General features: G+C 44.8%; 1 protein-coding gene and 1 long non-coding RNA gene across 2 annotated transcripts; both read right to left on the bottom strand.

Moving 5' to 3' along the window:
* Positions 1 to 26,473: 26,473 nt before the first annotated feature.
* Positions 26,474 to 53,696, bottom strand: ZC3H6 (zinc finger CCCH-type containing 6). Its single transcript, XM_075283100.1, has 12 exons — positions 53,413 to 53,696; positions 42,415 to 42,604; positions 42,208 to 42,318; positions 39,154 to 39,370; positions 37,879 to 38,009; positions 35,745 to 35,861; positions 33,740 to 33,851; positions 33,428 to 33,537; positions 31,690 to 31,757; positions 30,691 to 31,037; positions 30,501 to 30,596; positions 26,474 to 28,337 (listed from the first exon to the last, which is right to left on the bottom strand). Exons 1-12 carry the CDS (start codon positions 53,496 to 53,498, stop codon positions 26,878 to 26,880), a joined length of 3,045 nt encoding a protein of 1,014 aa, XP_075139201.1. The 5' UTR covers positions 53,499 to 53,696; the 3' UTR covers positions 26,474 to 26,877.
* Positions 49,282 to 50,264, bottom strand: LOC142212949 (uncharacterized). Its single transcript, XR_012717219.1, has 4 exons — positions 50,239 to 50,264; positions 50,161 to 50,203; positions 49,860 to 50,125; positions 49,282 to 49,667 (listed from the first exon to the last, which is right to left on the bottom strand). It is a non-coding gene; the product is annotated as an uncharacterized LOC142212949 (long non-coding RNA).
* Positions 53,697 to 72,089: the final 18,393 nt, after the last annotated feature.

Here is a 72,089-nt window from a genome sequence, read left to right as displayed (position 1 = left end):
ATATGTAGTATATACGTATATAGTAGTATATATGTAGTAGAGCAATAGCACTAGACATATGCAACAGAGTGGTGAAAATACATGAGTGGGGCAGGGTACAAGGTATGCACGATACATACATTGAACCGAGTGCATAACAATCCCTGACTGCAATTAGTAACCACACTGTCGTACTATCCCTATGAGACATTTGCACAGAGGTCATTGAGGATTATTTATGGGGATTGTTGAGGGACATTTTTTTTTTAAACTCGTTTTATTGAGAAAGTACTGTATATAACAAATTACAGTACAAGAAAAAACAAGACATAAGATATGGCAAAGGGTGCACAATCCAAAGCAACCGTGGACTAAAAAATCTTGTCAAACAGAACAAGAACCAAAAACCATGCTGCAAAATCCATATTAGTAATTGAAGGCTTGCAAAAATCATCCAGTAGAAAGTCCAAATCCAGAAAGTCGAGAGAGGAATCAATCTCCATCCAACCTGCAGAGGACGAGAGTAGAAAACAAGAGAGACAACAGAAAAACATGCACAGGAACATACCCATTACTCCAAATGTAGTTTAAGCATGGCCCAGAGTCACCCCTTGAACGTCTAAGGAACAAGTGCATTCAAGGCAGAGCAAAAAGAATGGTCAATATACAGGGTCAAGGGAGAGTCACACCATGGGCCCCAAACCTAACAAAATTTTTGAGGGCAGCCCCTGCCTTTATATACCACTTTATTATACAGGACAATGGAGTTCACCAGCTTCCGCCACATGGGGAGGGAGGGGGGTCTGGGAGCCATCCATCGCAGGGCAATTGCCTTCCTGGCTAAGAAAAGCGATTTCCGTAAAAAGATTTGTGAATGGTGCAGCCATACCTCTTCATCTAAAACTCCAAACAGACACACTTCAGGTAAGAGTGGAATCGGAGTGCCCAGTATATCAGATAACAGACCTACGACCTCGGACCAGAAACCTTTAACCCTTGTCTCTGGAAATTTTGCACCTCCAGTAGCCAGAGCAATTTTCACACTTTTGACATGTCTGAATAAAACGCATATTTCTAAATTAAATGTTTGTCAAAGACCCCCATACCAATATATTTTCTGAAAGCAGGGAGCCAGGGGAATATAGCTTGAGCAGTTCTATCTTGGAATGCTACATTATACTTGTATACAGTTGAGTTAAAGTTTTTTTTTCTAAAAAAAAAAATCCAAAATTCTAAATTTCTGACCTAAACTCTACCACATGCAGGGATATACTGACATCATTTCTTTAGTATACTAAAGTCTAAGGTGCCTTTAATTCATCAATACCACATATATGTGACTAAACTCGCTTTAAGACCCTAAAAAAGTGCACCTCAAAATCTTGATTTTGGCCTTAAATGTGAAAAAAATAGTAGCATGAATAAAACATGCCATAGACATTAGAATCAATGACTAAACCCCATAAACCTATATATTTCCAAACAGCAGACACCCTGATGATCATAAAAATACCATCTAGCTTATTATACTCACAGCCACCTTCATGCAACTTTTTATCAAACATTGATTTTTTGCAAAAATTACACAAAAGTTCAGCTTTGAGACTAAATCTCTGAGACAGTTTGAACTATATATACAGAAAACTGTCAAAGCTGAGTTCTTTGTGCACTAAGCAATACTAACTTTTAACAGTATATAATTGCTTAAATTTAAAGAAGAATCCCTTAACGTAAAGACATTATAGGAAATAGGGGGTTTGGATAACACTGATACGCAAGGTTTTGTAGTTTTGTAATGAATAGGTGTATCGGAATGGATTTTTTGCCCAGATTCCGAAAATGACCTTCAAAATTCCGTATCACGTCAGGTTTTTTCACAAATGATGGAAATGTGAAAATTAAAAAAACATAATTTTTTAATCACATTGATATATGACAACGTTTGTATCTTGTGAAAATCTTATCTGGAGGGACGGAATGATTGTGTAAGGGATAGATAAACATAAATACATACGCAAACAAGATATTAAGCACTATATACCAAAAAATTATTTTTGGTATATAGTGTATATAAAACTTAATGGAAGTCAATTACACGTCATCTGACAGACTTTATTCAGAATATTGTAAATAAAAAAATTTTTATATAAAAAAAAAAATAATGTAAAATATTCTGAATAAGGTCTGTCAGAAGACACTTTTTGTGTGAATGGGACTCCAGAGCAAGGACGGAACATTGGGTTCGGAAGCAGTGGCCTGTCAGAAGTACATTCACACCTGGCGAAAAAAACATTGTTTCACTTCCACTGGTTGATCCCTCAAAAATACTGTTGCCACCTTTGCACATCAAACTTGGATTAATGAAGCAATTCGTGACAGCTTTAAACAGGGACAGTAAATGCTTTCAATATCTTGTTGGTAAGTTTCCATCAATCACGTCTGAAAAAATGAAAGCTGGCATTTTTATAGGCCCACAAATACGAAAATTAATGGCAGACAACATATTCGAGAAAACCATGAGTAAGTGCGAATTGCGAGCATCGACTGCATTCAAAAATGTGGTAAAAAACTTTTTGGGGAATATGAAAGCTGCAAATTACACCATTTTAGTCGAGGACATGTTGGAATCCTATAAACTGCTTGGTTGCAACATGAGCGTCAAAGTTCACTTTCTTCATGCTCATCTAAATTACTTTCCATTTCCTCCTCATCCTCCCTTTCTACCCATCCGCGCTGCAACAATGGGACGATTCGAAGTTGCCCGGAAGCCTCCTGTATCACCATGACATCATCGGACAGCTCTTCTTGCTCCTCCTCCTCCATTAAACGCAGTGAAGCGGACAGATGTGTGGACCTACTCTCCAGCTGTGACGGATCGGATGCTATCCCTGACTCCTCTGTGTGATCTGAGTTATCCCTGATGTCAATCAGGGATTCTCTCAGAACACACAAGAGCGGGATTGTAAGGCTCACCATCGCATCTTCAGAGCTCACCCTCCTTGTGGACTCCTCAAACACCCGTAGGATGTCACAAAGGTCTCTCATCCATGGCCACTCATGGCTGAGAAACTGAGGCAGCTGACTTTGTGGCACCCTAGGGTTTTGTAGCTGGTATTCCATCAAAGGTCTCTGCTGCTCAACCACTCTACTCAACATCTGAAACGTTGAGTTCCAGTGTGTGGACGTCGCACAAAAGCCGGTGTTGGGGCACATGCAGGCATTGCTGGAGTGATTTTAAGCTAGCAGCGGCTACTGTCGACTTGTGAAAGTGGGCGCACATGCGCCGCACTTTCACCAGTAGCTCTGGAACATTGGGGTAGCTCTTTAAGAAACGTTGCACCACTAGGTTGAAGACGTGGGCCAGGCATGGAACATGTTGGAGTCCGGCAAGCTCCAGAGCTGCTACCAGGTTCCGGACGTTATCACAAACGACCATGCCTGGGCCCAGGTGCAGCGGCTCAAACCATATTGCCGTCTCATCGAGGAGGGCATCCCTCACCTCGGAGGCAGTGTGCTGTCTGTCCCCAAGTTGATCAGCTTCAGCACGGCCTGCTGACGTCTACCAACGCCAGTGCTGCAACGTTTCCAACTCGTAGCTGGAGTCAATCTAACAGCGGAGGAGGAGGCGGTGGCGGAGGAGGAGGAGGGTGTTCTTCCCGTGTCCCTGCCAGGAATTTTAGGCGGGGAGACGAGGTACATCGGGCCAGTTTGGGAAGCAGTCCTAGCCTCAACTACATTCACCCAGTGTGCCGTCAGTGAAATGTAGCGTCCCTGTCCGCATGCACTTGTCCACGCGTCGGTGGTCAAGTGGACCTTTGTGCAAAGCGCGGAACTAAGGGCCCGCCTGATGTTGAGTGACACGCGCTGGTGCAAGGCGGGGACGGCACAACGGGGGAAGTAGTGATGGCTAGGGACGGCATAGCGAGGTGCCGCAGTTGCCATCAGGTCCAGGAAGGCGGGAGTTTCAACAAGCCGGAACGCCAGCAGTTTAGCGATGTTGGCGTTCAAGGCTTGCGCGTGTGGGTAGTTAGCGGTGTATTTCTGCCAGTGCTCCAATGTCTGAGAGATGGTGGGTTGTTGTAAAGAAGCGCCTGATGGTGCCTTTGATGGTGCAGGAGAAGGAGATAAGACAGGAACAGGGGAGGATGAGGGAGAAGTCAACAAAGTGGCGGAGCAGATGAAGTGGTGTCCTGGCTCGTCCTCTGGAGTGCATCACCAGCACTGTGAGCAGTGGCAGAGGCAGTGGCGTGAATGGCGGGCGACGTTTGTCCTGCCGTTGCTGGCTGCCACTGATTCCAGTGCTTGGATTCCAAATGACAGCGCATTGAAGTGGTGGACAGGTTGCTCTTCTCAGAGCCCCTACTCAATTTCGAGAGGCAAATTGTGCAGATAACACAATATCTGTCCTCGGCGCATTCCTTGAAAAAACTGCACACCTTCGAGAAACGTGCCCTCGAGGTGGGAGTTTTTCGGGGCTGGGTACAAACTGGAACATCTTAGGAGATTCCGGGTGTGGCCTGGCTTCGCCTAAGCTGCTGACCTCTGCCTCTAGCTACCCTTTTTGGTGCTGCACCTGCCTCAATATCCACAATACTTTCCCTGCTTGACATCCGCTCTGTCCAGGTGGGGTCAGTGTCCTCGTCGTCCACCACCTCCTCTTCCAACTCCTGTCTCACCTCCTCCTCCTGCACAATGCACATGTCAACTGGCTGCCCTGACGGCAAATGCGTCTCATCATCGTCGATGAGGGTGGGTTGCTGGTCATCCGCCACCAAATCGACCGGAGATGGAGGAGGCTCCAGTGTTTGAGCATCTGGACACAGATACTCGTCTGTTAGCTCCGTGGAATCGCGAAATGGAGGGGCAGGTTGCGGTAGAGTAAAGGGAAGGGAGAACAGCTCTGGGGAGCTGGGACAGTTGGGGTTATTGTTCTGGGAAGATTGGGAATTTTGGGAGGAAGGAGGACAAAACTGTTGGGTAGGAGGAGGAGAAGAGGTAGAGGCTGACTGGCTAGTGGACAATGTGCTGTAAGCGTTATCCGACAGCCATTGCAAGACCTGTTCCAGGTTCTCGGGCCTACTAAGGTTTGTACCATGCAGCCTAGTTAATGTGGCAAGCAACCCTGGCACTGTGGAGCGGCGCAATGCTTGCTGCCCCACAGGAGTAGGCACGGGATGCCCTGTGGCATCACTGCTAACTTGCTCCCCAGAAGCATTCCCCCGACCTCGACCACGTCCCTTTCCGGGAGCCTTGCGCATTTTAATATGCTTTCTTTGCTTAAACACACTCAGAACCTGGGTGTATATGCCAATACCAATAAATTGAGGGTGTATGTAGGCCCCAATTTATTTGGTGGGATTAACACTCAGAACCTAGGTGTTTATGCGAATATCAAAAAATTAAGGGGGGGGGATGCAGCCCCCAATATATTAGGGGAATTCACACTCCAAAACTGGCACTATATGCCTATAGCAATAATTGAGGGTTGTATGAAGGCCCCAATATAACTATTATAACAACCATATAACCATCTAACTAGTACATCCAACATTGTTCAGAAATTGTGATAATAAGTAGAGTTGAGCGAACGCTGTTCAATCGAATAGGTATTCGATCAAATATCATGGCGTTCGATGTATTCGTTCACAATCGAATACCACGCGGCATACGCAATAAAAATTTGTATCCCCCTCCCACCTTCCCTGGTGTGTTTTTTGCACCAATAACTGTGCAGGGTAGATGGGACAGGAACTACGACAACAGAGGCAGTGAAAAAAATTGAAAACACTTGGCTGGCAAAAACATGTGACCTCCCATTTAAAAGAACGGCTGCCGCCCTAGTCACCATTTTTGCGGTCAGAGATAGGGAGAGAAACATATATGCTGAGGGCTAGATAGCGATTAGTTTCAGATAGGCAGGCAAGAACTAAAGAAGAAAGCCAACAGGTCTTCTCAGAGCTATACACTGTAGGGACATCAGTCCAGCAATCTACTGCATTTACAAGTTCATATAGCTGAAAAAAACCTTGAATTTTGGGGGGCTGCAAAATAGCAGCAATCCACTGCATTTACAAGGTCATACAGCTGAAAAAAACCTTGAATTTTTTTTTGGGGGGGGCCCGAAAAATAGCAGCAATCCACTTCAGTTACTTCTTGCTATATACGTGCAAAGCAGCTTTTCAGGGTGTATAATCCCAAAACAAGGATACAGCACAATTAGGTCAGGCTATGTCCACTCAATCCAGATATCCAGGGTGTGTACCACCAAAACCTAGGTGGGAGAGACAGAATTTCAGTCAGGATATGTCCGCTCTTTTCAGTTTTTCACGTTGTGTAACCCTAAAACCTAGGTGGGAGAGACAGAAATTCAGTCAGGTTATGACCGCTCAATCAGGCTATGTCCGCTCTTTTTGGTTTTTCATGGTGTGTAAGCCGAAAACTTAGGTGGGAGACCCAGAAATTCAGTCAGGCTATATCAGCTCAATCCAATTTTTAAGGGTCTACCCCCTAAAGCTAAGTGTGATACACAGCAATTCAGTCACGCTATATCAGCTCAATCCAATTTTTTGTTCAATCCAGTATTGTTTGCTCTCCATGATGTGAACTATGCCTTTGTCTCTTGAAAAGCAAGCCAACATGAAGTCAGCCATGTGTGCCAGTGTGTTACTTGGCATGACTTTGCTGTCCCCAACTGTAAGGGTCACTCTCCATTTCCTCCATTTTACACTCCCCTTCACACCATACGTGCTGAAGCAATGGGATGCACTGAACTGCACCCTCAAGCCTCGTGTGGGACAGTGACATGAAATGCCACTTCATCCCCCTCGTCTTCCTTCGCCAGCCAACGGTGCAAAGATGACAGGAGTGTACGCTGAATGTTTTATGCCTAGCAGAGGCTACTGCTCACTTACTAAAATGGCTGCACCTTTGAGAACCTTTGCACCAACAAGTTGAAAACGTGGACCATGTGTGGACCGTGTTTGAATCTGGCAAGCTCCAGATCTGCTACCAGGTTACGGCCATTATCACATATGCAAAAATACCTAGCCCCAGGTGCAGCAGGGAAAAACACATTGCCATCTCAGCCAGGATGGCATCCCTGACCTCGGAGGCAGTGTGCTGTCTGTCCCCCAAGCTGATGAGCTTCAGCACGTCCTGCTGACATCTCCCCACGCCAGTGTTACAGAATTTCCAGCTTGTAGCTGGGGTGGACGTTGCAGCGCAGTAGGCTTTCAGATACACAGGATATGTGTATTGCAGAAAAAAAGATGAGAAAATAAGTGTAGGCTGTAGAGCATAGAGGGATCGGAGAGGACAGAGCTGGGGTCGGCCAGGTATTCCCACAACATGCGCCTATACTTGTCCCTCCTGGTGACACTAGGCCCCTCAGTGGCGGTAATTTGGCCAGGGGGGGCCATTAACGTGTCCCAGACCTAGGAATAAGTCTTGCAACAGGGTAGAGTTTTGCATGCCTTTGCCTCAGCCCCCTTTTTTGCTGCTTAGCTTGCCTCCACATCTACACTGCTTTCACCCCTAGACATCACCTCAGTCTATGCCTCTGCTTCTAGCCACCTATTTTGTTGCTTAGCTTGCCTCCACATCTACACTGCTTTTGCCCCTAGACATCACATCTGTCCATGTCGGGTCGGTGGCCTCGTCGTCCACCAACTCCTCTTCCAATTGCTCACTGTCCCCTTACTGCAAACCGCACATAACCACAGCTCGGGCCTTGTCTGCATTGTACCCTGCTTAACGCAGCTGCCATATCCGGAATTGTGATGAGCGCATGCTAATGTTTCGTGTCCAGTGGAAAGAATGGGATAGGATTTCACATAAGTCTGCAACCCATGGAAAGTCATGGTGCAGAAACTGAGGGAGTTGACTTTGATGAACCCTTGGATTTTGGAGATGGAACTCCATCAAAGGTCTCTGCAGCTCACAAACCCTGCTCAACATATGGTATCTAGGGTTTCAGCGTGTGGGGACGTCGCACAACAGCCGGTGTTCGGGCAGATGAAGGCATTGCTGGAGTGTTTTGAGGCTAGCAGTGGCTCCTGTACACTTGCGAAAGTGGGCGCACAAGTGCCGCACTTTCACCAGTAGCTCGTGTACATTTGGGTATGTTTTCAAAAAACGTTGCACCACTAAGTTAGACGTGGGCCAGGCATGGAACGTGTTGGAGGCTGGCAAGCTCCAGAGCTACTACCAGGTTCCTGCCATTATCACACATGACAAACATGCCTGGCCCCAGGTGCAGCAGGGGAAAACATATTGCCATCTCAGCCAGGATGGCATCCCTGACCTCGGAGGCAGTGTGCTGTCTGTCCCCCAAGCTGATGAGCTTCAGCGCGGCCTGCTGACGTCTCCCCATGCCAGTAGCTGGGGTCAATTCAACGGCGGTGGAGGAGGAGGATGGTGTTTCAGCACTCCTGCCAGGAATATTGGGCAGGTAGACAAAGCAGGCCACCACAGTTTGCGACCCAGTCCCAGCCTCAACTATATTCAGCCAGTGTGCCGTAATTGAGATGTAGCGTCCCTGGCGCAATGCACTTGTCCATCGGTGGTCAAGTGGAACTTTGTGCAACTTAGCGCAGAACTTAGGGCCTGCCTGATGTTACGGGACACGTGCTGGTGCAAGGCTCAACTAACCCCAAGGGCCAAAAACACTGCTGGTGCATGACTCAACTCACCCAAAGGGCCAAAAACTAAATCTCTGCTGGTTAAAGGCTCAACTCACCCAAATGGTCTAACATTCTGCTGGAGCAATGTTCAACTCAATTAAAGGTGGAACATTTAGATGGCTTCTTTACAAACTGAGGGTCATTCCTTTCACTAAGATGTGATGGCTGTTTCCAGTTTTGGGACTGTAAGGGTAATATCCAGGTTCAGTTTGGGACTGCCCTTGTTAGGGCGGGAGCTATTGGGGTGTAAGGGACAGGTACCCAGGGACATCTAGGGCCTGTTGTGTTACTGATACCAATGGTAGCGACACCTCATCTCCTGATACTGTGGTAAGATCGAACCATTTTTTCTTACTGGTATAATACCGTGCATTGTATTCTGTGATTGATTTACAAAAGACGCAGTAATATTGCTATATACTCAAAACATGGTGTCCAACTGAACCAGTGGGATCTTGTGTAGGTGATTACCTACTAGCAGTTTTTGTCAATAGTGTATGTATTTATGTATGCTGACAGCATTTTTAAAAGGGGTAATTAAATGTTAAGTTTTAATAATTTTTGCATTAGTGCTTATTGGTATGTTTAATTCTCTGATGTTTTTGAAATAGCATCCATTTGACTGGGTTTTGCTTTTCTATACATTGCCTGTGCTTTTTTGTGATGGCTGTTTCCAGCCCTGATTATCCTGGTTGATCGTGTTCAGTAATGAGGCCAGCTCAGCATGAGGATCTTGTACGTTAGGTTGTCCATGCCAACTAATATGCATGAAGACTCGATCACAGTAAATGTCCTTATTTTTCTCCAATTCAATCTCTGAATGAACTGCTCTGAAAGATGGCCTAGGAACTGCTGTAATGGCAATCACTGGGTTTTCCTGTTCTGGTTCCAAAGAATCTTGTGTATTGCTTGAAGAAGAGACAATCTTAGTCTGACTGCTGGTTGCTTGTGCTGCAGCATGTGGAGTTGGGTCTGTCAGACTTGTGATGAACTCCTCATTCTGGATCCCATTACTTTCAACAGTCTCTAAAGTCTTTTGACACTTTGAATTGTGTTCTGTTCCAAAGGACTCTGTGTTTAGATTTGGCTCAGTTGCAGCTCCAGGTCATGCCTTGGAAGGCAAGGTTTCCTTTAGTGGCTCCATCTCAGCAGGATGATGATGGTGAAGCTTGGTTAAATCTCGTGTCGGAAGGGAAAGTGGTTTCTGATCTACATCTAAAGTACTGGAGCATGTTGTTTGGACAATTAACACCTGATCAGAACCCTTTAGAGGTAATGTAGAGTCCCATATTAGAGGACCATTACCGCTAGTAGTGGTTGCAGCCAATTCTCCACCTTTGCGGCCCTCTAAATAAAAGTTACCCCCAGGACTTGATGCCAAAATATTATCAATTTCACAATCAAAATCAAGGTCAATGTCCATGTCCTCAGTCCAATCCACTGCATCAATCCAACACAATGAGAGGGATGGTTCTGGAACCACTGTTTTAGGGTCTAAGAATTTTAAAGGGGCCAACACTCTGCTGGTGCAAGGCTTTACTCACCCAAAGGGCCTAAAACTCTGCAGGTAGAGGCTGAAGTCACCTGAAGGGCCTCAATCTCTGCTGGTATCTCAGCTTAAGGGCCTCTAACTTAATTTGGAAGGGCTCATGTTAAGGGCCTTAAAAGTGAATTTTGGAAGGTCTTACCACATCTCTCACACACACTCACACACACAATGACAGTTAAGGGTGGGGACTGATGGATTTTCCATTGCCTATTCCATCTGTGGTTGTCATGGGCAACGTGATTTAAAGGGGTGCTTGTTGATGCTTGTTTAGCTTAAATTGGGGTTTGTGTCCATCCATTTGGGGAATAAAGAAGGTTTCCAGGTATTTTCACACTTTGATAGAGGTTTTTTTGGAGTGTGAAAAGTGTGTAGTTGATAGGTTGTGATGTTGGGGTAAAACAGTGACTTGGGCTTGTTAGATGCCCCCAGACATGCTGCCCCTACTGTCCCAGTTGCTTTCCAGGGTGTTGGCATCATTTCCTGGGGTGTGATAGTGGACTTGGTGACCCTCCTGAGTCGAATTGGTGGGATCCCCTGAAACGAAGCATTTTCTCCCATAGACTATAATGGGGTTCGATATTCGTTCGAATAGTCAAATATTGAGCGGCTACTCGAAACGAATAACGAACATCGAATATTTTACTGTTCGCTCATCTCTAATAATAAGACAATGAAACCCAAGTGCCGCCCCATACCTTTCACCCTCCATTTATAGGTTTTAAGATTTTTTTTTCCTTGTTGAAGCATCTAAGTACATCATATCAGCCCAAAGAAATTGTACCAGTCTGTAAATTATATAATTTCTGTCTGTTGCCAAAGGCATTCTTTTGATAAAATTGTCTTAGATTACAAAAAAAATAAATTGTGTTAATTTATTTACCGTATTTTTCGGACTATAAGACGCACCTAGGTTGTAGAGGAGGAAAATAGGGAAAAAAAATTTTGAAGCAAAAAATGGTAAAATATTTAATATATGGGAGTTGTAGTTTTGCAACAGCTGCAAGGCCACATTGACAGGTGACCCTGCAGCTGTACGGGGATGTATAGAGTGTTTTTTTTTTGCGGGACCAGATGTACTTTTTAGTTATACCATTTTGGGGAATGTCTATTGCTTAGATCACCTTGTATTGAAAAAAACCCCGGCGGTTTAGCACTTGTGATATTGACGTTCACCGTACAGGAAAACTATTAGTAGACCGTGCATTTTCGGACACAGGGATACCTAATGTGTACGTGTTTGACATATGATTTTCTACTTTTATATGTATTCTAGGGAAAGGAGGTGATTTAAAACTTTAGAACTTTTATTTATTTCATTTTTTTATTTATATATTTTTAAAGCTTTTTTTTTTTTTTTTTTTTACTATTTTATTCCCCCCTGGGGGCTTGAATCTGCAGTCACTTGATTGCAAGTCGCATAGACGGCAATAAACTGTATTGACGTCTATGGGACATTCTGTACATTCTGTCATAGACCCAGCCGCAATACTAATATATAGCAGTGACAGGCCTGGGAGCCTTCATTAGGCTCCCGGCTGTCACCCGAACAGGTCAGCTCCTGCGATATCGCCGCGCAGGAGCCGGCTTGCAACTTTACAGGTATGGGACCGGCCCCGGGGGAGAAGGGGCCACCGATACTGACCTGGCATCCGCTATACTAGAGAGGTGGATGCCGGTGAGGGATAGACGCCGGCACAGGTGCCGGGGCCTGAGACATCGCTGTGCTCCTCTGCCCTGCATGAAGCCAGCGGCGGGGGACGGAGGAGCGGAATAGCATCGCCCCTGCTGCTGCTGGCTTCATGCAGGGCAGAGGAGCTCAGCGATGTTTCAGGCCCCGGCACCTGTGCCGGCGTCTATCCCTCGCCGGGATCCGCCTCTCTCTCCGCAGCCACATTCGGACTATAAGACGCACCCTTCTTTTCCCCCCAAATTTTGGGGAAAAAAAGTGCGCCTTATAGTCCGAAAAATACGGTAATTTCACATGAATCCAATCCATTTAGAACAGGGGTGCTCACACTTTTTCAGCATGTGAGCTACTTTATAAACTGACCAAGTCAAAGATCTACTACCCACTTCTTGTGGTCGGGCCCTGTGGGCGCAGCCCGGAGCGGGGCTGTGGGCGGGGCAGAGCGTGTGTAATGTAAAATTAAAAAGAAGCATAGGGAAGCCATTTTGTCTACTACCAGAGGTCAGCTCAGGCAATCTTCTACTATATTGAGATATATTTAATCCTGCTTAGTGGACATACCCCACCTGTTGCGACTCTAATATTTAGTATATCTAGTAATGGGCACCTTGGAAGCTCCCCCTAATGGAGTCGGCCCCTACTGCAGAAGGACTTCCAAGAAAGGTACGGATAGCATGCAGCTGGCCTTTGGCGAGCAGCATGTAATCCAGGAATAACCCGCCCACAGGATATATAAGTCGGTAATGAGCATTGGGACTTCAGTGCACTCACAATTGGAAGAAATCCATGGGGACGCCCGTGGAATTAACTCTTACCAATCTGACCTGTTGTTGAAGCTTTGATGTACATGCCGATCGGATCAATGATGTCGCAATAGGAGGGTAAGAAACGCCTAGCTAATTTGTTAACCTGCTAGTATGTGTCTGCCCTGCATTTTTCTTTATTCTATCACGGAATCCAAAAGAACCCTATCAATTTAGCAAAACAGCGTGAGAGCAGGAGACAGCGCTTCAGTGTCTGCTTGTTCACAGCGCAGGCTTAGAGTCATCTCTGGACACTGGCAGGCCGGGCTTTGCACTTGTTCACAGTCAGGGCTGCGGCGGCCCCGCCTGCAAGTGTTCGGAGATGACTCTCAGCCTGTGCTGTGAACAAGCAGCACCCCGTCTCCCTCTATCGCTAAGAGTGGGGAGCGCGTCATCCCTGCTGCCCGGCCTGCAAGTGTCCAGAGTGCTTGTTCACAGCGCAGGCTGAGAGTCCTCTCCAGATGACTCTCAGCCTGCGCTGTGAACAAGAAGACACCAGGGATCCCTGGCTGCATCCCGCGATCGACCCAAACGTCCTTTGCAATCGACCGGTAGATCGCAATCGCCGTATTGGGCACCCCTGATTTAGAAGATCCAATTTAACTTACCTGGGAGTAAATGGATTGAAGATGCCCCGTGTGAGATCTAGTTATGTCGGAGAGTGTTTTTTTTGACACCCGTGAACAGTATAAGTATAAAAAGAATTATAAAATATAGGAACAGATTGAAAATAGAATTAATTCTTACCAGTGACCATCCACAACAGCATCACCTGGAAGTTGACCCTGTGTCCTATAGGGATAGGAAACAAAGAGGTTAAAAAAGCAGACCCCTCCCCATAGATATTCAGTGGTTATAAAATACCAAGGGACACAGCGAAAGAATAAAATCACCAAAAAACATATGTTTATAATAGGGAAGGAAATCAATCCCTTCTCACCGGTGAAATTTTTTGATTTTGACTCTCCACCTCCCAAACCCCATAACTTTTTTTAAATTTTTCAATTCACAGAGCCATATGAGGGCTTAATGTTTGCGGGACAAGTAGTTCTACATAATGGTACCATTTATTATTCTGTACAATGTACTGGGAAGCTGGAAAAAAAAAATCAGAATGTGATGGAATTGGAGAAAATTAGCATTTGTGCAATTTTCTCATGGACTTCATTTTTACGGTGTTCACTGCTACACAAATGAATGGAAAGTAATCCTGGGAACCTTTAATAGATTCCAAGCTGACAATGGAACGGGATCCCACCCTGGATTTTGCTCCAGGAGTTGCCAATCCCTGGCAAAATGGCCTCAATGCCTACGATCAGTCAATAAGTAGCTATCAGGACTAAAGTCATCTGATCTCTCATCACCTTTTGAAGGATACCTCGGAAGTAGGCGAATTGGTGGAAGTGTAAGAGAGTACTACTATCTATTGGCCGAACAGACAATCTTGTAAGAAGCCTCAGGCTAATGGCTGCGGCACATGCGCAGTCGGCGCTTTCAGTTGAAGATACAAAGAGGCAGTCGCAAGAAGAAGATGGAGGGTGTCGCTGGAGAGTTTGCAGACAGCACAGGGGTCGCGTCTCCCCCCCTCCCCCCATGCTGTTTGAGTGGAGGGAGACTGGAGACTCATATGCATACAGTGTAAACAGGGAATATCACTGGAAGGGTGGTGCTGAGAAGGCATCTAAAAGTAGGGTAAAAATAACCTTTCTTAAGGCTATTCCGACGTGGTAGGTCTGAAAAAAAGGATTCTAATGAAAGACTCAAGGAGCGGAGGTTATGACATTTATTTTTAAAATTAAGTTAAAAAGTTGGAGCGAGGGCATGGGGAACTAAAGCCGAAATTATATATCTATCCTGGACAACCCATATAAGGGTTGGCAACATTTACTTACTGAAAATGATTTGCGTTTACTAGATTAACTTAACATATAAGAAGGGACATTTGGTGCTTGTATCTCAACAATCGAAAAAGGGAAATTTTCTGAAACCAGAGAATTTAGCTCTGAGACTGAATTTAGCTCAGCCCATCCAAGTAAGACACTATTGTTAAATTCTCTCGCAAACGTCGTCAACTCTGGGTCTACGTCTTCACAAACATCTTTCACTAGTTCCCTCTTCAACATGTCAGAACTCCACAATAGAGACACAAATTGGCACATCACTAGTAGGAGAGACCTATTCTGGCGCCCTCACAGGACAAAATATGAGATTGTGGGGATAACGTCTATCCTTAGGGAGAGACCACCTTCTCAGGTGTGTGGAGACTTATACAGCCATAGTTGCTCCACTGCAAAGGAACATGGGAAGAATATGCAAATCTGTCTCCCAAGATGTAAACAGGGAGACAGTGCCTCTGTTATGCTGCCCTCTATAGCAAGCACCCTGAACAACATGCCCGACTTCCCAGAAGCCTTTGCTGCATGATGCGAGCTTATAACCAAATCAATTTCTCAGCTACGGACGGCACTGTTTCTGTCTCTTTGGACGTCATCAGCACAGCACAGAGAGAACTGATTTGGTTTAAGTGAGAGGCTGAAAGACCAGATTGTGGGGATAACGTCTATCCTTAAGGAGAGACCACCTTCTCAGGTGTGTGGAGACTTATACGGCCATAGTTGCTCCACTGCAAAGGAACATGGGAAGAATATGCAAATCTGTCTCCCAAGATGCAAACAGGGAGACAGTCTCCCTGTTTACATCTTGGTAGACAGATTTGCATATTCTTCCCAAGGACAAAATATGGTCAATACACCTTTACCCATCAACAGCTCTTTTTAGGGTAAGGCATCCAGCTTCGAAGCAGAGACAAAGGGGATGTGAACAGGCAGTGATAGAGTCTTTGACCAATAGCGAAAATTAATTCCAAACGATCAATCTTTCAAATATTTAATTCACATTTTCTAAAAATAAATAAATAAATAAAAAGCATTTTTCAAAGGTTTTTCCTTTACGCCGACACATTCTTTCAATTCCTTAACTTGGATAAAAGATTGTAATTTATTTACATACAAACTAGTTACAGAAATTTGAAGTCTGTCAAAAAAAAAAAAAAAAAAGAGATCCAAGGACTTGAATCCCTATAAGAGTTGTTGGATGAAAGTGATACTGGAAGGGGAACTTTGCGGCCTTATTCTCTAATTTGAAACCACGTTGGAAAGTAACCCCCTACATTCTCACAATATGGAAGTTTTTGTATACAGTGTCTCTAATGAGATAAAAGCAATACTTTAATTCACAGCTATGGGTGCCGCCATGATGCGGCCGCCCTCTGACCCGGCAGTGACATGATTCGCCGGGCTCAGTGTCTTACAAGAGCTGCTGGGTCTTACAGGACCCTGATCAGCTCTGTATACAGTGTATACAGCGTACAGGAGGTTGGATTCCTCCTGCAACTGAGGCTAAATGTAGCAGCTCCATTTATAGGAGAAATCAGCCTCCCTAACAAAGAAAAAAGTAATCAGATGTCCCCAAAGGACTCTTATCACCTTATGGGGACACATTCTGAAAAAAAAAAATATATATATATATAATAAAAAAAGTTTAAAATAAATGAAAATAAAATAATTAAAAAAAATAAATAAAATAACGCTAATAAAACACCGTTATTAAAAGTTATATCCCCCACCCCCGACAACACCATACAAAATAAAAATTACAGCAACGGAGAGGAAAAACTATATTATAAAGTTCTTTAGTAGCACTTTGTGTTATTAAATAAAAAATAATAATAAAGTGAAAACCAGACACAATTTTCCTCCTATTATGTTTATATTTTACCGGATATAAAAAAAAATAAATTAAAACACATTCGAAAATAAAAACAACATAAAAATAAAGCCCTATGTGTCCCTGAAAAAAGATGCAAAAATTAGTTGAATGAGACATACGAGAAAAATGTTACAGCTCTGAAAACTGCACATACAAAATAAACCCAAAATGTGTCTGGTCCTGGACCACAAATTGGCCCGGTATTGAAGTGTAGAGTATTCGAAGAACTGAGAAAACGGGATGACACAGTTTGCAAACCTACTGAGAAAAGAGAAAAAATTGTTATCATGAATGGAGATGACTAAGTCGATATGGCTATAAGTTTGTTACAGGAAGATGAAACTTAAGAAGTCTTGAGATTTGACCCTACAACTACTTATTTAGGACTCAACAGCTCTTGTAAGACAATGAGCCCGGCGGATCACGTGACCGCTGGGTCAGAGGGCGGACGTATCATGGCGGCGCCCATAGCCGTATATACAGCGCTCATTGAGCACTGTATACACAGCGATCGAGAAGGTTTATTCCCTTCCCTGCCATCTCTCTGAAGTTACAGCCGGCTCCCAGTGAAAGCAGCTGCACGATCTCCGTGCAGCTGTGTTCTGACTGGACGTACCGGTACGTCCTGTCAGAACTAGGCAACCACTATCCGGACGTTTATAGTCTATGGGTGGTCCGGAAGTAGTTAAATCTCATAACGTTTTTGCTCAGTAATGTTTACCGTTCTTAATTACGCACTTTTTATCCCCAAAAGAAAGGAACCGCAATGGGTGCGGTGTGCTTATAGACCTACACTAACCTTTTCTCAGGGTGGTGGGAACATCTCTGCTTTTTTCTGACAATTTGTCATTCTATACCAGCCATATCTCCGTTTGGGGGAGATGTATCAATGATGTCATCATTTTATGGGAAAGTGACAGATTGTTGTTTGAAGATTTTGTTTCTGTTTTAAATAATAATGTTATTGGAATGAAATTCACTTCTGAAATACACAAAACCACAACCAGCTGAAAGGATTACCCTTGAACCTGATGGCATCATCTCCAAGAATATTTATAGGAAACCTACATCTACCAATGCTCTCCTACATTAGGAAAGCTTCCATCCATTAAGTCTTGAAAGGGGAATACTTTCTAGCCGATATTTACAAACATGTCGTAACTGCTCAAATAAGGGCTCGTTCACATCTGCGCCCCCCTCCGTACTGCAGGTTTCCGTTTCCTGCATAAAAAAGAGCAGGAGACGGAAACCTGCAGGACTCTTTCTCACCCATTCATTTGAATGGGTGAGAAAGATGTCCGGCTGTGTGCGACGGTGAGCGTTTTATGCTCTCCGCCGCGAAACCGGTTTTTTAAATCTGGACACAGAGTCGGACATGCAGTACTCTGTGTCCGGATTTAAAAAAACGGTTTCGCGGCGGAGAGCATAAAACGCTCACCGGCGCTCACGGCCGGACCCGGTCTGTGGTTTCCGTCTTCTTGCATGCAGAAGACGGAAACCACAGAACGGAGACCTGAACGCAGGTGTGAACCTAGCGTAAATAGAATTTTCTTAAGGAATGTGAGGCGCTGTATAATCATTTTTGAGCATGTCAATGTCCTAAGAAGGTTCTTCTTAAAGAGGACCTTTCATCAGATTGGGCACAGACAGTTCTATATACTGCTGGAAAGCTGACAGTGCACTGAATTCAGCGCACTGTCGGCTTTACCGATCTGTGCCAGGTGTAAAGCGCTATCGGTCCCGATACCGTAGCGCTTTAGTGTCAGAAGGGCGTTTCTGACCATTAGCCAGGGACGCCCTTCTGCCCAGCAGCGCCTATCGCGCTGTACTGTGGAGCAGGGAGGAACGCCCCCTCCCCTCCTGATAATACTCGTCTATGGACGAGCAGTGTGAACAGAGGGAGGGGGCGTTCCTCCCCGCTCACACTGTATAGCGCGATAGGCGCTGCTGGGCAGAAGGGCGTCCCTGGCTAATGGTCAGAAACGCCCTTCTGACACTAAAGCGCTACGGTATCGGGACCAATAGCGCTTTACAGCGGGCACAGATCGGGAAAGCCGACAGTGCGCTGAATTCAGTGCACTGTCAGCTTTCCAGCAGTATATAGAACTGCATGTGCCCGATCTGAAGAAAGGTCCTCTTTAAAGCCTTTAAAGAGATCCTATCATTGGATACCCTTTTTTTCTGACTAACACGTAGGAATAGCCTTAAGAAAGGCTATTCTTCTCCTACCTTTAGATGTCTTCTCCGCGCCGCCGTTCGGTAGAAACCTGGGTTTTCTTTGGTATGCAAATGAGTTTTCTCGCAGCACTGGGGGCGGTCCTCAGCGCTCAAACAGCACTGGAAGCGTCCCCAATGCTGCGAGAGAAATCTCCAGCGCCGCCTCCATCTTCTTCTGGAACACCCTCTCCCCGTGTCTTCTTCCATCCTGGGTTTCAATCTTCTAGGCCTTGGGCAGAGCCGACTGTGCATGCCAGCGGCTACAAGAAAATGGCTACTTACTCAGTAAGCTGTGTAAGCGGCCATTTTCTTGTGGCCTCTGGCATGCGCAGTCGGCTCTGCCCGAGGCCTAGAAGATTGAAACCAAGGACGGAAGAAGACACATACTCCAGTATGCAGTCACTACCAGAGACAGGCCCCAGGGAAAGTTAGCACATGGATACAGACCACTCAAGGGTTCTGTCCCTTGTGGTAATTGTAAATTCTGTAGATTTTGTATGCTAGTGTTAAAGGGGTTTTCCCAACTGTAGATATTAAAATATAGAATATCCGACAACTAATCACCTGACGAACATCTGGTGTCATTTGTGCAGCTCAGTGACCTAAATTATATGTAGGAAAAACTATAAAACTAAGATGACAGACTTCACAGCGTATTAGTATCATCGGTAATCATGAACAATCATCAAGGTGAGCTACAATCCCAGACCACGCATGGACAGGTTTGTTGAAGTTTTGGAATAAAGCAGCCATGTTTTTCTAATCATGGACTAACCCTTTAACCCTTTCCTGCCGCAGCCATTTTTCCAGAAGCCATCTTTTTTATTTTTCCTTTCACAAAGCCTTATAAGCTCTAAATTTTTGCTGGACAAATTGCACTTCATAATGGTATTTAATATTATTACTAAGGTGAAAAATGGAGAAACACTGCTTGTTCAACTTTTGTACGGGATCGAAATGCATGCGCGCATGCTCAGTCGGCTCTGCCATTTTACTGTGGCCGTTTACAGGCACAGTATGCGCATGTAAATGGCCACAGTAAAATGGCCGAACAGACATGAGTAGTCGGGTCTGCCCAAAGTCTGATGGCAGTGGCGACTGAGAACGCGTGGGATTTCAATCCAGTAAGAATCAGCACTGATGAATAATTTACTATTAAAACGTAGCATTTAATATGCACCCCTAAAAAAAGACAAGAAAAAATACACACTGATAATGTGAGGAAAAACGCTGTACATATACTCGGTACCGGCTGGTAAACAATAGCATCACAGGGTAAAGAAATAATTGTTTCGATCTTACCCCAGCCGATGCACTCTGTGGTTCGCCAATTCGTCTAAGTGTCCCTAGGACAACCCTGGGAAGCTGACCCTGCGAACCCCAAGATTGACTCCCGTCCTAACAAAGACCGTACCAAGCTGTACCTTAACAAACACTCAACCCTATACGTCCCTGCGCATTTCAAGGAATAGGCAAACCTCTCATCAGGGGACCTTTCTATACTAGTGTTTAAAAGACAAAAAACAGCAACATCTTAAAGTTTTTCAACAAATGTTGCGGACCATAGCACAATGGTGCAGTGGTACCTTACTAAAGGAAGGGACAGTGGTCCAACATAATACCCCCCCCCCCCCCCTCTCAAAAAACAGTAGCATCCTCAGGCTAAGACTGTCTACACGGCAGTTAGATGCTGTTTTTTGAGGGGGGGGGGGGGGCATTATGTTTGACCACTGTCCCTTTTACAGTATCAGTAGGTATTGGGCGAACCTTGCCAGTGGTTTCATTCAGACTGAACACTGCCGAACCGGACTCTGGAGTTTCTTCTGATCCCAAAGTATAATAAGCGAAGTCCCATGGGACGTGACCACACATAAAAACTGTGTTAACTCTCCTGAGCACTGGCGTGACTCCTTGCTGTCTTCAGGTCTCCTGGCTGAAATTGGGGACCGTTGAAGCCTATGATTGGTCACATGCTTGCATCCATTCTCACAATGCCACGTGACCCCCTAAGGCCCAATCACAATCCTCAGCGGTCCCCGATTTCAGTCAGATGAGCCGAAAACAGCACGGAGAGGCAGGTAAGACAGTTTTTTTTTTACGTTTGATCACCTCCCCTGGGCCTCCGATTATTATACTTGGGGGTCTGAAGAGATCCTAGAGTACAACATTGGAAGTTCCAATTCAGAAGTGTTTAAATATTGTAATAACCGAAATGAAATAAGCAATGTGAACAAAATCACGTCCGGGACAATGTTCGGTTTCGTTATTTTTATATAGTCATATATTCCATTGGTCCTATCAGGCAAGACTGATGACAAACAAAACTGAGCTGAAAAACAACCAGGTATAGGAAGTGCTCCATATTTTGCAGCTCAATCCTGCAGTCCCTACAAAAGTGTGTACATGTGTATTACATGTACACATGTGTATTGGCCCCTAGAAATTAAAGGGACCCTTATCATTTAAACACTTTTTTTTTCTAGTTGACACGTCGGAATAGCCTTAAAAAAGGTTATTCGTCTTCTACCTTTATCAGTCACCTCCGGCCCACTGTTCGGTAGAAATACCGTTTTTTACCGGTATGCAAATGAGTTCTTTCGCAGCACTGGGAGCGTCCCCAATGCTGCCAGAGAACTCTCTCCAGCGACGCCTCCATCTTCAACAGCAACCGTGTCTTCTTCCAGCTGGGGTCACACGCCGCTCTTGCACGCATGTGCAGTACGATCCTGTAGTTCTCTGTAGAACGGTGGGCCGGAGCCGACTGATAAAGGTAGGAGATGAATAGCCTTTCTTAAGGCTATTCCGACGTGTCAACTAGAAAAAAATTGTGTTTAAATGATAGGATCCCTTTAATAGAGCTGTACGTAACAAATAGGTGGACAACAAATGGTCCTCACTATAGTGTACAGTTTTCTGACATGAATTATGCTGAAAATTTCTGCCATCTCCATCCTTGCACACGGCGTGTGCCTGACTTATGAAGAGGTCAGAGCTGCTTCATGCTTCAGCCATGCCCTGCGCCTGTCAGGGCCTTTATTAAAGGGGGTTGTCCCATCTCAAGGATCCTATCTATACTGCTAGCTTTTGTGGATTTAAGACTTTTCCTAAATACATTGCTTTATCAAAACTGCTTTGTTTGGTCGCTATCTGAGATTATTCACTTCTTTGTTTACACTGCGTCACCATAACCACAGACCTGGGGATGGTTTTGATCTTATCTCTCCGCCCAGGACAAGCGATGTAGCTCCCTGCTCTCAGGAGGGGAGGGGAGCTGAGTGCTCGAAGCAGCTTGTATTTCTGAGCTGTTTATCTCTCTGCCCAAGACAAGTGATGTAGCTCCCTGCTCTCAGGAGGGGAGGGGAGCTAAGTGCTCAGAGCAGCTTGTATTTCTGAGCTGTTTATCTCCGGCTCTTCCAGTTATCAGTCGGCTAATTGAATTTTGCTGATAAGGGCTGAGATAGGGAGTCTGTTACCTCTGTATGTAACACAGACCTAAAACGGAGTTTATTGCAAGCTAACTCTTAGATCCTGTAGCATGTAAGTTTGGGTTTCTCATCCCCTATCAAATACATCTCTGCTACATCAGCTTCATATTGTGCACCTTCCAGTGATACTGTGCTAATTTATTTACAACTATCCCTCATTACTGACTGCAAACGTACTGCTATGAAGAGAGATAGCAGAACAAGTGAAAACCCACCCTCCAATTTCCTGAGAAAACCAGGAAGTGAACAAAACATACAGCCTGCTAGTTGTTGAACAGACGAGTAGGGAATACCCCTTTAACACTAGCATACAAAATCTGCCCTATAATTTTTTTTCACTGCGGAAAACAATCCTCGATAATGTACCAGCTGTATCTGTATTTGTCGGCCATATCTATATTTTACTACCACACTGTATACGCCATAAACAAGTGAAAAAAAGCCCATACAAAATAATAGTACGACATATATTTCCAATAATAGTTTTACAAGCAATAACTCATGAAAAAAACAAAAAAAAAAAACAAAGTTGAGCACTAAAACAGGGAAATGTCGCAGCTTAAATATTTAGTTAAAACCGCAGAAATTAATAAGTACTGAAAATACACAAAAAATATGCAAGTACAAAATGCCATGCAAAATACATCATCATCTACAGTATACAATACAAGTTTATAACGGTGAAACCGAAATGCATTAATAGTAAAAAATAAAAAAAAATCCGGCAATTCCTCTTCTTTATAAATCACAAGAGTCTAGAACTTTCCGTTTACTTTACAGTTATGATAAAATTGCTTAAAACATCATTCACCTAGAATACGTGAGCGTGATTTTCTATAGAGCTTGTGACTTGATATATAGGATCTTTTCAGCCATAACGGACTTGGTAAGGAATTGTATTGTGAGCGATTTTCTAACGTGCCTCGATTTAGGGCAATAGTAACAGTCCCTCCATGGTTGTCCTCGTGGTACCTTATAGGCAGCCTTATCTGAACACAGGTACCTTCATGATATCTGTAGGGGAGATACTGCTCTCCTCTTACCTTAAAGGGATTCTATCATTAAAATCACATTTTTCTCGATAACACGTAGGATTAGCCTTAAGTAAGACTATTCTTCTCCTACCTTTAGATGTGTTCTCCACGCCATTCGGTAGAAATCCCGGTTTTCGTCTGTATGCAAATAAGTTCTCTGGCAGCACTGGGGGCGGTCCCCAATGCTGCGAGAGAACTCTCTAGCGCCGCCTCCGTCTTCTTCATGAACAGCCTCTCTGCGCGTCTTCTTTGAGAGCTGGGGTCAAACTTTTACGTATGCGCAGTCGGCTCTACCATTGGGCAGAGCCAACTGCACATGCCCACAGGCCACAAGAAAATGGCCGCTTACACAGCTTATTGTGTAAGCTGCCACTTTTCTTGTGGCCGCAGGCATACGCAGTTGGCTTTGCTCGAGGCCTAGAAGATTGAAACCCAAGACGGAAGAAGACACAGGGAGAGGGCGCTGGAGATTTTGCTGTTTGAACGCAGGGGACCGCCCCCAGTGCTGCGAGAGAACTCTTTTGCATACAGACGAAAACCAAGATTTTTACCGAATGGTGGCGCGGAGGTAAAAGGTAGAAGAAGAATAGCCTTTCTTAAGGCTATTCCTACATGTGATCGAGAAAAAATTTGATTTTAATGATCCCTTTAATAAAGCCATTTTCTTTATAGGAAACCGCACAGAATCCAATTCTCAATTACAGGTAAGTGACTCACAGGCTAGCGCCTCCCTTACAGCATGCTGCCTTGTAGTTTGCTTTACTACATATTGCCTATATACAGTATATTACACCCCAGGGCTAAGACTAATGCTTTGTTCAGCATCGGCACCACAAAGCGGAGGTGAGGGCTGACCGCTAGGAATCATTTTGAACAAAGCGATAGCTGTAACCATTAAGGAGAGTCATATGGGGTCACTTTTGCAAATTCCTTGCCACATACCACAAAGAGCCTAGAACTGGACTGTGCTAGAAACCGTTCTTAGGGCTTATTCACACGAGAATGAGAAGAGGCAGCGCGGCGTCCATTTTTGGAACAACCGTTACATGGCCGACTTATGCACACTATATTTTTTTCACTGTAGGACTTGATCTTTCTTTGATTTGTCTAAAGGCCACGTGGCCCCCACTTTGAAGTTTTTAGGGTCTGTTTTTAAAACGGATTTGCATCCGACTGAAACAGATCAGTGGGTCGGGTCAGAAAACACTGATGCAATATAACAGGTTTTATTTAATGGTCCAGATGACACTTGGCCGTCCAAAAAGGAACACGAAATTGAGGGGAAAAAAAAGATGAACAACAGGCGTAAAAAACGCACCGATTCATCAGTTCTTCGCAGCCAAGAAACGGACATTGTTGTATGAATACCGCTCTCGGCTGGGATGTTCTTGCAGTCTACCCCTACAGCTCAAATGGGTTCCCCAGGACTTTAGGACTGACCCTATCCCTTTGGATAGGCCATTCCGCAATGTATAGAGCCAAGTCGTCCTAACACAATGCAGCTTACTGATGACATTACCGCCGCTGTCCACCCCGGGGTTTCCATCCTAATCCCCGGGGAAACTAGACAGGGGACGGCATGCCGGTGTTCAGCTTTAAAACTCATTCATTTCAATCGTTTCCTACGGGCAACAAAGACAGGTCTCATTTTAGACAGATTCTAAAAGTATATTAACAGATAAAACTTTTCACTATCTAGAGAACCCTTTATCATTTTGTCACCAATGAGTTACATTTATCTGGATTTCTGCCAATCCTGCCCCTCCTACACAATCCCAAGTATGTAGTAAAGCAAAGTAAATCTTCCCGACAGCAATAAAACAAGCAGGAACAGGAAACACGGCTGGTCACATGGCCGTTCTCAAAACAGAGTCTAGGGGGCTATTCACATGTCCACTCCTTCGACAGACCGTGTAAATGGCCTGTCAAGAAACAGGACGTGCCCTATTACTGGCCGTGTTTCACAGATCCCTCATAGACTGTAGTCTATGCAGGATTCCTGAAAATGGGAGCCCCACATATAAAGAAACTGATGTGAAAACGGTCAAGTGAATGTAGCCTAAGAGGTTGTCCAGCAAAAAAATATTTCCTATTAGCCTACCTTAGAATAGTGTACAAATATTTCATAAAAATTACTTTCCTTGTCGATCCCCACCACAGCTCCCAATCCAATAATTCCAGTCCAGCACCGGTCTCTACAAACTACTGAAGCAATGAGATCCTGCGACAGGATGTGTCAGGATCCGCCGCAGTCACAACTTCCTGTGTCAAAAAGTAGAGACCAGCAGGGAACCAGGAAGTAGTGAAATGGAGCAAAGGGATTGCTGAGGTATGACTTAAATGTCTGTACACCATTCTGAGTTTTTCTTGCCAGGACAACCCCTTTAAAGGGAGTCTGTCATCAGAAGCATATCAGGCCACACCACAGATAGGTTAGGGTCCCCTAAATTGAATGGCGTATACCCCTTTTAAATCAGGGGGCCTCCATCACTGAGACATTGCTTATGTTGTCAATATGCAAATTATTGCTCCAAAGAGGTTATTTGCATGCCGAAAAAAATGGTGATATCTTGGCAATGGAATTACCAAACCAATTCACACTGTGTGATTCTGGAGGCCCTTACCTATCTACCAGCGAAGCTGAGTTGACATTCTGGGTTCTTGTGACCAATCCCTTTAAAGGGATTCTACCAATAAAATCACATTTTTTTGTAGATCACACGTAGGAATAGCTTTAAGAAAGGCTATTCTTCTCCTACCTTTAGATGTCTTCTCCGCGCCGCTGTTCAGTATAAATCCCTGTTTTCGTCGGTATGCAAATGAGTTCTCTCACAGCACTGGGGCGGTCCCCAGTGCGCAAACAGCACTGGGGGCGTCCCCAATGCTGCAAGAGAAATCTCCAGCGATGCCTCCATCTTCTGCAGGAACGGCCTCTCTGCGCGGAGCTGAGTTCAAATTTTAGACATGCATGCCCACGGCCACAGGAAAAATGGCCGCTTACAAAGTAAGCCATCATTTGAACCCAACTCCAGAAGAAGGCACACAGAGAGGCCGTTCCTGAAGAAGATGGAGGCGGCACTGGAGAGTTCCCTCGCAGCATTGGGGACGCCCCCAGTGCTGCGAGAGAACTCATTTGCATACAGACGAAAACCGGGATTTCCGACCGAACGGCGGTGCGGAGAAGACATCTAAAGGTAGGAGAAGAATAGCCCTTCTTAAGGCTATTCCTATGTGTGATCTACAAAAAAATGTGATTTTAATGGTAGAATCCCTTTAACAGACCTGCCTAGGCTTGTATACCTATACAACCAATGTCCTGACACTAATTTTAATGCGGAGATATCTAATTTACACAGTATTGCTCAATACCACGCAGTGATAAGTCCATGAGCATAGCACATACCATATACATGTATAATCTTCACATTATGTCTATTTACAATGAAAGTGCTTTATTGTAGCCTATTTAGTCAATTCTTCTATCACATGATTCACTAGTATATGAAAAAAAATTACAATACCACAGAAAATGCAGTCAGCATAGCCGAAATCTACACCGGGAGCAGCACAGAGGTGTGTGGCTTAATGTACAAATAAATAATAGAGAAGGGAAGGAGCCAGATACAGGCTGGCTCGGGAAAGAAAATACAAAATGTAAGAAACAGGGGGTGTCGCTAACAGAATGGTGAAGCCGTGGGGTCGAAGGTTTTGAAAACGTCTTTCAGAGGCTTGTCGTCACCTTCGCCCTCGGTGGTAGTGTCTTGGGCTTGGTTTACAGGAGCTGCTGGTTTGATCTGCCTCGGATCGCTGTACTGAGGTCTTATGAGTCCGGCCAAAGCGGAGACGGGGAGGTTGTGAACTGCTGGTGGGGGGCATGCCTGTGACGTTGTGGTCTTATTTGTCGCCTCTGTTTTGTCTGCTGGACAGTCGATTTTATCCTCAGTGTCCTCCTGACTTTTAACCGTCGGCTGTTGCGTTTCCTCGGTTTCCTCCGTCTCGCTTTTGTTTGGCTTGTCCGCATCGACAGTCTTTTTCTGATGATCTCCGTTTTCTCCAACAGGAAGCGGGACGGTATCGGCTGAAGTTGTGGTGCCATCTCGCTGACTGTACAGACTGATGTTTTTCAGTATCGACCCAGGACTACTCAATCGACTACTAGAAGGGGACACTTTAGGAGCGTACGATGAAAGAGCTTCTTGGACAGGTCTAACGGATGTTGGCGGCGAGCTAATGGACGATCTTGCTGCCAAGCGAGGATCGCCTTTAGGTGATAATGGCTCTCTTGTTGTCCCGTGCTGGCTGTCAGAGCTGGGAGATCTATGAAGTCTGGACTGAAGGCCTTTTTGGAGACGAGGATCGTTCATTTTGTTAATTGTAACATGTGAATCCACCGGTTCCATATAGCTGCCTTTAGCTGAAATGCTTGCTTGTTTGGCCTTTTGTTCCAGTCTGGGGTCTACCCTCTCCAGCCTGGGGTCAGAAGCAGTCTGATGCACCTCCGTGACCAGGGGCCTAGATTTATTAAGCCTCTGGTCAGCAATAAGGGGAGGTAACGGCAAATTTATGGATGACACTGGATCAGGTTTCGGAGGGGGGACTGGGAGCAGATCCTCTGGTGCCCAGACGACGAGTTTAGCAAAGTTGGGTTTGGACAGTACAACATCCATTTTAATGTGGCTGAACTGCCTCAGCTTACAACGCGGGTCTCTTAAACTTACGCCTGGTAACATTTCTAATGGTATGATGGCGGTTTTCTCCCTTAGTTCCCTTTCAGCGTCTTCATCTTCGTCATCCATCCCTTTCTGCTTGACACTACTTGTAGAGTGAGGAAGGTGACTGATAGCAGGACTCTCGGGCTTCACCTTCCTAGGGTCGCGTGCGATTCTTGGGTCAGCTGGGACACTCTCAGCGTGATGGGCAGGACTCTGCCCCTGGTTAAGTCTTAGTCTAGGATCAAATGACTGACCTCCCCCAGCCCTGTCTTTGGCCAACCTTGGGTCACAGCTCTGAGGGGCTGACTGCTGCTCAGTGGAGCTGTTCCTGGCGAGTTTGGTTTGGTTACGTAGTGTTTTTAAGATGGAACTCACGCCACTACCATCCTCTTCCTCACTGCTGTACCAGTTTGCAAATTCATCTGAAAAAGTAAAAAAAAAAAAGTATGGTTAAAGTCTGCACCAGTTAAATTCTGGAATTTGGCAGCAACAACAGGTCCATCATCCTATTTGCTAAATCAGCACTAAATATGTGTCAAACAGCAACCATAAATTAGGATAAATAGAGGACTTATGAGTCCAGTGTATTCATGAAGAGAGGGCCCCTGAATGGTGACTAAAAGTATACATGTATATACAGCCAGCCATCAATCACTGTGAGGAGGGGAGTGCAGAGGCGGGCTAATACTCCACACTCATAACTATCACTCTGATGCATTTCTCATCTCTTCTTGGGGGTAGATATAATATTTTGATTAGCTTTAACTAACGTTTTGGTATTGGTTTTTTTTGGGTGGGGGGTCATACTAAAAAAAAAAAAAAAAACCCATAAGTCTATAATTTTTTGCATTTAGTTCCTACAGTGTTAACTCTCCATTAAAAATGACATTGTAACTTTGTCCAGTGGGTCTTTACAATTACGGCAAGACGCCTATGACTTCTTTACTGTTCTGTTGATGGAGATATTTGTCAGGGATCTATATTTGCAGGGCTAGTTATAGTTTTTATCAGTATCAATTTTTGTATGTATGACTTTTTGATCACTTGTTACTGCTAATTTCGGAAGGAAGTGAGGTGACCAAAATATATTAATTTGCGCATATATAACATTTATTTTTAAAATTAAAGGTTTTTATCTAAATTATTCTTTTTTTTTTTATACTTTCTTTTTAACTATTTTTTTTTTTCCTGTTCCACAAGGGAACTTGAACCTAGGACCTACCGATCCCCACTACAATGGGTTGCTGTGCAAACAGGTGGTCTGTCTCTGCTTCCTGCAGATACTACTGAGAACCACCATGTGACCTCAGATTTAGTAAAGTCTCCTGTTCTTCTGCTTTACCTTTTCTGTCAAAATGCTTCAGTGCTCCTCTCTGCCTCTCTAATTTGCTGCTTATAGCCCCCCACACACACACACATACAGTCCATAGTTTCTCCCTCTCTCAAAGTCAGATCACCATGTCCCTATTAAAGGGGTTGTTCCATCTCAAGGATCCTATCTATACTGGTAGCTTATGTAAATTGAAGACTTTTCCTAAATATATTGCTTTAGAAATTCTGCTTTGTTTGCCTGCTATGTGACCTTATTCCTCCCATTGTTTGCACAGTGTTGCTATAACCACGGACCTATAGGACAATCCATTCAGCTAATTGAAGTTTGCTGATAAAGCCCCGTCTCTTATTTTACATCAATGACGATCATTATTTGCCTGGTGGTTTCGTTCAGACCGAATACGGCCGATCCGGAACAGCTATTATACTCTGAGTTCTCTTTAGACCCCAGTGTATAATGATCGGAGGCTCCAGGGAGGAGATAAAACAAACAGTGTTACTCACCTCTCCTGGGCTCTGGTGATACTCTCTGCTGACTGACATCACAAACTGCTGTTTTCTGTGATTGGGTCTCATCGGTCACACAGAGTTATGACGCATAAGTGTTACATGTCATGTGAAGCACCGAGGCCCAATCACATGGCCATCAGCCAGAAGATATAAGGAAGTCACACTGGAGCCCACGAGAGGTGAGTAATATATACACATATTTTTTTTATGGTTTAATCACCTTCCCTGGCCTCTGTTATTTCTATTCTGGGGTCTGAAGTGATTCCAGAGTATAATATTTGCAGTTTTGGTTTGGATGTGTTCAGTCTAACTTAAACTGTAAGGATAACCTTGCAAATGTTCTAATAACCAAAGTGAAATAACTGATGTAAACAAAATCGCATCGGTTATCCTGGTAGATATTTGGTCTCGGTTATTTTTTTTGCTTCAACTCAAAACTGTATTACCTGACATGCTGCAACATTTCCTCTTGTTACTATATGTCCCACCGCTCTATCTCATCGGTGTAGCTAAGTTTCGCGTCCACCCCTGAAGCCTGAGTATAACCCTGCCTCATGTACAGCATGGGCCATATAGTGGGCTCAGCAAAAAGCAGAGGTCTGGTAACCATATCAAGTCATTTAAGAAATAGGAATACGTTGAAAAGTTTCTTATAGAAGTAGTTTAAAACAAATAATAATTCTCGGAGTACTCCTTTAACCATCCAGGCAACACACTAGGTGTACTATACCCTGCATACATACCCTCTTCTCTGCTCATGGATCTCTGTGGCGGAGGCTGACTGCTGTCTGCGCCATCCATGGTTTTCCCCAGTCTTGAAAATAAAACTTTATGCATAGCTGAAAGTCAAAAACACACAAGACAGACATCAAAGTAGGTCATTCATCACCTTTAGGGGTTGAGTATTATGTGCAACCAAAGCAGAGAACTTACCTTCAGGTACGCTGGAAGTTTTGACATTATGGACAGCCTGCTGGGAGTAGTAGTTCTCATAATATCCAGAGGCGCTTTGTCCGGGCTGGTAACTGTTTTGTTGTTGCATCCCATGCGGCTGCTCGTCTACAGCGTGGTGGTACGGGGGTGCATGTACATTGGGCCCTTCTCTCTGATGGTTCATGCCATGGCTTGGAGGTGCGGAGGGGTTAAATGATGCGTTCATGCCCGAGTTCCCATACATAGGAGGTGGAGGCAGGGGTCCTGGTTCGGGCAGTGGCTCCGAGTTGTACATAGATGGGTGATTTCCTTGGTATTGCATATAGGGTTGGTTGTAAAACTTTGACCTGCATCAGAGGAAACAAGTCCCAGGTTACAAAATACAAAAGCGTTAAGATAATATATTGTACTTGTAACACCATTCCGACAGCTTTTCAAGGATAAAAGACCAAGGCAAGTCACCTACCATTTCTGATCCTGCCTTTCTCAAGCAAGGGGAACAAATTCTCTTCATTATTTTATTTGCAACGTAGCACCCAATGAGGTGATCTTAAAGTGAGAATTCACAATGTGCAAAGTAGAGAAAAGGATCAATAACCAGTTGATTGATGTTTTGGTCAATCCAGTCACATTGCTCAATAACAAATATGGATCCTTTTTTCTACTTTGCACGTTGTGGATTCTTTGCATATAAAATAATAGAGAGTTTGTTCCCTGTGAGTGCAAAGTTCCTTTTACTATTGCAAGGCAATTCCATTCACTATCATTGGCTGTGATGTAGTAGTGAGACACTGCGATCCTGTGTTGCCCGAAGCCAAAATTAAACATGTACGAGCAGAACCAGACACGCCTGTTATACACTACTGCTTCCTTACATAACAGTTTAGTATGTACATGACACAGGCAGCGGTGTGTATGACAGATAATACAGTCGTAGGAAGTGCAGACTATAAGGAGGAGTTTATGTGTCTGTAACCTCTTCTGGGGTAACAAACTCACCCGTGCCGGGGCACTTCTTCCATTTCCTCGTCAATATCATGCTGCACTTCTTCTTCAGTGTTTAGAACCTGCAGAACACAAAGGTCATGTGATGTATAACATACTGAGGGACATAGGCTTACTTCTAGTGGCTTTAAGAAATTACATTCACACCATTAAAGGGGCTCTATCATTGGGAAAAGTAATTTTTAGCTAATCACATCCTTGCATAGCCTTTAGAAAGTCTATTCCACACTTACCTTTAGTATGTAGATTGCCTCAGTGGTTTCTGAATAAGTCCGTTTTTATTCATATGCTAATGAGCTTCCAGCCAGCTCAGGAAGTTCCCAGCAGCACTTGTCTCTCCTATTATCTCCTATGTGTGTGCAAACAGGAAGCTGAGTCATCAGCAGCAGCAGCCTCCCATAGGAAAAAATAGGAAGGGAGTGCACGATGTATCATGCACCAGTCTAATTAGCATATGAATAAAAACTGACTTATTCAGAAACCACTGAGGCAATCTACATACTAAAGGTAGGTGTGGAATAGACTTTCTAAAGGCTACGCAAAGATGTGATTAGTTAAAAATGACTTTTCCCAATGATAGAGCCCCTTTAAGGTCACGTTAAAAGTCTCATATTTCCTTAAAGGGGGTCGTCCACTTTCAGAAAAATATTGAGACCAATGTTATTGTTTGTAAAATAAAAAAAATCTAAAGTGTTCCAATATAATTTCTGTATCAATTCCTCCAGGTTTCCTAGATCTCTGCTTACTGTCAATGGATAAAAATCAATCCATGGTTATGCCCTGTTCACATCTGCGTTTGTATTCCGTCCAGGGGAATCCACATGGGGGCCCCCCTGAAAGGAATACCAAACACAATTGCAAGCACTGGTGCAATAAAAGCACATGGACCCCATAGACTATAATGGGATCCGAGTGCTTGCCGCCTGCATAAATCATGCCGACAGGAAAGTAGTTCATCATCTACTTTCCTCTCTCCACATCGCATGATTCGTGCAGGCAGCGCGCAGCAAACACACGGACCCTATTATAGTCTATGGGGTCCGTGTGCTTTTACACCACAGCGCTTACAATTGCGTTTGTATTCCATTTGGGGGTCCCCATGCGGACTCTGCCTGGATGGAATACAAAAGCAGATGTGAACCAGGCCTTATATGATATCCAGTCCATGGTCATGTGATGTACACAGACGTGCAGAGCTCATTACCGTCACAGCACAGTATTCGGATATCTGCCTAGTAATGAGCAGAGCACCTGTGTCTCCTAAGTCATCCGAATGTGATTGTTGGGGCTCTGGCACCTAGGACCTCCTCCTATCATCTGTTGGATGAAGCCACATCACTCACTAGCGCTGCAGTCCGTTTCTTGTGCCGATGACATCACGTTCATCGGTCACATGGTACAGCAGCAGCTCATCCCCTTAAAATTTGCTCCAAATTCCACCTGGAACCAGTCTCCATTTATTTCAAGGGCAGTCAGATGCTGATTTTTTTTACAAAAGTGAAAAAATAAGCATCATGCTTCATCTTCAGACAGATTTCGCCTGATAACTCGCATAGATGTGAGTGGGAAGCAGAAAATACGCTCGAGCTGAGGCGCAATTGGACGCAGATTTTGATGTGGAATTTGGACCAACATAAAAATAAATTCTAATTCCTGAAGCGGAGTTTTCATCTTGAAAAATGTATGCCATGTGAACAACCCCTAAGTGGCCGTTGCTATCTTATACATTTACCTTGTGCAGTAACTCTCTGGTTTCATCAGTAAGAGGGTCATGAGAAAATTTGCAGTTGTCTCCTTGGTAGCACTTGGTCCCTGTATGGTGGAACTTACAAGGAAATTCACGTATGGCGCATGTTAAGGATGATAAACATGCAAACGTCTGTGGTGAAAAAACACGTGTGCAAAGCTTAACAGCTACAATAATTGTATGTGGTGAAATCCTTAGGCAAGATAGTCCATATTTCTAGCATAGACATCCCCTTTAATGTCACATTGAGGATAGTGGTTTCGATAATGGTAGACGCCCCACAAGTAAAAAGGATATTATGCATATAGATGCAGTTCTCTCCTCTTGTACAATAGCCTTGTATATAAAACTTGCAGATTTCCTTCTTCTTTTCTATTTCTGCATCATGATCAAACTTGCATTGATCTCCCTGGAATAAAATAATAACAGAATAATGTTAAAGGCCTTTGTACAAACACCTAGTTCATCACTCTATATGGGATTACACGTGTTCTCCAGCTGAATGCATTTTTTTTTTTTTTTTTTTTTTTTTTTTTTTTTTTACTAAGGGCTAGTTCACATGGGGCATGGAATGGCGTATTTTGGTCATGATTGTGACACGAGAAGAATAGGACCAAAATGCGACTTTCCGCTCCGGAGTAGGCCCAAATGAATGGGCCTAGTCCGGAGGATACTGGGGCTGAATCAGCCACGGAATCCGCCTGAAGAAAGGGCAGCTCACTTCTTTTTTTTTCTGTGAGCGTAGGTGATTTAGTATCCCAAATCGCCCCGACAGAATCCCTTTAATGCTGACGATGTCAAGACTGAGTAATATAAGACACACTAGTAATACTAGTAACTTCATGGCAAAGGCAGTAGATGTCTGACTTTGTGTGCCACAACATCTTTCTGTATCACACAGCTTAGACTAGGACTGTGCACACAACTTACATAACCCTCCAGACATTTTACATTTGGTGTTTCACAGACTCCCATGTCAGTTTTACAGCAGCTATTGTGCATTTTTATTTTTTTTCAGGACGGGTTTTGTACATCTGGTACTACTTTGAAGGGTTTATTAACTAGCGGTAGTTCCTGCTATAACACGGACATTATTATAGATTCAAAGGGGTGTTCCAAGACGGTGACCTATCCTGACACCGATCAGCTGTTTGAAGAAGCCTTCGCAGACTCTACTGAGAGTATTACAATATATTATAGAAAAAAAACTGCATTTGTGCAACTTTAAAGGGGCTCTATCACTGGGAAAAGTCATTTTTAGCTAATCACATCCTTGCATAGGCTTTAGAAAGTCTATTCCACACCTACCTTTAGTATGTAGATTGCCTCAGTGGTTTCTGAATAAGTCCCTTTTTCCATATGCTAATGAGCTTCCAGCCAGCACAGGAAGTTCCCAGCAGCACTCGTTTCTCCTATTATCTCCTATGTGTGTGTGTGTGCTAACAGGAAGCTGAGTCAGCAGCAGTCTCCCATAGGAAACAATAGGAGAGGAGTGCACGATGTATCGTGCACCAGTCTATTTAGCCTATGAATAAAAACGGACTTATTCAGAAACCACTGAGGCAATCTATATACTAAAGGTAGGTGTGGAATAGCCTTTCTAAAGGCTATGCAAAGATGTGATTAGTTAAAAATGACTTTTCCCAGTGATAGAGCCCCTTTAATATGGGCTTTGTTTTTATGGTGTTCACCTGGCAGCCAAAAACAAGGACAACTGTGATCCATGGGTCGGCACCATTCAAGGAATAACAAATTTACATCTTTTTTTTCTTTTAAAAGTTTTTGGAGTCGCCATATTCCGACCCTTGTAATAGAGCAGCCTCAATAGCTCTATGCCTATGACAGGCCTGGGATCCTTTATTAGGAACAGGACAGCTCTCACGATCTCACCAAGTGGTAGCCTACTGCAATTGTAAATGGGCTATTGGAAACTTCATGGGGGGGGATAGCTGAATACAATGCCCAAGATCAGTGCAGACTGATTTTGTGGGCATTAAGATAAGATAAGATAATCCTTTAATAGTCCCACAATGGGGAAATTTCAGTGATACAGTTTCATAGATGGTACAGTAGTATATAACAAGAGAGAAAAACACATACAAGCTCATGGCAGATAGAGAAATCCTAGGAATCATAGCAACTAAAAAGAAAGAAACACAGACACTCAGGGTCTCTGCTGTGTAATACTGCTGGCTATGGTGACCACTCTGCTTCATCGCCATACAATTACAGAGCGTGTCAGGAAAGGGTTAAGTTCCCTTCCATTTTTTTGTACACAAAAGATCTACTTGACCAATTTTACCTTGATACAACGCCCTTCCAAGAAATACTTGCAGATCTGCTTCCCTTTGCGCTCCACCGTGTGCTGGTTGATGAATTCCTGACTCATGGCCACCCATTTCTTCACGGGTTTGTTCTCCTATTGAGCACAGAGCGTATTGTTAGCGCCGATGCTATTTGTAGCACAATTCTTGGTATACAGACACACACTAAAGATGCGCACTATAGGAAGAAAAGGGTTAGTCCCTGGGTTACTCCAGTCAGGTGTTTCATTCTGTACAAGATCCTGGCCTTTACAAACATCTGTGATAGAAGGGATCGTTCTCTGGAACTCACCAAATTCTATAACTTCTTCAGTACGGGGCCAATTTGTGGTCCAGGACCAGACACATTTTTTTTTTTTTGTATGTGCGGTTTTAAGGGCTGTGACATTTTTATCATTTGGATTTCAACAACGATTATTATTATTCAGGGATTTATTTTTATGTTGTTTTTTTTTACAGGTGTTTAATTTTATTTTTTTTTATATCTGGGAAAGAATAAACAAAAAAGAGAAGGGAAACGTGTCCCTTTATTGTCTGTTTTTCACTTTATTTTTTTTTAAATTTAATAACACAAAGTGCTACTAAAAAAAAAAAACTTCATAAAACAGTTTACGGTAATTTTTATTTTGTATTGTGTCAGGAGTGGGGCTGGAACCGGTAATAAGGGCATGTTTTGTGACATATTATTTTATTTATTTTCTTTGCTTTTCTACTGCTTTTTATATTTATTGTATTTTTATATCTGATCACTTTTTTTGTTTTTTGGTGGGGGGGCTTATTTCTCCTGTAATTGGGGCTGGTACACTTAGCCCCAGTTGCAGGAATAATACAGCCTCCTGTCCATAACTACAGAGCTGATCTGTGTCGTGTATAACCCAGCACACACACTGATCCCGGAGGGTCACCTGACCGCAGAGTCAGCATCATGGCAGCATCCATAGATGTGTAAACAGCGCTCACTGAGCTTTTCCTAAATATATTGCTCTTGCAATGCTGCTTTGTTTGCCTGCTATATGAACTTATTCCTGCCATTGTTCACATAGTGTTTCCATAACGCCAGACCTGTGTCATAGGACAAGTGACATCGCTCACTGCTCTGCCAACAGGACAATCAGTTCAGCTAATTGCAGTTTGCTGATAAAGCCCGGTTTGTTATCTTTGTAAGTAAACACATGGATAACACTGAATCCATTCTGTACAAGCATCTGCATATTATCTGATCTGCCCAAGTATTGTGATACTTCATAGTGTCCTGTTCAGCAAGCTGGGGGGGGGGGAAGGGGAGAGAAACACTGGAAGTGAGAAGAGACAGCAGGCAAACTGCTTAAACAGGGAGATGGGAAAACACCTTTAATGACCTAACCTAAAGCTAGGTCAGCAATATTAGATCTGTGGGGATCTGACACCCACCAGCCCCCTCCCAGCAGATGGTGGACAGATAATGGAGCAGGAAGCAGACAGCTTTGTGTAGTGTTGAATCAATAAAGCATGCCAGAATGAGTAGGTAAAATGAGGTGCTGCCCAGTTTGCTGTGGCTCCAGTAGGGGGCACTGCCTTCTGTGATTTTTATTATGAGGCACCACCTGCTGCAACCATGTCAAACCAGATGGGTTAATGTTGCATATAGGAGAGGAGATCCATTCTAGTCTCAACCCTGCAGCTTAGGTCCATTTCAAGTGAATGGGAGCTGATCTGCAGTAACCTGGTCTGGCCACTACACAGAGAACAGTGCTGTCTGCTTCCTGTGCCATTCTCTGCATTAAAAGTTGGTTAGGTAGGTGACCCTCATTAATCTGGTAATGATGATCTATTTTCCATATAAGTCATCAATATTTTTAGCCTTGAACACATCACCTATGGAGCATTAAAATGTTATTATTCGATACAAATGCAAACTTACTGAATGGAGATCCTTAAGATAGTTCAACAATATCAGTGGGAGTTCAACACCCTGCACACTGACAGACATTGGAGCCTGAGCACGGTTCAGTTCTCTGTGTAGTGTCAGTATAGGGTTACTGAAGATCAGCCCCTGTCCACTTTAACCCCATTAAGCAGAAAATGAAATCTACTACATGTGACATGCTATCAAAATTATTTAGTGGTACCCACCTCTTGGAATCCATCTTGATAATAAGGGTTTGGGCCTTTATGAGCCCCTCTTCCTCTGCCTCGATCTTTATGTATCGGTTTCTTGTGTGGACCAAGGCCTCGTCCATAGTAAAAGCCTTTCTGGTCAGGTCCTGTAAAACATCAAGGTCTTTATTTCAGAAGAAATGCAACCGTTTAACCCTTTAACACTACTTACATAGACAAATACATCTCGAATGACAAAAAAAAAAAAAAATACTGTAAAAAACCACTATATATATATATATATATATATATATATATATATATATATATATATATATATATATATATATATATATATATTCATCTATCACCTGGTACTTTACAATCACAAGTGCCTTCATGTAATTTGGCAACAAATTGTAACAAGGGCTTATTCCCATTACTGTGTTCAGCCACATTTCCCGTATGGCCGTGTGAATTGTACTCATTGCATCCTAGTGAGATACCGTATATACTCGAGTATAAACCGACCCGAATATAAGTCGAGGTCCCTAATTCCACCACAAAAAACTGGGAAAACTTATTGACTCGAGTATAAGCCTAGGGGGGGAAATGCAGCAGCTGCTGGAAAATTAAAAAAATTAAAATGGTCGGAGTTTTTGGGTGCAGTAGTTGCTGGGTCCTGGGGAAGGGGTGTTTTGGTTGTCTGTCTGCCCCTTCCCTGAGCTTGAGGACTGTTTTTTTTTTTCCCTCACTTGGAATTCAGTGTGGCTGAATATAGGGGATCTGTAGTGCTCCTATTAACCCCTTCCTGACAGAACAGGAGCTCTGCAGATACCCTATATTCAGTAGACTTGTTTGTGTTTCATAGTCAATGAATCCCTTTAAATAAATTATATATATATATATATATATATATATATATATATATAGTCACCCTCCGATAATGTTCCGGAAGGCGGCGATGCAACCATGGCACCTGCACACTTTAAACAAAAGTGCAGCATCTAACCACGGCATCTAAAGTGTTAACAGGTGCGATCAGTGTCAGCAGTGATCGCAGAGGGTGCTGGCTGTATTATACAGCCGACATCCGCCGTGTACTGAGAGCCCTCTCCATACACCCCCTCACACCTAATCATGTACATGTACATCATTCTGTGTGAGGGGGTTAGCTGCTGATCTATCCTAAGAATGGTCATCAATTATTTAACGTGGAAACCCCCTTGAAAACATCATATCAGAGAATCTCGCCAGCAAGTCACCATGACATTGGGAGTATCAGTGAATGCATCTCAATGAAGGGCTTACCTGCTGGCATCCCTTTCATGGCTGGCTTCTTATAAGGTGGTTCGCTCATGTCAGGGTTTTCCTTGGCTTGCCTATAATGTTTCAGCTGTTCGGCATAATCCTCCTCATCCTCCTCATTGTAATTGCCATCACTGTAATTGCTGTAGTTGTCGTAGTCGGGTGGGTTTTTCTTGCTATGCATAGATTTCGAGGAGCTCATGTAATTCCCATGTCCATGCTGCGAGACAGAAGAAGTGAAAGTTACACATTTTCAGGCGTTCAGTTTTTGTGGCAGTGCTAGAAGCCAAAGACAGGGCTGGAAGAAAAAAAGAAGATGATCTGTTTTTTTTGTATCCACTCGTGGCTCTGTGTAAAAAAAAAAACCAAAAAACCTGCAGGTGTGATTCCAGCCTTAAAATGGATCAATTTTCATTAAAAAAAAAATAAAAAAAATGCTGCACTGGCAAATTGTTGCAGGTGAAGCAAAACAATTCTTCTTGGAATAATACCAGGGAAATGTTATTATATCAGGGCTGCATCTCTAGCAGGAGTCCCGGTACACTAAAGCTGAGGGCCTCTCCCATCTGTGCTCACAACCAAACTTCACAGCACATCCTAAAGCCAATGTCAAACTATGTAGGTGATGCAGTGACTATCAATCACGACATCAAGTGGTTAATAGGCCAGGATCACGGTTGTTGTCCCAGAGCCGTTCCTATATTCTAACTGGGTTTGTTATTAAAGTTATCCTTACATATTTCCTGTGGATAAGTGTTCAAATTAAAGGGGCTGTCCACTGGGACCCCCAGTCCTCCGGGATCCTACTTGTGAATGAAGCGCCATTGTGCTTATCTGAGCCATGCTCCCTCCACTTCTGTGGGGCTTCCGGTGGAATATCAGTCGTGTAAGGGTTGGTTCATATCTGCGTATGTATTCCGTCTGGTTAGAGTCTGCATGAGGACCCCCCAGAACGGAATATAAATGCATTTGCAAGTGCTGTGCTGTCAAAGCGCAAGGACTCCATAGACTATAATGGGGTCCGTGTGCTTGCCGCGCACGAACCATTCACTAAATACCATTCGTGCGGGCAGTGCGCGGCAAGCACACGGGCTCAATTATAGTTTATGGGGTCCATGTGCTTTAATTGCACAGCGCTTGCAGTTGTGTTGGTATTCCATTTGGGGGGGGGGGGGGGGAGTCCTCATGCGGACTCCCCCAGACAGAATCCAAACGCTAATGTGAACCAGGGGTTAGTGTCCAGTGTATTGTCGGCTTTCTAGCACTATATAATACTGTACATTGATGAGGACATGAAAGGTCCTCTTTAAGGGCTAGTTCACACGTGAGTATAAGGGGAGGTTTTTGACAGCGGATTTCACGTCCAAAACCTCCCCTTATAATGGTGGTCTATAGAGACCGCCGGGCTTCTGTTCTCCGCTAGCGGCGGGCTGCTGCTAGCGGAGAAAAGAAAGGACATGTCCTTTCTTCAGGTGGAAGCCGCGCAGGCTCAGCCGCGCGGCTTCCGCCCCCGGCAGCTCCCTCCTATGTCGGCTCATTCATTTGAGCCGACAGCAGAGGGTTAAGCCGCGACAGCGATGGTCGCGGCGGGCGGGTTTTGACAAGAGAGAGACACGGCTCGCCGCGTATCTCTCTGTGTCAAAACCAGCGCGGGCAGTTCACGTGTGAACTAGCCCTAAGAGTCCACAGCATTCACGACCTCTGTATGCTCTGACTGGATGACGTCACATGGCACAGCAGCAGTCACATTCAAGTGACTGGGGTAGAACTGTAACACCCAGCACAGCCCCTATGATATGTACAGCATTATGCTTGGTATTTAGCGAAGAGGCCACAGTGCTCAAATCAAAATGCTGCGGCCTCTTCAACCAGCTGATCAGTGGGGTTCCTGGGTGTCAGATCCCCCCACCAATGACATGTTGATGACCTATCCTAAGAGTAGGTCATCAATATCTACTAGAAAACCGCTTTACTGTCGCAGTCAATAAAACATATAGAAAACAATGGGATTAAACTGTTTTTGCAGGTTTGCATACTAATTTTGTGGACTGTTAAGTGGATTTACTGCAGGTTTCAACCCAAGCAATGTAAAGTATGAAATCTACAGTGAAAATCTGCAGAAAAAAATTTGTCACGCATGTCAATTAATGTGCAGGTAATTTCTTGTAAAGTATGGGTGAGATTTGTTAAAATTTCAGCCGCTTTGCTACTGTAAACAGGTATAGACTCACCAGGCGCAAACAAATCTGCACTTTTTGGGCTAGTTCACAGGGGAATGAGTGTCAGACATCTTGGTCCTGATTTTGACGCGGGAAGCCGCGTCAGGGTAGGACCAAAATGCGCCTGCTACGGCTTCCGACAGTCGCGGCTTCCCGCTCCGGTGTAGGCCCAAATGAATGGGCCTAGTCTGGAGGGTGCTACTGCGAGGCGGATTCAGCCGCGGAATCCACCTGAAAACAGGGCAGCTCGCTTTTTTTTCCCCGTGAGCGGGAACACACCGCTCACGTAAAAAAGGAAGATAGAGGTCTACATAGACCTCTATTGTGAGTGGTCGGATTCTGACATAGATTCAGTGCCAAAATCCGCCCCCTCTTGCCCCGTGTGAACGAGCCCTTTTGGTAAGTCTGGATATATCTGTACTGTATATACACAGCATGCAGACACACACAAAGTATTTGCACTGTTCAAGCACATAGTGAGAGAAGCTAAGGGTAGTACAACGCAAGAAGCGATTATAAGGGTCTTCCAGGGTTATCAATGGATGACCTATCCTTCATCACTTATAAATCGAAGGAGTCCAACAGCCAGGCCCCCAACTGACCAGCTGTTTGAAGAGGCTGCAATGTCTAAGTGAGCCTTGCAGTCCATTCAGTACTTACAAAGCACACTGGCTCTGCTTGGTATTGCAGTTCCGTCTATTCACTTGAATGGGACTGAGCTGTGTAGCAGTCATGTGACCAATGAATGTGATGTGATCTAGGGGGGTCCCAGGTCATCAAATTAGAAGTTCCAAAAAACATATACAAGCCCTAAATAAAGTGTTTGCATATGGCTTACATATTTATAATGGGAGTCGTAATCTCTGTACATGGGAGGTTTGCGCGGCCTCTCGGCATGGTCATCGTCTGAGCTGTAGTCTGAGCTATCATCGCTGGATGGCGCGCTGTGCTGGAAAAAAACATACAAAGAGGAAAATCTTATTCACCATACACATCGAGGAATGCAAAAATACAAAAGAAACGCCCGAATAGCTAAAATATTCACCTTGTGCTTGGTTTTATGTCGCCGCTTCTTCTTTCCTTTCACTTTCTTTTTCCGTTTCCTTGACTTCTTATGAGACTTTTCCTCTTGTGGTTCCTCCTCTTCTTCTTTCGGCTCTTCTTTGACTTCTTCTGTTTTTTCCTCCTCAAATCCCGCATCGTCTATTTCACCATCTTCCAACTCGCCCTCCTTCCTGTGAAGAGAGAGAAGGAGTCAGACATTAGACCTACTAGTATTCATAGGACACAGTCCCAGAGGCTCATCCTATAGCTTGCCATACCCATAAGACATACATACCCATAAGATGTAAATACACATAAGACGTACATACCCATTAGATGTTTCCCACATACATATTGAATTGAGTCACATGTATGTTTACATACCATACAGAAGAAATAGGCCATCTTGTGACTACACTCAGAGCTGTGGAGTCGGTGGGCCAAACCACTGCCTCCGACCCCTCTATTTTCCCAAAGCCCAACCCGGCCTCCTTCATCAATGGTCAGACGGAAACAGTAAAGACCCTCTTAGTTATTAAATATCTAGTGACTGTATTTCGGACTGATCAGAAGGACACCCTTAAGGCAATCCCCTTGTGAATGGCGTGCCAATGCCCTTGTATGACCTGTGCTCCATTCACTTCTAAGGGGCTGTGGGTAATGGAGATTACTGAAGAGAAAGCAGCGTCGGCAACGGCCTCATCCTTCTGGTCAATGGAGGACCCAGCGATCGTGCCCCTTGCTATCGGAAACCGTCCCTTTAACAGTTGCAGCCAACGCCAGGCAAATAAAATCATATCCATGGATGCAAACCGTACAATCATTGTTCTGCCACATAACGACCACACATAGACTATTGTGTATAGTATCGGGCACCAGTGATGGCAACCAAAGAGGGAAAAGGGAATGGGAGGACTACAGTAGCCAGAGAGACTACCAAAACTAGGGTTAGATAGTTTGGAATACAATTGAGCTCATAACTATGTAATAATACAGCGAGGTTGGGTACAGAGATCTCTGCCATGAGGAGACTCAAGTAGGACAGAAGGTTTCTACAAAGACAAGGCTTCTTTACTGTAAGAGCAGCGAGACTACAGGACTCTACTAGAGGAACTCGGAATGGAAAAGGCTCTCAAATGGTTAAAGAAGAACCCGGCTAGCTGTCTTGAGCGCCGCCATCTTCCATGTTATACTGATTAGATTTCTGGCATTAGGTTGTTGATCCGGAGAGTTATTCCGATTGCCAATTTGGAGTCAGAAAGGAATTTGTCTCATAAAATGAAGAGATTTGGCTTCTACTTCATGAGGTTTTTGTGTTCCTCTGGATCAACGCTGTTGGATGATATTCTGAACTCGATGGAGCTATCTTTTGTTTCCTGCCTTATAAACTATGTTACTTAGGAAACCTTAAAGGGATTCTACCATTAAAAAGTTTTTTTTTTTGTCGTTGACACGTCGGAATAGCCTTAAGAAAGGCTATTCTTCTCCTACCTTTAGATGTCATCTTCACCCCGCTGTTCGGTTAAAATTCCGTTTTCCGTCAGTATGCAAATGAGTTCTCTCGCAGCACTGGGGGCATCCCCAATGCTGCGAGAAAACTATCCAGAGCCGCCTTCATCTTCTTCTGGAACGCTCTCTTCGTGCGTCTTCTTCTGGCGCAGGTGGTGAAACTTGTAGACCTCAGCCAGACCCAACTGCGCATGCCCACGGCCACAAGAAAAATGGCCGCTTGCACAGTAAGCGGCCATTTTCTTGTAGCCTGTGGGCATGTGCAGTCGGCTCTGCCCAAGACCTACAAGTTTCACCACCTGCGCCAGAAGAAGACGCACGAAGAGGGCGTTCCAGAAGAAAATGGAGGCAGCGCTGGAGAGTTCTCTGGCAGCATTGGGGACGCCCTCAGTGCTGAAAGAGAACTCGTGTGCATACCAAAGGAAAACGGAATTTTAACTGAACGGTGGGGCGAAGAACACATCTAAAGATAGGAGAAGAATAGCCTTTCTTAAGGCTATTCCAACGTGTAAAAGACAAAAAATAAAGTTTTTAATGGTAGAATCCCTTTAAAGCCTCATGCGCACAACCAAGTATGCAGACCAAGTCTCTACTGATAGAGGGTCCAATGCCCCACATTGATGTCAATAGGAGAAGGATGACCCCCGGATGTAATCTGTGTACTTTCCAATATGAAATGAGTCCCCCCTGGGTGTGCACACTCGGTCGCGTACATGTAGCCTCAATGAGATGATCACCAGAAGTCGGCCCTAAAACCTGCTTTATACTGATATTTACATATCACATATCAGCCATTCAGTCGACTACCCTTCTAATTACAGGGGTTGTCCCGTTTCAGACAATTTGTACAATGAACAGTTCTACAGTATACTTTCAGTATCAATTTGTCATGGTCATGTGATGGACTTGGCCTGTTACAGCACAGTAGTGAGATCTGTTTAGTAACGAACCGTGCACCGGTGTGTCCATCACATGACCATGGACTGATAGACAATAAATGACTGACAGCAGAGATCTAGAGAACCGTGAGGAAGTGATACAGAAACTGTACAACTTTATGCATACAATAACATCTGGACAACCCTTTTAATACACGGACAGGTCGGGTCTCCTCTCAGTAACATCCACATGCTCAAAATAATCATCAGTTAATAGAACCTCGTGTCTTCCGCATTTTCCACTGAGTGATCTGTAAGTAACATTAGTTTCTTCCCATAAGACAGCCTTTGGTTTGCCCCAGTGGGATGGAAATTACCCTGCAAGTCTCAGCCCAGAACATATGCGGTCACTTATAGACGGCTAGATTCCCTCTTTGGCACAGAAAGTACAGGATGTCTTAAAAACTGAGTGTTCAGCAAAGCCGTCCTGTCCCTATTATGCACTGCGGAGAGCAAATGGAAAGGATCCACTTCTTAGAAACGCAGCGGCCTAATGTATATTACATAGCAATCATGTGACCTACGGTATACAGCAGGCTAAGATATAGCCATATATCTCTACACACGGCAATAAACAAGACCACCCTTACAGCAGAGGCTGAGCATCCCATTTATGTTATTGGGGCTTATGACGTTGCTGTCCAAAATGACAACCACAATAACTCGAGGGAGGTTTTATCCAGCCATATTTATCCCTGGCATGAATTGGAGTACAAAGCTGGGTAAGTCTCCCCCGTGTGCAGCTGCACCTTGGCCATATAGATGGACACTCTCCTGAATGCCATATATACAATACCAATAGGATGAATGAGGATCTAAGTACATCACCCGATAACAACCTAAAATAATCAGACCCGGCCGATCTGCCTCGTGACTGCGACTGTAATGCTTGCTCATGCCTCAAACAAGGAGCCGACGGTCAGCAGAAAACGGGCTAAACCGGCCACCCTGTCCATATCCATAGCCCCTCACTTACATATAGTATTTCCAATGAATGAATGCATTACAAGTCACACTCCAAGGAGATAAGTTACAATAAGGACATGTTCACGTGCCGGCCCCATGTTCTGTCCTTGTGATGTGAAAACAGCTTTATAAGGCCACACTGACCCGGCATGTGACAAAAGTGTATGTCTTTATGGCATATAATGGGCAGGTATCTCAGATTTTCTGTTTTACAGAAAAAAAAATCTGCCATTGATATTGAACGGTCAACAATGAAGAAAGGACTGACAATGGATGATATCAGTATGTAATAGACATAGGATTAGAGAAATGGACCAAAATATATCCAAATCCTGTCCTTAACAATATGAGACAAAGCACACGGCAAAGATAAGAGAGTCAGTAAAGACTAAGCATTCCTGTTACTTCTGATACAGAACAGTTCTATCCATAGGAGAGAAAAAATATTATTCCATCTACACCGATACCTTACTGTACATACAACCCATCACTACACCGATACCTTACTGTACATACAACCCATCACTACACCGATACCTTACTGTACATACAACCCATCACTACACCGATACCTTACTGTACATACAACCCATCACTACACCGATACCTTACTGTACATACAACCCATCACTACACCGATACCTTACTGTACATACAACCCATCACTACACCGATACCTTACTGTACATACAACCCATCACTACACCGATACCTTACTGTACATACAACCCATCACTACACCGATACCTTACTGTACATACAACCCATCACTACACCGATACCTTACTGTACATACAACCCATCACTACACCGATACCTTACTGTACATACAACCCATCACTACACCGATACCTTACTGTACATACAACCCATCACTACACCGATACCTTACTGTACATACAACCCATCACTACACCGATACCTTACTGTACATACAACCCATCACTACACCGATACCTTACTGTACATACAACCCATCACTACACCGATACCTTACTGTACATACAACCCATCACTACACCGATACCTTACTGTACATACAACCCATCACTACACCGATACCTTACTGTACATACAACCCATCACTACACCGATACCTTACTGTACATACAACCCATCACTACACCGATACCTTACTGTACATACAACCCATCACTACACCGATACCTTACTGTACATACAACCCATCACTACACCGATACCTTACTGTACATACAACCCATCACTACACCGATACCTTACTGTACATACAACCCATCACTACACCGATACCTTACTGTACATACAACCCATCACTACACCGATACCTTACTGTACATACAACCCATCACTACACCGATACCTTACTGTACATACAACCCATCACTACACCGATACCTTACTGTACATACAACCCATCACTACATCGATACCTTACTGTACATACAACCCATCACTACACCGATACCTTACTGTACATACAATCCATCACTACATCGATACCTTACTGTACATACAACCCATCACTACACCGATACCTTACTGTACATACAACCCATCACTACACCGATACCTTACTGTACATACAACCCATCACTACACCGATACCTTACTGTACATACAACCCATCACTACACCGATACCTTACTGTACATACAACCCATCACTACACCGATACCTTACTGTACATACAACCCATCACTACACCGATACCTTACTGTACATACAACCCATCACTACACCGATACCTTACTGTACATACAACCCATCACTACACCGATACCTTACTGTACATACAATCCATCACTACACCGATACCTTACTGTACATACAACCCATCACTACACCGATACCTTACTGTACATACAACCCATCACTACCCCGATACCTTACTGTACATACAACCCATCACTACACCGATACCTTACTGTACATACAACCCATCACTACACCGATACCTTACTGTACATACAACCCATCACTACACCGATACCTTACTGTACATACAACCCATCACTACCCCGATACCTTACTGTACATACAACCCATCACTACACCGATACCTTACTGTACATACAATCCATCACTACACCGATACCTTACTGTACATACAACCCATCACTACACCGATACCTTACTGTACATACAACCCATCACTACACTGACACCTTACTGTACATATAATTCTTCACTACATATCTACACTGACACCTTACTGGATAGCACAAATTATTATCATTACTTAAAAATCTACACTTTTTTTTTCTTTTCACTAACTATACTTAGGTTACAGTCATAAGGTGCAGTTTCTTAATTTTACATACAATCCATCGCTACACATCTACACAGATACCTTACTGTACCCATCTACACTGATATCGTACATAACAATCCATCACTGCACTGACACCTTTCTGTACATACAATTCTTCACTACATATCTACACCAATCCCTTACTGTACATACAACCCATCACTACACCGATACCTTACTGTACATAACAATCCATCACTGCACTGACACCTTATTATACATACAATTCTTCACTACATATCTACACTGATACCTTACTGAGCATAACAACCCATCACTACACTGATACCTTACTGTAAATAACAATCCATCATTACGCCTCTAAACCAATACCTTACTGTACATAACAATCCATCACTGCACTGACACCTTATTGTACATACAATTCTTCACTACACATCTACACTAATATCTTACTGTACATAATCCATCACTACACATCTACACCGATACCTTACTGTACATACAATCCATCGCTACACATCTACACAGATACCTTACTGTACATACAATCCATCACTAACAATCTACACCACTACCTTACTGTACATACAATTCATCACTACCCATCTACACCAATACCTTACTGTACATAATCCATCACTACACCAATACCTTACTGTACATACAATCCATCACTACACCAATACCTTACTGTACATACAATCCATCACTACACCAATACCTTACTGTACATACAATTCATCACTACCCATCTACACCGATACTTTACTGTACATACAACCCATCACTGCACTGACACCTTACTGTACATATAATTCTTCACTACATATCTACACTGACACCTTACTGGATAGCACAAATTATTATCATTACTTATAAATCTACACTTTTTTTTTCTTTTCACTAACTATACTTAGGTTACAGTCATAAGGTGCAGTTTCTTAATTTTACATAAAATCCATCACTACACATCTACACCGATACCTTACTGTACCCATCTACACTGATATCGTACATAACAATCCATCACTGCACTGACACCTTATTGTACATACAATTCTTCACTACATATCTACACTGATACCTTACTGAGCATAACAAGCCATCACTACACTGATACCTTACTGTAAATAACAATCCATCATTACGCCTCTACACCGATACCTTACTGTACCTAATCCATCACTACGCCTCTACACCGATACCTTACTGTACATACAATCCATCGCTACACATCTACACAGATACCATACTGTACATACAGCCCAACACTACCCATCTACACCGATACTTTACTGTACATACAATCCATCGCTACACATCTACACCGATACCTTACTGTACATACAATCCATCGCTACACATCTACACCGATACCTTACTGTACATACAATCCATCGCTACACATCTACACAGATACCATACTGTACATACAGCCCAACACTACCCATCTACACCGATACCTTACTGAACATACAACCCATCACTACCCATCTACACCAATACCTTACTGTACATACAATCCATCGCTACACATCTACACCGATACCTTACTGTACATACAACCCATCACTACACCGATACCTTACTGTACATAACAATCCATCACTGCACTGACACCTTATTGTACATACAATTCTTCACTACATATCTACACTGATACCTTACTGAGCATAACAACCCATCACTACACTGATACCTTACTGTAAATAACAATCCATCATTACGCCTCTACACCGATACCTTACTGTACCTAATCCATCACTACGCCTCTACACCGATACCTTACTGTACATACAATCCATCGCTACACATCTACACAGATACCATACTGTACATACAGCCCAACACTGCCCATCTACACCGATACCTTACTGTACATACAATCCATCGCTACACATCTACACCGATACCTTACTGTACATACAATCCATCGCTACACATCTACACCGATACCTTACTGTACATACAATTCATCGCTACACATCTACACCGATACCTTACTGTAGATACAACCCATCACTACCCATCTACACCAATACCTTACTGTACATACAATCCATCACTGCACTGACACCTTACTGTACATACAATATATCGCTACACATCTACACCGATACCTTACTGTACATACAACCCATCACTACCCCGATACCTTACTGTACATAACAATCCATCACTGCACTGACACCTTACTGTACATACAATTCTTCACTACATATCTACACTGACACCTTACTGCATAGGACAAATTATCATTACCTATAAATCTACACATTTCTTTTTTCTTTTCACTATCTATACTTAGGTTACAGTCATAAGGTGCAGTTTCTTAATTTTTACAGACGAAACATTTATTAAACTCCACCCAACAAAGCTGTATGAATGCATCCTTATTCTCTATTCACAGGACAGGAAATAAGGCACTATGTACACGGTGCAAACTGGATCAAAAAATCCAAACTGTACATGTCCGAACCTAATCAGGAGCCAGTGATTTATGATGCTGGGAGTCCCTGCTTCCCTAAGGCAGTACTGTCTGAACTATATACAGTACAGGAACATAAAGCCATGAGGGGGCAGGGACATTCAGCATCACATATCACTGTCATGCATGGTGGACCTATACCATCTCCTAACTAGTTATAGACAGAATTTCCAGTCCAGATTGCCACGAGTGCATGAGGCCTAGTCTAAGTCCAAGAATTTCCTATGTGAATGGTACAGAATTGTGCGTGCTTTACCACTTTTCTACTATTTTCTACTGGACAGCGATAGAGTTCATCACTCCATCAGCATCATAGAAGTAAATGGAACTGCAGTCAAACAAGTGCACTACCTCTCCATTTACACAGGGAACTTGGGAAGCCCTATTCTACAGACCACTGGGGTCCCGGCAATCAAAGATTTATCCCTAGCCATAAGGGAAAAGTAGCATTTGTGGAAAAACTTTTTTAGGCTGGGGCCCCACAAGGCGTAAACGCCACAATTTGCCCACAGCAGAAACGCCACGGAAAAAAAAAATCACTGCGTTTTACAGTCAGAACAAAGTGGATGGGATTCTAGTAAATCCCATGCCCACTGTGTGTGAAAAACCGCACTGCGGATACGCCGCAATTTCCAAAACCGGTGCGGTAAGGAAAATCGCAGCATGTCAATTATATCTAGGGAAAGGCCATCAGTTTCCTCATAGGTATAATTGAAAGGGAAAGTCCGCAGAGGAAAACTCTGCAAACTTTCTGTCTAGAGAGCTGCAGGAATATCCGCGTTGCGGCCATGGTTTTTCCTGCAGCATTTTTTTTTTTGCTGCGGGATGCCACGTTGGGCCTTAGCCTTAATGGGGTTATCAATGGACTTTGTATGTACTAACTTCTTAAGACTGGTTCTCACTCATGGTCACATAATCTAAATCAGCACCCGGATTGGTCCATCCTCTACCAGTTCAGTGTTCACTACCTGTACAACTCGGCTGGCAGGCTACATAGTAAAGCCAATCCCCACAGTATAGGTAATATACACTAAACATGAGAGGGAAGTGACAGTTTTGATCAGGTGACCCTCAGTCATCACCAGCCCGTAAGCCCACGGTTCGGACTAAGGAAGTAACTACATACAAAGTTCCTGGATAAGGACCCACGTAGCAAAATGTAGCTTTAAAAATGCATTGCATTTTTTTTCCAACTTTGCATTTTTCTCTGCATTTTTTTTTCTGTGTTTTTGAAAATACAGCTTTTAGGCAATGTGTGGATGAGATTAACCAAAATCTCTTTCACTTTTCTGGTACTGTATAATGCAGTGATTTTTTTTTTCTGCATTGTTGTAGAAGAGCTGCTTTTTCAGGCCTGTTCACATCTGCGCATGGGTTTCTGTTTGGGGATCCCCGAAAACCTAATCCACATAAAAAGTGGCTACTTGAGGATACCGGCAGACCCTATAGACTATAACGGGGTGGGGGAATGGAATGGCCCAAGAGCAGATGTGAACTGAGCCAGAGCTGCAGTTTTTGAGCCGATTCATAGCTGTGTTCAGGTTTCCATTCAGGGGCCCCTCAGAAAGATACCTAACCCGTATAAAAAAGCGGTTACCTAAGAAAACTCATGGACTCCATAGACTATAATGGGGTCCGTGTGGTTTCTGTACGAAAAATGCAGAGAGAAAAGTGCTGCTTTCAGGACTTTTCTCTCTGCATTGTTCACGCAGAGAGGGTAACGGAATGGCCCAAATGCAGATGTGAACCGAGCCTTAGCTGCAAAGTGGTTTTCCAGCCCCAAATAAACGGTTCTCACTGGTAACCTATCCACAGGAAAGGTTCTCAGTATCTGATCAGTGGGAGTCTGACACCCTCACAGATCAGATGCTACTGCTGAGAAGAGGGAGTGGATGCAAGTAATAGGAGCAGAACTACAGCGCCGTCTATTGTATAGTGGTGGCCATGAAGAACTGCAGCTTTGTCCTGATCTGCTCTCGAAAGCAGTCAATGTGAGCGGGGTCTGGGTGTCAGACCCCCACAGATCAGATAGCAATGACTTATCCTGTGGATAGATCATCATATTTAACATGCATTTGGGGCCCAGAAAACCCCTTTAACATACATGACATACAATCCATGGCTATACCTCTAGTGTAATGTACATGCCGCACAATCCTCACCTATATACTGACATCTACAGTGCTATATCTATAGTAGATCACAGAAATATCAGTAATAAAGTCAGAAACAACTTAGCAATCACTATACGATCATTTCCAATTAACTAATGAGTCCTGACGAAGCATCCCTGCGCGATCATTCTCTATCAAATCACAACCAAGCTCCTCATTCACGGTCAGATAAGTATACAGTTACAATAAATCATCATGACGAATTAATTAAAAATTAAATAAAAAAATCCTCTCTCACTCATCCAGGATCATCGCCCTATAAGATCTGCCGCCATAGCCGCCACGATAATCGCATCGCACGTAAAATCGTACCGTCTATGGCCGCCATTACTGTACATTTTTCGCCTTTTCTTTTTCCCATTAGATTGACGTTTTTTTTGTGTTTTTTTTCCGCTATACATCCAAAACAGAGTCCCACAGTCCATCGATTAGGCCCAAAGCGCGAGGGCGAGAAAGAAAAGTGACGCCGGTAGCCACGGTGATACAGATGCGCGCTGGAGATGGCCGACAGCAATAAATGTAACATGATAGACATCCCATAATCAGAAGAAATCATAGACAGATGAGAGAAGACATTGGTGTGGTCACAATAGCAGCTGATGAGCCTCCCCCAACCCCCAGACATGAGAACAGATGAGAAGAAATAATAAGAAGGTTATTACTCGACCTTTCGTCCCCTGCATGCTGACACTCTGTCATGTGGGTGTCTGGGGCTGGGTTGGGGGGTCTGGAGAACAGGCTCTCAAAGGCCATGTCTGCTGAGAGAACCCGCCTGCACTACACACTTTCTCACTCTACTCTTTAGTCTCTTTCTTATTAAATTTTAGTTTTTCTTTTCTTTTTTTTTTTTACACCGAAACCACGAGGAGGTGACCGTGTACAGCACACATCCCAGCTGCCGGTACAGCACCGTTCAGTGCCGCCGTGTAACGGGTGAATACGGTGCACCGGAAGCAGTGAGGGAGATGGAATGACCACTTCCGGTCCTTCTCTCATGATAGTCCCCCCCCCCTCCCGCCTGGTACGACGTTTGGCGGCGGCTGGCCAATAGGAGGACGGCTCTGACAGGGGCGGGAGGTGAGACGTGAGACGTGATTGGCCGCCGCGTTGAAAGGCGGGAAAGATCGATGGCGCTGCCTCACTGGTGGACTGGAACTACGAGTCCCAGAATTCCTGCTAGGGATGGAGTCGTAGGTGTTGCTGGGTGAAGGATTGTGGGAGTTGTAGTTTTGTGAGCTGGAGGCGCAAATAATGTGCGGTTTGAAGTGGCTGTAGAAAGTGACGATGCTGTGTTGTGTGAGGGTGTGTTGTGGGGTGGCTGGCCACATGGGAGTAGATGGTGTAGAGTTCTAGCTGAAAAAATAAAATGACACTGAGTTGTATTATATTTGCCTTGTGCTTTCTCTTAGTTTCATCCATTGCTGAACTGGAAAAAGGGATTTTTGTATTGTAATGGGATGTGTAAAAAGCAATGGCTTCTGAGGGATTGCCTTGACTATAATGGAGTGCGCAGGGTGTCTTTAGTCATGAGCGAGTACTGTTCGGATCAGCCAATCCCAACAGCACGCTCCATAGAAATGAATGGATGCACTTGGTACTTCCACTTTGACGGCGGCCGGCCGCTTAACCCCCCGCGTGCCGGCTACGTCCATTCATTTCTATGCGAGCGTGCTGTTCAGATCGGCTGATCCCAACAGTACTCGCTCATCTCTAAGGAAAATGTTTGTTCTCGTACCGTGTTAGCCAGAGGCGGAAACATGGTGCTTGAGAACTATACCAATATCTGCCCTCCAAAATTCATAAAATCCATCCAAAAAATGGACTCTTTCCTTTCTTAGCCATGCCTTGTGCCTATGCAGTTTGTAATCGCATACGGCATATTGTAAAAGGCGAAATTTCGGATTGTATTGCGCCTCGTGAAAATGAAAAATGAAATCCACATATTAAACTATAAATAAACTTTCAAACAACTTGATTTTCTGGCAGCGTTTATGAAATTAATAAATTTTGTTGTATACTTTATTAAAGGAAGTCTACCACCCGGCCCATGCATAGTCAACCGCTACCACAGTGTTCCGGTCCATTTACACAGAGGAAAATGGCGCTTTATTTGGTGCTGAATTTTACATGCTTGGAAAAAAAGCCTCCCAGAAAATTCCGCTGGTGGAAAAAAAGCTAGCGGCACCCATTGAAGTCAATGGGAGGCTTTTTTTTTTCAGCGTATACAATTCAGCGCCAAATAAAGCGCCATTTTACTCTGTGTGAATGGACTCTTAAAGAGGACCTTTCATCAGATTGGGCACTGGCAGTTCTATATACTGCTGGAAAGCTGACAGTGCGCTGAATTCCAAGGATTTCTCAGATTTTTTTTTCATTTGCCAGAGAAAATATTTTGCAGCTTGTTCTTTGCCCTACACCTAGGACACTCAACGGAGACTGCATGGTCAGACTCAAAAACTAGGGATTGCCAGTCAATGATATCGCCGCCTTTCTTTTGCTATATATACGTGTGCATGTCATCAGGGGTCAATACTGAACTCCACATGTTAACATTTGATATCTGAGCCACATCCATACTTGGGTTCGCAATGTTCCGCCCAATTCTAATATACCTGAGCACCATATTGTTTTGTTTAAGGGTCTCAAAGTTTAAGCTCTTATATTCCTTATTCTTAGATTCAATATTCGTTTCGAGTAAAGCCTCAATATTCGACTACTCAATCAAATATGGAATCCCATTATAGGCTATGGGAAAAATTGCTCATTTCAGGGGAAACCACTATTCGACTAAAGGAGAGCCACCAAGTCCACGAATAGCAGGAGGAGAGTGTTTAGGAGAAGCAAAGTGCAGTTGAAGCGCACGGACCCCATTATAGTCTATAGCACTTGCAGTTGCGCTGATATTCCATTCAGTGGTGTCCTCCTGCGGACTCCTTCCAGACGGGAGGCAAACGCTAATGTGAACCGGCCCTTACTCGTCCTGCAGAACCAGCATTGATTGACCGAATGCTGTACATTTTCGGCAAATCAATGCTGGTTCTGAATCAAATCTTTACTGCGAATAGCTAGTAGTAATCGAACGAGTACGAGTATTTCGAATACCGTAGTATTCTATTGAATACTACTCGCTCATCTCTATTTATTCTTCTTATTATTGTTGTTGCTATTATTATTATCATCATCATTATTATTATTTATTGGTGGATAAGCATAAAAATAATAATTATTGCTAACTCTAAAATCTATATTATAAGGGCTAGTTGACATGTGAACTGCCCGCACGGGTTTTGACACCGAGAGAGCCGCGGCGAGCCGCGTCTCTCTCTGGTCAAAACCCGCCTGCCGCGAACATTGCGGTCGCGGCTTTCCCCTCCGCTGTCGGCTCAAATGAATGAGCCGACATAGGAGGGTGCTGCCGGGGGCGGAAGCCGCGCGGCTCAACCCGCGCGGCTTCCGCCTGAAGATAGGGCAGGTCGCTTCTTTTCTCCGCTAGCAGCAGCCCGCCGCTAGCGGAAAAAAGAAGCCTGGCGGTCTGCATAGACCACCATTGTAAGGGGAGGTTTTTGACGCGAAATCCGCTGTCAAAAACCTCCCCTGGGCTCACGTGTGAACGAACCCTAACTGGTATGAAAATGGTCAATGATATTTAAACCAGGACCAGAAGGTGGCGCTAAAAACTCCTTTCAAATTTACTCCTGTTTTACGCGACAGCCATTATTAAAGATACACCTCGAGGTAACAGAATAAGATGAACTTTCCAGAATTAGAAATATATCGGGGCTCTCGTCTGACTCCGGGATACATCTGCTACTCTTTAGCCCAACCATTGTAAATGGAGGTAACAAAATGTTACCAAAAACTTCCCCACATTTGCAGTTATAGTCATGCTTTCCCAGATTTCCAGGAACACTTGCAAGTACAAATAACCAGATTATGATGATCGTCATCTCCTAGGATAAAGTCACATAAATCATTATAGGGATATATAGATGGTAGTGACTCACAAGGCATACAGTGATGGCATGGTTATAGGTATATACAGTATATAAGACCAGGAGGGTATGACCAAAGAGATTCCCTCCAAATGTCAAAATAATCATATATGCCACCCAAACGGGCCCATTCATGGACTGATTTTTTTTAAAATAAATTCCTAGTGTGACCACCACACCCCTGCTGTATGCTCTCTCATCTGCAGCGACCCGCAGTAAATGCTTCCGTATACCGTGCAGATTTTTATTGGGTTGTAACTTCTCCCTATCTGTCACTTACGGTTGTATTTTATGCAATGAACTGTGGTCAGCAGTTTAGCCGCTTCCCCACAGTAAATGTGTCCACCTTCGTAAAATGACTTGAGATAAGATTAGGCAAATATAACGTCTATCACTTATCACCGATAACCATGATGTGAGCTCAGATAAAGTGCACTTCCTTAAAGGGAATGTATCATAATGGGCTATTTTATCATTCATTTACAATAAAAAAATTTAATATTTTTAAAGAAGTACTATATCATCCAATTTTCACTCTGACCACTAAGCCTAATAATAGATCGACATTTACCAATTCTATCAGAATTGATTTATTTGGGGACATTTATAACCTACAATAAACATGCATATCACACAGGCTGTGCTGCTGTTGATGCCTATGGGGAAAAAACATTCTAAAAATGCTACCCCCCTCAGAAAAAACACCAAGCCCTAGAGCACCAAGTTCTCAATACCCCCCTCCCCCCTTCATCATCCAACACAAAAGCACTGAATCACAGCAAACCTAGGAAAATACTGGTCCAACGCAGTACTGGTGATTTCCCTGTTGGGCCTAGCACCTTAAGGGGGCCCTGCTGGACCCCCATTGATTTTTAATAGGCTGTTACTCCAGCTGGTAAAGACCCCTATTAATTTACCAATCCGCACTCCTGCCTAATGATTCTTACACTTCCTCTTCAGCCTCCAAGGGGCCCTGTGCGCCTCACATTATGTCATTGCGTGAAAACATGATTTGTGGTGCACATGACCCAATGAAAGGTGAATCGGAAGCGGAGGAGACTGAGTGGGACAGGGGAGCAGACAGGTAAGTAATGAGCTAATACTGGTATAAGAGGGACCAGTGAAGGGACCATTGTATGGCTGATCTGCAGGGGTCCGGTCAGATCCCCACAAAATTAATACTGATGGTCTAGTCTAAGGATAGGCCATCAGTATTAGAAAGGTGGATAACACATTTGATATATTTTATATAAGGGGAACAGGGAACGATTTGGGTGAAAGGTGTCACAGGGGGACTAGGAAAAGGGTGCATTATACTGTATGGGAGCTAGTAAAGGGCTGATCAGCAGGTGAAGCTCTTCTTTGGCTTTCTACCACAGGGCACTCTAAGTACAGAAAATGAAGAGGAATCTCAGGCAGAAGCAAAGTGGTGTGACTTTTTATGGCTTGTACGCCAGTAGTAGTAGGGTGTGCCCATAGAGTCAATTCCACTGGTGGGCCTTAGACAACCCTAGTCCGACCCTGGATGTTGATCCTCTGAGGCCTGTATCAATCTTGAGAATGGGGGAGAAGTCTCACTTAGCTACTCCCAGAAGTCTCATAGAAGTGAATGGAGAAAGCCTATGGAAAAGGCAATAGGAATTCTAATACTTTGTAATTTTTTTGCTGTGACAAAGGCGAACGCCACGCTAATTCCCGTGATTCCCGTCACACATAGACCTCATCTTTTGCCACCACTAGGGGGCGTTCACTGCATTAATATTATATAGCTTCTACTCAGTACGCTATTGAAGTTATAATGTCATATACAGGTAATGTCTCCTAGTGGAGGGAGTTTTATATGGTGAAAATATATGAAGGAAATTTATCAAAGGGGTTTTCCAGGCTAAATAATTAGCGGTTTGAAGAGGCTGTAGCATGTTTGTGAGTGCCGCAGCCTCTTCAATACTTTCCAAGCACCTCACTGTACAGCCCATAATAATAGAAATAAAGCACAGGAAGGCCTGGGAGCCTGGCTGTGATGCCAACGGGATGCCGGAAAAATGGCGGTGCCCAGGCACCGCCGGTAAAATGGGTACTTTGTCAGCTTTAACCGAGGCGATAGAAGGGTTAATGCCTGTGATGTGATGAATACACATGTACACAGCTCGTTACAGTCACTCAGTAATCATATATCTGCATGGTAGCGAGCTGTGCACCGGTGTGTTCATCACGTGGACCGGGGACTTGTATATCACATGACCATGGACTGTACAGTATAACACATGACCATTGACTGTATATCACATGACCATGGACTTTATAACACATGACCATGGACTGTATATCACATGACCATGGATTGTATAAGATATGACCATGGACTGTATATCACATGACCATGGATTGTATAAGATATGACCATGGACTGTATATCACATGATCATGGATTGTACAGTATAACACATGACCATGGACTGTATATCACATGACCATGGGCTGTATAACACATGACCATGGACTGTACATCACATGACCATGGATTGTATATCACTAGAGATGAGCGAACACTAAAATGTTCGAGGTTCGAAATTCGATTCGAACAGCCGCTCAATGTTCGTGTGTTCGAACGGGTTTCGAACCCCATTATAGTCTATGGGGAACAGATACTTGTTAAGGTGGAAACCCAAATCCGTGTCTGGAGGGTCACCAAGTCCACTATGACACCCCAGGAAATGATGCCAACACCTCTGGAATGACACTGGGACAGCAGGGGAAGCATGTCTGGGGGCATCTAACACACCAAAGACCCTCTATTACCCCAACATCACAGCCTAACAACTACACACTTTACACACTCAATACCACCTCTCTGACAGTAGGAAAACACCTTGAAACATGTGTATTTGGCACTTGCAGTGAGGAGAGCTTGTCACCAGCAGTGAATTTGGCCCTTGTAGTAAGTTGAGGTTGGCACCAACATTTGTTTTGAAAATCAGGGTGGATTGAGCCTCTAACCAGCAGAGTTTGGGCAAATTCATGGTGGAGGGAGCCTCTAAACACCCCAGTTTGGACCAATTCATGGTGGAGGGAGCCTCTAAAAACCCCAGTTTGGACCAATTCATGGTGGAGGGAGCCTCTAAAAACCCCAGTTTGGACCAATTCATGGTGGAGGGAGCCTCTAAAAACCCCAGTTTGGACCAATTCATGGTGGAGGGAGCCTCTAAAAAACCCAGTTTGGACCAATTCATGGTGGAGGGAGCCTCTAAACAGCCCAGTTTGGGCAAATTCATGGTGGAGGGAGCCTCTAACCACCCCAGTTTGGACCAATTAATGGTGGAGGGAGCCTCTAAACAGCCAAGTTTTGGGAAATTCATGGTGGAGGGAGCCTCTAAACAGCCCAGTTTGGACCAATTCATGGTGGAGGGAGCCTCTAAAAAACCCAGTTTGGACCAATTCATGGTGGAGGGAGCCTCTAAACAGCCCAGTTTGGGCAAATTCATGGTGGAGGGAGCCTCTAAAAACCCCAGTTTGGACCAATTCATGGTGGAGGGAGCCTCTAAAAAACCCAGTTTGGACCAATTCATGGTGGAGGGAGCCTCTAAACAGCTCAGTTTGGGCAAATTCATGGTGGAGGGAGCCTCTAAAAACCCCAGTTTGGACCAATTCATGGTGGAGGGAGCCTCTAAAAAACCCAATTTGGACCAATTCATGGTGGAGGGAGCCTCTAAACAGCCCAGTTTGGGCAAATTCATGGTGGAGGGAGCCTCTAAAAACCCCAATTTGGACCAATTCATGGTGGAGGGAGCCTCTAAACAGCCCAGTTTGGGCAAATTCATGGTGGAGGGAGCCTCTAAAAACCCTAGTTTGGACCAATTCATGGTGGAGGGAGCCTCTAAAAAACCCAGTTTGGACCAATTCATGGTGGAGCGAGCCTCTAAACAGCCCAGTTTGGGCAAATTCATGGTGGAGGGAGCCTCTAAAACCCCCAATTTGGACCAATTCATGGTGGAGGGAGCCTCTAAACAGCCCAGTTTGGGCAAATTCATGGTGGAGGGAGCCTCTAAAAACCCCAGTTTGGACCAATTCATGGTGGAGGGAGCCTCTAAAAAACCCAGTTTGGACCAATTCATGGTGGAGGGAGCCTCTAACCAGCCCAGTTTGGACCAATTCATGGTGGAGGGAGCCTCTAACCAGCCCAGTTTGGGCAAATTCATGGTGGAGGGAGCCTCTAAACAGCCCAGTTTGGGCAAATTCATGGTGGAGGGAGCCTCTAAAAACCCCAGTTTGGACCAATTCATGGTGGAGGGAGCCTCTAAAAAACCCAGTTTGGGCAAATTCATGGTGGAGGGAGCCTCTAAACAGCCCAGTTTGGGCAAATACATGGTGGAGGGAGCTTCTAAAAACCCCAATTTGGACCAATTCATGGTGGAGGGAGCCTCTAAACAGCCCAGTTTGGGCAAATTCATGGTGGAGGGAGCCTCTAAAAAACCCAGTTTGGACCAATTCATGGTGGAGGGAGCCTCTAAAACCCCAGTTTGGACCAATTCATGGTGGAGGGAGCCTCTAAACAGCCAAGTTTTGGGAAATTCATGGTGGAGGGAGCCTCTAAAAAACCCAGTTTGGACCAATTCATGGTGGAGGGAGCCTCTAAACAGCCCAGTTTGGGCAAATTCATGGTGGAGGGAGCCTCTAAACACCCCAGTTTGGACCAATTCATGGTGGAGGGAGCCTCTAAAAACCCCAGTTTGGACCAATTCATGGTGGAGGGAGCCTCTAACCAGCCCAGTTTGGACCAATTCATGGTGGAGGGAGCCTCTAAACAGCCCAGTTTGGGCAAATTCATGGTGGAGGGAGCCTCTAACCAGCCCAGTTTGGACCAATTAATGGTGGAGGGAGCCTCTAAACAGCCAAGTTTTGGGAAATTCATGGTGGAGGGAGCCTCTAAAAAACCCAGTTTGGACCAATTCATGGTGGAGGGAGCCTCTAAACAGCCCAGTTTGGGCAAATTCATGGTGGAGGGAGCCTCTAAAAACCCCAGTTTGGACCAATTCATGGTGGAGGGAGCCTCTAAAAAACCCAGTTTGGACCAATTCATGGTGGAGGGAGCCTCTAAACAGCTCAGTTTGGGCAAATTCATGGTGGAGGGAGCCTCTAAAAACCCCAGTTTGGACCAATTCATGGTGGAGGGAGCCTCTAAAAAACCCAATTTGGACCAATTCATGGTGGAGGGAGCCTCTAAACAGCCCAGTTTGGGCAAATTCATGGTGGAGGGAGCCTCTAAAAACCCCAATTTGGACCAATTCATGGTGGAGGGAGCCTCTAAACAGCCCAGTTTGGGCAAATTCATGGTGGAGGGAGCCTCTAAAAACCCCAGTTTGGACCAATTCATGGTGGAGGGAGCCTCTAAAAAACCCAGTTTGGACCAATTCATGGTGGAGGGAGCCTCTAAACAGCCCAGTTTGGGCAAATTCATGGTGGAGGGAGCCTCTAAAACCCCCAATTTGGACCAATTCATGGTGGAGGGAGCCTCTAAACAGCCCAGTTTGGGCAAATTCATGGTGGAGGGAGCCTCTAAAAACCCCAGTTTGGACCAATTCATGGTGGAGGGAGCCTCTAAAAAACCCAGTTTGGACCAATTCATGGTGGAGGGAGCCTCTAACCAGCCCAGTTTGGACCAATTCATGGTGGAGGGAGCCTCTAACCAGCCCAGTTTGGGCAAATTCATGGTGGAGGGAGCCTCTAAACAGCCCAGTTTGGGCAAATTCATGGTGGAGGGAGCCTCTAAAAACCCCAGTTTGGACCAATTCATGGTGGAGGGAGCCTCTAAAAAACCCAGTTTGGACCAATTCATGGTGGAGGGAGCCTCTAAACAGCCCAGTTTGGGCAAATACATGGTGGAGGGAGCTTCTAAAAACCCCAATTTGGACCAATTCATGGTGGAGGGAGCCTCTAAACAGCCCAGTTTGGGCAAATTCATGGTGGAGGGAGCCTCTAAAAAACCCAGTTTGGACCAATTCATGGTGGAGGGAGCCTCTAAAACCCCAGTTTGGACCAATTCATGGTGGAGGGAGCCTCTAAACAGCCAAGTTTTGGGAAATTCATGGTGGAGGGAGCCTCTAAAAAACCCAGTTTGGACCAATTCATGGTGGAGGGAGCCTCTAAACAGCCCAGTTTGGGCAAATTCATGGTGGAGGGAGCCTCTAAAAACCCCAGTTTGGACCAATTAATGGTGGAGGGAGCCTCTAAAAAACCCAGTTTGGACCAATTCATGGTGGAGGGAGCCTCTAAACAGCCCAGTTTGGGCAAATTCATGGTGGAGGGAGCCTCTAAAAACCCCAATTTGGACCAATTCATGGTGGAGGGAGCCTCTAAACAGCCCAGTTTGGGCAAATTCATGGTGGAGGGAGCCTCTAAAAACCCCAATTTGGACCAATTCATGGTGGAGGGAGCCTCTAAACAGCCCAGTTTGGGCAAATTCATGGTGGAGGGAGCCTCTAAAAACCCCAGTTTGGACCAATTCATGGTGGAGGGAGCCTCTAACCAGCCCAGTTTGGACCAATTCATGGTGGAGGGAGCCTCTAAACAGCCAAGTTTTGGGAAATTCATGGTGGAGGGAGCCTCTAAAAAACCCAGTTTGGACCAATTCATGGTGGAGGGAGCCTCTAAACAGCCCAGTTTGGGCAAATTCATGGTGGAGGGAGCCTCTAAAAACCCCAGTTTGGACCAATTCATGGTGGAGGGAGCCTCTAAAAACCCCAGTTTGGACCAATTCATGGTGGAGGGAGCCTCTAAAAAACCCAGTTTGGACCAATTCATGGTGGAGGGAGCCTCTAAACAGCCAAGTTTTGGGAAATTCATGGTGGAGGGAGCCTCTAAAAACCCCAGTTTGGACCAATTCATGGTGGAGGGAGCCTCTAAACAGCCCAGTTTGGGCAAATTCATGGTGGAGGGAGCCTCTAAAAACCCCAGTTTGGACCAATTCATGGTGGAGGGAGCCTCTAAAATACCCAGTTTGGACCAATTCATGGTGGAGGGAGCCTCTAAAAACCCCAGTTTGGACCAATTCATGGTGGAGGGAGCCTCTAAAAACCCCAATTTGGACCAATTCATGGTGGAGGGAGCCTCTAAACAGCCAAGTTTGGGCAAATTCATGGTGGAGGGAGCCTCTAAAAACCCCAGTTTGGACCAATTCATGGTGGAGAGAGCCTCTAAAAAACCCAGTTTGGACCAATTCATGGTGGAGGGAGCCTCTAAACAGCCCAGTTTGGGCAAATTCATGGTGGAGGGAGCCTCTAAAAACCCCAGTTTGGACCAATTCATGGTGGAGGGAGCCTCTAACCAGCAGAGTTGGGGGAAAGCAGGGTGGAGGGAGCCTCTAACCAGCAGAGTTGGTGGAAATCAGGGTGGAGGGAGCCTCTAACCAGCAGAGTTGGGGGAAATCAGGGTGGAGGGAGCCTCTAACCAGCAGAGTTGGTGGAAATCAGGGTGGAGGGAGCCTCTAACCAGCCCAGTTTGGGCAAATTCATGGTGGAGGGAGCCTCTAACCAGCAGAGTTGTGGGAAAGCAGGGTGGAGGGAGCCTCTAACCAGCAGAGTTGGTGGAAATCAGGGTGGAGGGAGCCTCTAACCAGCAGAGTTGTGGGAAAGCAGGGTGGAGGGAGCCTCTAACCAGCAGAGTTGTGGGAAAGCAGGGTGGAGGGAGCCTCTAACCAGCAGAGTTGTGGGAAATCAGGGTGGAGGGAGCCTCTAACCAGCAGAGTTGGGGGAAATCAGGGTGGAGGGAGCCTCTAACCAGCAGAGTTGGTGGAAATCAGGGTGGAGGGAGCCTCTAACCAGCAGAGTTGTGGGAAAGCAGGGTGGAGGGAGCCTCTAACCAGCAGAGTTGGTGGAAATCAGGGTGGAGGGAGCCTCTAACCAGCAGAGTTGGGGGAAATCAGGGTGGAGGGAGCCTAGTATTAGCAGAATTGTGCAACGCTTATGGTGGACGAGTATGAGGATGCGGAGGAATTGGAGAGGTTGAGTACAGACATGGAGTTTCATGTTGGGGTGCTTTACACAGGTGGGCACAAAAATGAAGGCTCTATCCAGTGGTGGTTCATTTTTATCAAAGTGAGCCGGTCGGCACTCTCAGCTGACAGACGGGTGCGCTTGTCAGTGATGATGCCACCGGCTGCACTGAACACCCTCTCAGATAGGACGCTGGCGGCAGGACAGGACAGCACCTCCAAGGCATATAGGGCAAGTTCAAGCCACAGGTCCAACTTCGACACCCAATACGTGTAGGGTGCAGAGGGGTCGGAGAGGACAGGGCTGTGGTCGGAAAGGTATTCCCGCAACATGCGCCTATACTTCTCACGCCTGGTGACACTAGGACCCTCCGTGGCGGCACTTTGGCGAGGGGGTGCCATCAAGGTGTCCCAGACCTTAGACAGTGTGCCCCTCGTTTGTGTGGACCGGTGAGAACTTGGTCGCCTACTGGAGGAACTGCCCTCCCTGCCGCCAACGTCACATGCTGGAAACATCTCCATCATATTCTGCACCAATTGCCTGTGGCAAGCATTGATGCGATTGGCCCTCCCCTCTACCGGAATAAAAGACGAGATGTTGTTTTTATACCGGGGGTCAAGGATAGCAAAGATCCAGTACTGGTTGTCCTCCATGATTTTGACAATACGCTTGTCGGTTGTAAAGCACCCCAACATGAACTCAGCCATGTCTGCCACAGTGTTAGTTGGCATGACTCCTCTGGCCCCACCGGAAAGTTCAATCTCCATTTCCTCCTCATCCTCCATGTCTACCCATCCGCGCTGCAACAATGGGACGATTCGAAGTTGCCCGGAAGCCTCCTGTATCACCATCACATCATCGGACAACTCTTCTTCCTCCTCCTCCTCCTCCTCCTCCTCCATTAAACGCAGTGAAGCGGACAGATGTGTGGACCTACTCTCCAGCTGTGACGGATCGGATGCTATCCCTGACTCCTCTGTGTGATCTGAGTTATCCCTGATGTCAATCAGGGATTCTCTCAGAACACACAAGAGCGGGATTGTAAGGCTCACCATCGCATCCTCAGAGCTCACCCTCCTTGTGGACTCCTCAAACACCCGTAGGATGTCACAAAGGTCTCTCATCCATGGCCACTCATGGATGTGAAACTGAGGCAGCTGACTTTGTGGCACCCTAGGGTTTTGTAGCTGGTATTCCATCAAAGGTCTCTGCTGCTCAACCACTCTATTCAACATCTGAAACGTTGAGTTCCAGCGTGTGGGGACGTCGCACAAAAGCCGGTGTTGTGGCACATGCAGGCGTTGCTGGAGAGATTTTAAGCTAGCAGCGGCTACTGTCGACTTGCGAAAGTGGGCGCACATGCGCCGCACTTTCACCAGTAGCTCTGGAACATTGGGGTAGCTCTTTAGGAAACGTTGCACCACTAGGTTGAAGATGTGGGCCAGGCATGGAACATGTTGGAGTCCGGCAAGCTCCAGAGCTGCTACCAGGTTCCGGCCGTTATCACAAACGACCATGCCTGGGCCCAGGTGCAGCGGCTCAAACCATATTGCCGTCTCATCGAGGAGGGCATCCCTCACCTCGGAGGCAGTGTGCTGTCTGTCCCCCAAGCTGATCAGCTTCAGCACAGCCTGCTGACGTCTACCAACGCCAGTGCTGCAACGTTTCCAACTCGTAGCTGGGGTCAATCTAACAGCGGAGGAGGAGGCGGTGGCGGAGGAGGAGGCGGTGGCGGAGGAGGAGGAGGGGGGTGTTCTTCTCGTGTCCCTGCCAGGAATGTTAGGTGGGGAGACGAGGTACACCGGGCCAGTTTTGGAAGCAGTCCCAGCCTCAACTACATTCACCCAGTGTGCCGTCAGTGAAATGTAGCGTCCCTGTCCGCATGCACTTGTCCACGCGTCGGTGGTCAAGTGGACCTTTGTGCAAAGCGCGAAACTAAGGGCCCGCCTGATGTTGAGTGACACGTGCTGGTGCAAGGCGGGGACGGCACACCGGGAGAAGTAGTGACGGCTAGGGACGGCATAGCGAGGTGCCGCAGTTGCCATCAGGTCCAGGAAGGCGGGAGTTTCAACAAGCCGGAACGCCAACATCTCCTGGGCCAGCAGTTTAGCGATGTTGGCGTTCAAGGCTTGCGCGTGTGGGTGGTTAGCAGTGTATTTCTGCCGCCGCTCCAATGTCTCAGAGATGGTGGGTTGTTGTAAAGAAGCGCCTGATGGTGCCTTTGATGGTGCAGGAGAAGGAGATAAGACAGGAAGAGGGGAGGATGAGGAAGAAGTCAACAAAGTGGCGGAGGCAGATGAAGTGGTGTCCTGGCTCGTCCTCTGGAGTGCATCGCCAGCACAGTCAGCAGTGGCAGTGGCAGAGGCAGTGGCAGTGGCGTGAACGGCAGGCGGCCTTTGTCCTGCCGTTGCTGCCTGCCACTGATTCCAGTGCTTGGATTCCAAATGACGGCGCATTGAAGTGGTGGACAGGTTGCTCTTCTCAGAGCCCCTAATCAATTTCGAGAGGCAAATTGTGCAGACAACACTATATCTGTCCTCGGCGCATTCCTTGAAAAAACTCCACACCTTCGAGAAACGTGCCCTCGAGGTGGGAGTTTTTCGGGGCTGGGTACGAACTGGAACATCTTGGGAGATTCCGGGTGTGGCCTGGCTTCGCCTAAGTTGCTGACCTCTGCCTCTAGCTACCCTTTTTGGTGCTGCACCTGCCTCAACATCCACACTACTTTCCCCGCTTGACATCCCCCCTGTCCAGGTCGGGTCAGTGTCCTCATCATCCACCACTTCCTTTTCCAACTCCTGTCTCATCTCCTCCTCCCGCACAATGCGCCGGTCAACTGGATGCCCTGACGGTAACTGCGTTACATCATCGTCGATGAGGGTGGGTTGCTGGTCATCCACCACCAAATCGAACGGAGATGGAGGAGACTCTAGTGTTTGAGCATCTGGACACAGATGCTCCTCTGTTAGGTTCGTGGAATCGTGACGTGGAGGGGCAGGTTGAGGGACAATGAAAGGAGCGGAGAACAGCTCTGGGGAGCAGGGACAGTTGGGGTTATTGTTCTGTGAAGCTTGGGAATTTTGGGAGGAAGGAGGACAAGACTGTTGGGTAATAGGAGGAGAGGAGGCAGAGTCTGACTGGCTGCTTGACAATGTGCTGTAAGCGTTCTCTGACAGCCATTGCAAGACCTGTTCCTGGTTCTCGGGCCTACTAAGGTTTGTACCCTGCAGTTTAGTTAATGTGGCAAGCAACCCTGGCACTGTGGAGTGGCGCAATGCTTGCTGCCCCACAGGAGTAGGCACGGGACGCCCTGTGGCTTCACTGCTACCTTGCTCCCCAGAACCATTCCCCCGACCTCGCCCACGGCCTCGTCCACGTCCCTTTCCGGGAGCCTTGCGCATTTTGAATTCCCAGTTAGAAACTGGCACTATATACCAGTAGCAAAAATTGTGGGTGCACGTAACCCCAATATATTCTTTGAATTACCAGTCAGAAACTGGCACTATATGGCAGTAGCAAGAAATGAGGGTATTTGTAACCCCAATATATTCTTTGAATTCCCAGTCAGACAATGGCACTATATGGCAGTAGCAAGAAATGAGGGTATTTGTAACCCCAATATATTCTTTGAATTCCCAGTGAATGGCACTATATACCAGTAGCAAAAATTGTGGGTGCATGTAACCCCAATATATTCTTTGAATTACCAGTCAGAAACTGGCACTATATGGCAGTAGCAAGAAATGAGGGTATTTGTAACCCCAATATATTCTTTGAATTCCCAGTCAGACAATGGCACTATATACCTGTAGCAAAAATTGTGGGTGCACGTAACCCCAATATATTCTTTGAATTACCAGTCAGAAACTGGCACTATATGGCAGTAGCAAGAAATGAGGGTATTTGTAACCCCAATATATTCTTTGAATTCCCAGTCAGACAATGGCACTATATGGCAGTAGTAAAAATAGTGGGTGTATATAGCCCCAATTCTATTGCTAGGGGACTTGCAGTGTATTTCTGGGGTGAAGGTGGGGGGGCACACCGTTGGAACGGGTATCGGGGGTATATATCGGGTATACGGGAATACACTGTCAGTGTATTCCATTCAGGATCCTGGGAAAGCTGGGTTGCGGCGATTGAGCCCGTCAGTGCCACGTTACACTGACAAGCTTCTCCCTGGAATTTAGCTCTTACAAGAGCTGTTGTGGTTGTCTTCTCCTTCCTATCCTAGCCTGTCCCTGCCTACCCAGAATCTAAGCCCTAGCTAACTGGACGGAAACCTCCGTCCCCGGTGAATTGCAAGCTCAGAATGACGCGAACCTGGGCGGCGCTGTTCTTTTAAATTAGAGGTCACATGTTTTCGGCAGCCAATGGGTTTTGCCTACTTTTTTCAACGTCACCGGTGTCGTAGTTCCTGTCCCACCTACCCTGCGCTGTTAATGGAGCAAAAAAGGCGCCAGGGAAGGTGGGAAGGGAATCGAGTAATGGCGCACTTTACCACGCGGTGTTCAATTCGATTCGAACATGCCGAACAGTCTAATATCCGATCGAACATGAGTTCGATAGAACACTGTTCGCTCATCTCTATATATCACATGACCATGGACTGATTTTTATCCACTGATCTAGAAAACTGTGAGGAATTGATACAGAAAGTACATTGGAAAATTGTACACATTTTTATTATACAAACACTACATTTCTCTCTCAGTATTGCTCAGTAAGTGGACACCCCCTTACAATCACCCGTCATCGCGGCTATTTTCTCACTGTTTTTAGCTTCTGGGCTTGTGAGATTCCCCATTATGTCTCAGTTTTATGGTGGAAATAAGTGCCAAAATATCCAAAATTTTGGACTGTCAAATATAATTTTTTGCATTTTTTCCATTTGGCGGGGGACATGTTTCACGCTTAGTTCTTTGCTATACACTTCGGTTTCTCTATGAAGACAGAATGGCTGGATTCCACTACTAGTGACCTCCAGTTGATGGTATCGCCGCCTCGTTTTCCCTTTGTGAATTTCTTTATGGCACTGATGGACAATGCCGAGCTCCACATGTTAACGTTGGTGATCTGAGCCACGTCTGTATTTGGGAAGGCCTTGTACATAGACATAACTTTCTTTAGCGCCCCCTAGGTGTAAGTGCTTATGTTCCTCTCCATTGAGCACCAATACTAGATTGCCAGCGATTAAGTTTAGTGTCAGACAGATGTCGATCCACGTTTTAGAGACTGTGGGGAAGTCGAATTGTTCTGAAGAATTTTTGAAGATGAGGAGGACATTGGCCCCCGTCTTTGTATTCTTGTCGGGCTGGAACAACAGCATAACGCGAGTGGAGCTATCTCTGTCGGCTAACAGTACAAATAAATGGTTCTCGGTCAGGTTCTTGCAGGATTTTAGGCATATGGTGAATCCATTGAAGTGTTTTGTCGCAGGTTTAAGGCGCACATGGTCAGTGCGTCTCTCGTAGAATGAGAATGCTTTACCATCCATGTCTAGAAAGGAAGACGACCATAGATTATACGTCAATCTAATACAGAATTAAAGGGAGTTCTAGCTTATTTCTAATACATATTAGAAAATTAAAGGGGTTGTCACGGGCCCATATGGCCAACCATATCGTACATGGATAGACAGAATCCGCCAAGGTAGCTCCCCCATTCGCGTACGGTAAAAGTTACCCTTACGTTGGCTTGAATTTGGTTATAGGGGGGGTCCTCCTACTCTCTGTTTACATGTGGACATGTCCTTTCAGAGCCCATGTGGACCATTGGAGAATTAGAACAAGGTCGCTGGGGAAACAGTGGACTTAAAGGGGTTGTGGGGGACTCATCAAATATGGCTGCTTTCTTCTTCTCAGGAAGTGACATCATATCCTATGGTCACATGTAACTGCCACATCCCTGTCCCATTAAAATAAATGAGAATGACCAACGGACAAGAGGACACTTCTCGAGAAGAAGAAAGCAGCCATGTTTTTGAAGTCCTGCACAACCTCTTTAATGCTATTTCCAACATTTTTTGCATTTTTTTTTTAATAACCCTATAATAGCCCAGTCAAGGAATGCAATTTCTCATGAAAACAATACAATATAGTGACAAGTTACAAACTCCTTGACAGGCCGTTACGGCCAACACAGCCACTGGGTGGCTACGCATAAACACATACAGTATACTACAATAGTAGCAGCAGGGATCGGCATTCGTCTCCCCGTAATAGCATAATAAGGCTGGGCTCACACCAGTGCTGGAACTCTATTCGGGAATTCCGTTCCCCTTTTTGGGTGGAAACCCGGCGGACCCAATTAAAGTCTACGGGGTCCATGGGTTTCTGCCTGTAATCACTTTTTTTAAGTGAATTAGGTTTCCGTTCGGAGGATCCCCAAGCGGACTTCCCTGAACAGAAACCCGAGCATAGGTTTCAACCAAACGTCACTCAAAAATGCTGGATGGAGGTAACAAAATGTTACAGATCTATTTAATTTGGTGATGATTTTCTTGTAACTCACTGATCCCTCCTAGGATTCCCGGGAGACTGGCAAGGAAAAATAACCAGATTATCATCTTCATCTCCTAGAAGAAATTCACACAAATCACTGCATGGTCCTATAGATGGTAGGTATGTAATATAATGTATATCACTGCATGGTCCTATAGATGGTAGGTATGTAATATATAATGTAAATCACTGCATGGTCCTATAGATGGTAGGTATGTAATATAATGTAAATCACTGCATGGTCCTATAGATGGTAGGTATGTAATATAATGTATATCACTGCATGGTCCTATAGATGGTAGGTATGTAATATATAATGTAAATCACTGCATGGTCCTATAGATGGTAGGTATGTAATATATAATGTAAATCACTGCATGGTCCTATAGAAGGGAATGGTATGTAATATAATGTAAATCACTGCATGGTCCTATAGATGGTAGGTATGTAATATAATGTATATCACTGCATGGTCCTATAGATGGTAGGTATGTAATATAATGTAAATCACTGCATGATCCTATAGAAGGGAATGGTATGTAATATAATGTAAATCACTGCATGGTCCTATAGATGGTAGGTATGTAATATAATGTAAATCACTGCATGGTCCTATAGGTGGTAGGTATGTAATATATAATGTAAATCACTGCATGGTCCTATAGATGGTAGGTATGTAATATAATGTAAATCACTGCATGGTCCTATAGATGGTAGGTATGTAATATATAATGTAAATCACTGCATGGTCCTATAGATGGTAGGTATGTAATATAATGTAAATCACTGCATGGTCCTATAGGTGGTAGGTATGTAATATATAATGTAAATCACTGCATGGTCCTATAGATGGTAGGTATG

Source organism: Leptodactylus fuscus, chromosome 7 (genome assembly GCF_031893055.1).
Source record: "Leptodactylus fuscus isolate aLepFus1 chromosome 7, aLepFus1.hap2, whole genome shotgun sequence".
NCBI classification, from domain to species: domain Eukaryota; kingdom Metazoa; phylum Chordata; class Amphibia; order Anura; family Leptodactylidae; genus Leptodactylus; species Leptodactylus fuscus.
This window is presented reverse-complemented; position numbering and strand designations above follow the sequence as displayed.

Excerpts from the sequence above, each read along its gene's own strand:
- ZC3H6 (XM_075283100.1), bottom strand. The coding sequence starts at position 53,498 with ATGGCCTTTGAGAGCCTGTTCTCCAGACCCCCCAACCCAGCCCCAGAC. Across the intron at positions 39,371-42,207 it reads ACGACTCCCATTATAAATAT|CATGGACATGGGAATTACAT; the intron begins GTAAGCCATATG and ends TCTGTCTCGCAG. Across the intron at positions 38,010-39,153 it reads CATGAAAGGGATGCCAGCAG|GACCTGACCAGAAAGGCTTT; the intron begins GTAAGCCCTTCA and ends GATGTTTTACAG.